Source organism: Diadema antillarum, unplaced genomic scaffold (genome assembly GCF_040938485.1).
Source record: "Diadema antillarum isolate AM-2024a unplaced genomic scaffold, OU_Dant_1.0 seq00001293_RagTag, whole genome shotgun sequence".
NCBI classification, from domain to species: Eukaryota; Metazoa; Echinodermata; class Echinoidea; order Diadematoida; family Diadematidae; genus Diadema; species Diadema antillarum.
This window is the reverse complement of record NW_027272072.1, coordinates 233,707-286,514: the sequence shown is the minus strand read 5'-3', so window position 1 is coordinate 286,514 and position 52,808 is coordinate 233,707. Positions and strand designations below refer to the sequence as shown.

The window sequence follows — 52,808 nt, the reverse complement described above, 5'->3', positions numbered from 1 at the left end:
TTGACCATCTCCACTGGAATTTTGTCATACGATATCTTGATTTGATTAATTGTTAAAGGAAAAGAAAGAGCCATCTTACGTAATGCAACTATGTTTAACAGGATTATAATTTCATTATGCCAGTCTAGGGTTAATCAATTTCAGATTATTTCCATTATCAATAGCTATTTCATATAGATTTCCTGCTGCATTTAAAATGAAGAACAGTGTGTTGCCTTTCGGGGTGAAGAAGTTGATACATGCAGCTGCAGATGGCTTGTTTACCAAATAACAAGATGAAATTTATGACAAATATATATCGGGGATCGGAGTCATCTGTTCTTAGTGTAATAATCACGATTTCTCTATTTATCATTACCTTTACCGGCTATGCTCTATCACAGACCTGGGTTATTCGGAAACCATGGCCACCAACACTTCAGCCAAATCAACCCTGATGTCGTTCTTTTTGCTTGTCTGCGTGTTAGTGATGATCATCTGCTCTTACTTGGAGACAGGCCTAGAGCCAATGCCTATCACCATCCAGTACCCAAAAGTTCGTCCTTTCTTGCCCAAAAGGTGAGCATAACGCATTGTTCTAAAACATAACGTCAAATAGATAGACGAAATGTTGATAGCAAGCTTTTTACCGGGGTTAAACGAATAAGCTCAACTAAAAAACAAAAAACAAAAAACAAAACAAAAAAATACAAAAAAAAAATAACTCACATTAGCACTATATAGGTGTTTCCTCGCAGCCACGCACAAGACTAGATCCTCAAGTGTACAGAACATACGCGCAAACACACACACACACATACACATACACACGTATATTGGATATAAAAATATGAAATCGACATGATATATTGATAAACAGACACAAAATATAACACAGTAGACGTGGTAGAAAACTTTGAAATTTTGAATCATGATAAAGCTATGTGTTTGTTGAATCACGATATACATATTTTGTATCCAAAAATTTCCATAAAAAAGATGTACTGAGCACTAACCAAAAACTGACGTTATTCTCAAATTTACATTGTCATATACCTTTCTTTTTTCTACAGAGCAATGATTGCGACGACGAGTAAAGCGAATCAGTCATTAGTGCCCACACGGCCATTTCCCACAACTTCGATCACGCTCAACAATGGATCCGACGTTCCACATCAGTATGCCTGTCAACCGCTTCAAAGAGTCGTGTATATAAAAACACACAAAACGGGATCAACGACATTAGCTTCCATATTTGAACGGTACGCATATCTTCGCAATCTCGACGTTGCAGTACCTCCAATAAAACGCAATCACGTTCTTTCAGATTTCGGCTTGTTTCAAACATCGATGACCATTAAAATCGAGAAGCGAAATAGGACAGATTTTGACATGATAGTTAATCATGTAAGATATAACAGGGGACAAATGGATATCGCTGTGCCTCGTGCAAAATATATTTCAATAATTCGACACCCAGTGGCGCAATTTGAATCATTCTTTGGATATTTTGAATTCCCAAGACGTTTGCATATCAACACCTCTAATCCATTTGAAACATTCATGTCCGATGTAAAAGGGTTTTATGCCAAAAAGGTTTTTCAGTGGCCACGAATAAGAAATGGACAGCTGTACGATTTTGGATTTGATCATAAATATGATGAAAATCTGACCAAAATTAAGGAGAAAATCGAAGAACTAGCAAGGGAAATAGACTTAGTTATGATCAACGAGTACTATGATGAATCATTGGTTCTTCTAAGAAAAATGATGTGTTGGGACTATGAAGACATTCTCTACATATCTAACGGTGTTCGGAGCCAAAGCCACCGGTATCCCATCACCGAGGAAACTGAACAAAGAATCCTTTCTTGGAATGCGGGAGACATAATGCTGTACGACCATTTCAACGAAACTTTTTGGAAGAAAGTACACGATTATGGCGATAGTTTTGGGCTCGATCTTGCTCATTTTCGGGCCTTACAGCGAGATGTCAAGGACGAGTGCATCAAGGAAGATGCGACGAACAAACACGACAAACGGGAGGATAAATTCGTTGTGAAACAGAACGCAACAACCTTTTGCAATGATCTACTCCGTGCGGATGTTCCATACACGCGCCTTCTTAAAAAAGCAATAGTTGGTCGGTATCGATAATGTTGATGAGCACAGCGCCATAACAATATCAAGTCCTGCTTTCAACAAAAAGAACAACAATGACAACCACAACAACAACGACGACAATGACAATAATGATAATGATAATAATGATAATAATAATAATAATAATAATAATAATAATAACAATAATAATTATAATAGAATAATGATAATACATTATTATTCGGCCAGGGTTTCCTCTTCAATGTTGTATTTCTTCTCTCTCTCTCTCTCTCTCTCTCTCTTTTTTTTTTGAGAGGGTCCGTCCATCATTATTAGCTCAAGTATTATCAGGAACCCACCCTTACTCTTGGGTCGAAAGGGCCATTGCGGGTGAAAACATCTTGTCAAAGGGACGTAAGCACTTGGTAGGACTTGAAATCAGGATTTTTTTTCTTTTACTTCAAGGTGAAGAGTCTTATCGACTATCACAAGTTGATATGATTCGATTCGATTTTGTTTATTCACGCAATGCATATACACATATGCATACATTTTTGATATACGGTTATTACAAGTGTATAGTCATAAGCTATCCAGAACTTGACAGGGAGGTCCAGTACAGATGTAAAACATCCGTTTGCACAAACATCATACAAACTATCGTATCATAAACGTCTAATTAGTTACAGAAAATATTTTCCTTCAATTTCAATTTGAATTTCAATTTCTTTCTGCAATTTATTTCTCTAATAAAGTGTGTAAACGAAAATACACTAACACAGAGATTTTGTTAAAATGAGATTTGCTTCGAAAAGTTAAGTTTTACAAACAAATTCAATATGTCGTTTGGATATAAATTACAGTAGATTGTTGCTTTTTTTCTTCCATGACATGTTACACGTTGCAGAAGCCGTCACAATAAACACGCGTAATAATGCTTCATGAGATGAGAGTCCGTTTCTCGTGACAAATCGACTAAAAAACTTTTTTCAAGGATTTACAAACGTGACAAAGAAGGGGAAAAGGGGCATGTAGTGGGGAAGGGAAGGGAGAAATCACGAATGATCTGATTTGATGTTGTTTTAAAAAAAATATGATTATGCTTAGAGTGACAATAAATAGACATGACTATGATATGACTATGTGTTTCTGTTATTGTTGTCGATAGTATTTTTTCAATATGAAGAGCTTGCTTCCAAAGGCGCTAAATCCATCATTTTCAATGGATTTAGCGCCTTATGGAAGCAAGTTAATCATATTATCATATGATTATGTTCATATACGCTGCATTATAGATATGATTTTAATCATTTTTTTTCTGTATCTATCGTCATTAAGATTTATTCTCTTTTAAAAGGTTACAAGAGGGATGTACATTGCTTCAGACAGTTTGTGACAACATTCCACACAGTAGGTCCATATAATGTCTTAAGGACTTGCGAGCTAACGTGATTCTTAGGTTATTTAATGATTGTTACTGTTGGTACGTGTAAGATATGAATTATATTTGTTATTATTGTATGAGAAATGATTTTCAAAAGCTAGATGTAGCGATCTCTAGTCTATTGAAAATGAATATTGCTGTTTGAAAAGCAATGTAAATCACGCCATTTGAGTACTTCTGATCGGTGAATTCAAAAAAGGATCAGTATGTGTCATAAACGCGGAATCGTACAGATTCTTTACAGTCTTCTTTAGTGAAATAGATAGTAGTAGAAAGTCCTCAATTTGAATTCACCTTTCCCCCGTATGAAATGGCAGTGTGCGAGAAATGGTAACAGTTGTAAAGTGTTGATTATAAAGCATTGAGGGACATTTTCAGAGAAGAGATGTTTTTTATACTCTAAATACTGAATATTCTTCTACCATCCTTTTTGCTAATTGTGAATATATATTAGCTAGTTTCTATTTGATAATTCCAGCTATGGTTATCAACTGGTATTCATAAAAACTTAATGCGATCCCTTTTAAGCCAGCACTGTTTACATCATCAATTCGCGGATTAACATAGGAGTGTGTAGATTGAAGATGCATAATGCATATCAAGAGATAATTTGTTGCACTGAAACCAAGACGACATTTTCTGTGATTTGATATCTGAATTTGACATCTATATTTTCAGTTATTCTAAATTTGATATATGAATAAGATAATGATGGTTATTTTGATCATGTGAGATTATTGTGTTACAAGAATTTACCATCCTTTTGACGTTTGTATTACCCAAGTATATTGCTTGGAAATGAAAATAAAAAAGGAATGAATGAATGAATGAATGAATGAATGAATGAAGTTAAAACAAATGTATTATCCGCAAACATATACAAAAAAGAAAATTGATGATGAGTTTCTTATGTCATATATAGTTCAAGTTCAAGTTCAAGTTCAACTTTATTTTCATTTCCATTAAATAAACAGGAGAAATTATATTCAATGCATAAACAAAACAAAATTGTAGTAATTTCGATAAACGTACATCAACAAGATACATGTGATGATGAGTAACGACATATAATTGCATTTATAAGGTATATACATATGCATATTACACGAATGGTAATGGAAATGGAGGGTCCCACTAAAAAGCCAAGCTTGTACGATATGGGACCCTCAGAAATATATACATAAAAAGCAAATAATGGCTTCATGAAACTACAAACAAATATATGAAACAAAATCGAAGAAACCAATGTCAACTGACAAGAAATGAAATAACAGGAAAGAACGAAAAAAAAAAAGAAAAAAAAAACACGCCATCGTGGACACAAGCAAACAGATTTCCAGGACGTATAGGAGTAGTAATACGCACCCTTGAATGATATTGTGAATATAAGGATTGGGTACATATACCAGAAAAACTACAAAAGCGCGGACATATTAAAAGCAAAGAATAGACACAATGATGCATTGTTCGATGACTGTCATATTTGAGGAGAACTTATGTTCGACAGATTATTTTACTCTCATGATAGAAAATAATTGATGTGTAATGATTAATGCATAAAAATAAGTGATAACTTAATTGAGTTAATGAAACAAACCTAGTTCGGTAATATGTTATAAGATTTCAATAAAAATAATTTCAATTTATTCTTGAAAGAATTCAAAGTTCGCACTGTTACAATATCATTAGGAAGTGAGTTCCAAAACTTTGGCCCATCATAAATAAAGGTGTTCTGGGCCAGAAGAGTTCTGAAAAAGGGCAAATGAAACTCATTCGAACGCCTCGTTGGGTAATTGTGGACGGACTGATTTCTTGGAAACATTGTTTCAAATATATTTGGAAGATTTTTTTTATCATAATTAAACATAAATTGTCCTAGGTTATACAGATACAAATCCTTGATTTTCAATATTTTGTTTTCAAAAAATAACGGGTCAGTATGAGACAGAAATGCAGTATGACATATAATACGGAGTGACTTCTTTTGTAATAAAAGTAATTTATCTAAGAATGTTTGATATGTGTTTCCCCAAGCAAGAATACCATAATTTAAGTATGGCAATATGAGAGATGAATATAATGTAATAAGGGACGACAAAGGAAGACAAAATTTAACCTTGTTGATTATACCAATATTTCGTGAAATAATTTTACATATACTATTAATATGGAATTTCCATGAAAGCTTATTATCAACTGTTATTCCCAGGAATTTAATATGGGAAACAATTTCCAGTGGAGTCCCATCAAAAACAATGTCGACAGGTGGTTTCTCTATAGAGTTGCTAAAAAACATATATTTTGTTTTTTGAAGATTGAGAGATAATTTATTTGCCTTTATCCATTCGGCGACATTTTCTAATTCAGAGTTTATTGTATTTACAAGAGTAAGAGGATTATTGTGCGAAAAAAATAAATTTGAGTCATCCGCAAAGAGAATAAAGGAAAGAACATCTGATGACCTACAAAAATCATTTATATAAACAAGAAACAAAAGCGGACCTAATAAACTTCCCTGTGGGACCCCACATTTGATATTCAACATTTGTGAATTATACCCATTCAAAGAGACATATTGCTTCCTGTTCATGAGGTAGCTCCTGAACCACTCCAAGGCCTTCCCACGCACTCCATAATGATGTAATTTATCAAGTAAAATATCATGATTAATGGTGTCGAAGGCCTTGGAGAAGTCCAGGAACAAACCTATTAGATGCGAAGATCTGTCAATAGCGTGTGCCACTTTTTCTACAAAAGTTAATAATGCATGTGTTGTGCTGTGTTTTTCTCTAAATCCGAACTGAGAATTTGAAAGTATATGATTGAATTTAAAAAAAGTAATAGTTCTTTTATGAACGATTTTTTCAAGAATTTTGGACAATGTACATAACAAAGAAATCGGTCGGTAATTATTAACATCTAATTTGTCGCCTTTTTTAAACAAAGGAATAACTTTTGCTATTTTCATGCTCTCAGGGACGATGCCATTGGAAAGAGATAAATTGAATATGTGAGCTAAAGGATCCGCAATTGAAGATATTACCCCCTTCAAAAGAAAATTACTGATGTCATCATGTCCAGCACTTTTTTTAGAACTAAAATCTGAAACAATATTAATTATCTCCTGCTTAAATGTTGGACTAAGAAACATTGAACTAGAATTTGGTGGACCTAAAAATTCTGTAAAATGTTTCGTTGAATGGGGTATATTGCTTGCAAGGTTTTCCCCGATTAAAGAAAAATGATTATTCAAAATATTACAAATCTGATGAGAATCTTCAATGATTTCATCTTCAAACCTAATTTTAGTAATATTACATTTATCATTTGATATATTCATTGCTTGCTTTAAAACCTTCCATGTGTTTTGCATATCATGCCTATACAAATATAACTGCTTGGTATAATATTTTCTCTTTTCTATACGTATAATTTTCGTCAACGTATTTTTATAACTAGTATATTTAAGTTTCAATTGCTCAGTAGGTTTCATTTTAAATTTATAATATAAATTATTCTTTCTGTTTATTGAACGTAAAAGTGATTTAGAGATCCATGGGAGCCTAGGTATTTTTTTATAATCAGATTGTTTTTGTCTACGTTTTGGAATATGGATATCCAAGAGTCGAAGAAACTTCTGCATAAAATATTCAAAAGACAAATTTACATCATTTGTATCAAAGACACAAGACCAGTCTGTCATGTCTAAACTAGCACCTAGACTGGCTATGTTTTCATGAGTGATTCTTCGTCTCAATAAACAACCATATTTATTATCAATACTATCATTTAAAGAGAAACTAGTAGAGATGGGGAAATGGTCTGTTATATCTGAAAGTAGTATAAGGGAATCGGGAGGAGGAAGAATATTACAAAAAATATTATCAATAAGGGTGGCAGATTCATTAACTATTCGTGTGGGCTTAGATATCAAAGGCAAAAAAGAAGCAGATAAAAATATTTCCAAAAAATCTTGTGACATATTATTTTGTTTTAATAAGTCTATATTAAAATCTCCCATTATGAAGCATTTTTTGTGAATAAAAATTGGGTTCTTCACCAAATCCGAAAAATAATCTAAAAATGATTTAGTGTTTGTATTAGGAGGTCTATATACTACACCTATGATAATATTCTTACTGCCAGGAACAGATATTTCAATAAAAAGAGATTCAATCGAATCAGTCATGCTGTTAAGCTCATCACGAACTACATAATCATACATTTGTGAAACGTATAACGCAACGCCCCCACCCACCCTATGTTGCCTGTTATTAACGACAAAATCATATCCGTCGAGAGCGTATGGAAGACTTGAATCCTGGGAAAGCCAGGTTTCGGTCAAGCCTATCACTGAGAATTTTTGCCTGATGGGTTTATTCAAAAACAACTGCAATTCTTCAAAATGTTTATTAATACTTCTAATGTTGAAATGTATAAGAGAAAAGGTGGTATCATCATACTCCTTAACAACATTATTAAACTGGTTGAGAGTGAGATATTCAGAAGATGGACTTTGTAATTGGTTTTCTACGTCAAAATCATATTCAAATTCTTGCGACAATGAATTAAAACTATCTGAAACATGATTATCAAAAAAAGTATCATTTTGAGTGACATTTGCTTCACATTCTGCCAAAGAAGGCCCGGCCGTATCAAAAAAGTCATCATCATTAATTGAATTGAATGCTGTGTCTATTGTATTGTGGATCAAAGGGTGAACGTGATGTTCGTTGCTTGTGTCCACGAAGGCACCTGTAGAGGGCAGTACTGATGAGTTTGACATCTTAAATGTCTGTGATGTGCGAAACTAAAGAGAGAGAGAGAAAAAAAAAAGAAAAATAAAAATATAGGCCTATGGTATTATGTTCAATTCAATTCGTATTTCATTCAAACAGAAAAAATACATTCAGACAAAGATATTATACAGTCAAAATAGATTCAAATTGACAACACAAATGTAATAGAATGTGGATACAGCAAGCAAAACGAAGCTTGATTAGCTGCCACCATAACAAATGATAATAAAGTAAAATTTAAGACGAACAAATACATAAGAAGAAATACCAAACTAGCCAAAAGCACACATTTAGAGAAATGCAACAGATATATTACAAGAAAAAAACACAAAGTAATACCCGAATACATGAATTAAATTTGTTTCTTTTTCAATAAAAAATGATTTCAATCTTCGCTTAAAAACACATAAAGATGGATTCATTTCAATTTAATAAACACATACAAACACACATACACATACACATTTATATATATATATATATATATATATATATATATACATATATATATATATACATATATATATATATATATATATATATATATATATATATAGCAATCACTTTTTTTTTCTAAAGGGGCTAATTATGGAGCCTCGAGGGACTCCACATTCGAAATGTGACATTAATGAATCATGACCTTATTGTAAACATGGAAATTTGTAGCTGTTAAAGAATAAACTGAGCCAGGTACACCATGATTATCTTTCAAGGACTTTCAATGACTTTCAAGGCCTTGCTCCAATCCATAATCAAGGCCATAACATGCTTTTTATTTAAAGTTGCTTTGCAACTTTATCTTTTTCCTGTATAACGGCCAAATTGGTTGCATAATTGTTTTTCTAATGTTGTTAACTGTCAAAGAAGAAACTAATCTTCCTAAATCTTTTGAAATAGAGGGAAATAATGACCCAGTGCGATCATTACATGTGTTTTTTTCCATTATATATATATATATATATATATATATATATATATATATACATACATATGTATATATATATATATATATATATATGTATATATGTGTATATGTATATATATGTGTTTATATATATGTATATATATATGTTTATATATATAGTGCGATGATGCTGATACTCGTACCGTACGCCTCTGTCATCTCAGGAAGAATTATAGTCGAGACAATGTAGGCCTAATGATGACAAAAGATGTCGCATGAAGCCTGCTGTTACGAAGCTTTCGACCTTGGTCTTCCTCAGCTTTATTATCTGTTTATGAAATGAAATATATTATGTTTTGAGCATAACAGATCTGGAGTCATGAACATAATACACTAAATACAAGTTCAGCATGAGTTTCAATAACAGCTTCAGAGCATACTTGGCAACATTTTTGGCAATTGTAAAACATTGAACAATGTATAACTGTAAATAAATACATAATGAGTATATGTAGCATGCAGACATATCATACAACAAAAAATATCAAACACATATCATAAATAAACTTAGTAATATAGTTACCTGCTAAGCAGACGTGTGAGTTATTTTGGTGTCTTGTGGCTGTCTTGTGGCGGGATGAGAGTGATCATGTGATATATTGGGAGGGAAGGTGTGTGTGCGGTGGTGCATGTCAGGCAGGAGTAGGGTAGGGTCTGATGGTATATAGAATTAGGTTCAGTGTTCATACAAGTGTGTCAGTGGAAAAAATACGATACAATGAGCATATATATATATATATATATATATATATAATATTATGATATTGATATTACTTTCGAAATGAAGAGAAGTGTCGCTGACCTGGAAACAAGTAGGCCCTATTTCTGACACGGCGCAGAAACTTTAGAATGTTAAGAAGGAGCATGATTGAGAGAAGAAATGTCAAAGTTGAGAAATGAATTAGAAAAGAAGTTGTTGCTCAATGAAATTCACGAGGAAAGGTGAATTTGCTTATCTTATGTATAGTAATGCAAGTTGAAAAACATGTGTACGGCACTGTGTTCGAAGTCATGGCTGATCTTCTGGGCATCTCGAAACAGGAAACAGCACAAATTCCCCTTGTAAATGCACATGCAGGAATTCCCAAGAAAATCACCATGTCACGGTGCAGATGAGTCTCCTGATCCATTATCAGTATCATCAATCCGACGTCTACGTTCATCATCAGATGCATTGTATACTCCAAACACCCAGAGTAAAACATGGATGGGGTGATCGAGCTTTCTCCGTTATGGGACCAAAATTGTGGGATCAGTTCCAGGTTACCTATTCAGTGAAGGCAACTGCCATCTAGATACAGAGACATTTAAATCCAAACTTTTGTTCCTCTCACACTGAGGACTGTAATTGCTGTCGTTAATGTTTGGAACAATCGTATTCTTTATTTGACATTTAATCGTTTGTTTGTTGATTGCCATTTCTTCTTTATTGTCATGTTTGAACATGTATATTACTTTATCTATCTTTTCATTTCTGAAGCGCCATGAGCACTGAAAGATGGACCTGTGCGCTACACAAGGAGCCACTATTATTATTAATATGGCGGATAGTGATCGAATTCTTCGCGTTCTCGAAAGCCAAACAGCGAAGACAAGGGGACCGTTTCATGAAAGTTGTCAGCCCCGACAAGATGTCAGTCTCCGACAGTTACCATAGTAACAGTCAGTGACCAAAGCTTCACAGCCAATCAAAACCAAGGATTTTACTGAAACTGTCGGAGACTGACAACTTGTCAGGGCCGACAACTTTCATGAAATGGACCCCAGAAGCTGCTGCAGCTTCAAGCACCGAGCGTGGGACTTGCGCTCAATGTTGCAGCGAGATAAGGGGTCTCCATGATATTTTGATAAGAACAGTTAACGATGAATTAAAAGATATTATTCAGTGGATTCACGCAAATAAATTGTCATTGAACATTGACAGAACAAAATACATATATGTCTTTAAAACTCCTTACATAGCCTTCCAGGCAACATTGCATTAATTTTGATACTACTTCTTGAGAAGAAGCATCTTCCATTGGTGTTTTTATTGTATTTTGTGTTGTTAAAAAGCTTTTAGAGAAGTACAATATGGATATTTGGAAGATTATTTCGTGTAAAAAGGTATAATGAATAGGTTAAAATTTCATTTTCCCTTATTTGCATTAATGACACTTTATTTAAATCTATATTACCGTATTCAAGGACGTTCCTCAGTTGTGTTTGTGCGCATCCTAGCTGCGCAGGTTGGCAGTGACGTAACAAAGAGCGTAGCAGCACACGCACGAGTGATGAGCTGAGCTAGCTGAGCAGCTGCTAGTAAATCGAGCTAGAGTGTGGTACGTACGGATACCCGACAGTTCCCCACCGAGGCCGCGCTGGGCGGCCTCGCTCGGCTCGCGTGCCGACTGTATACACGCCTTACAATCTGTACGTACTACGCGCAAAGTTCAGCGGTCCGAGCCGCATACACATGGTCATGGTAGCACAACACTGATCGACAGGATAGGGAAGCTGGAAATGGAACTGAGCTGTTTCCATTTTCAATCCATAGATCTATTTTGTGACATGCAGTTCATTATCTGTTCATTAACACGGTCAAATCGAGTGCTAAGGTACCTAGGGACTACAGGCCCTAGTCGGGGATTACTAGTCTACTAGACTATGTGTTAAAAACAACAACAACAACAACAACAAAACAACAACAACAACAACAAAACAAACATAATAATGACACACATTTCATCTTTAGGTCTAACAACTAAAACAATCTGAGTATCTCTGTTAAAGTCTAAATTAGATCTAAACTTGTCAGTAATAATACAAAATATTGTTTTTTTATTTTTACACTTTGGTTACAAAATACAAGGTCACGAAAGTATTACCAAACATGTATTTATCACTTTCACCATTCAGATATTAATTTTTGATTACCACATCTGGTGTAACAAAAGGAGAATCAAAGAATTCCCCCCCCCCCCGGGGGGGGGGGGGGAACTCAAGGTACATATAGGCCTATCCATAGTTCACAACACGCCGCACTTTACCAACCACTGCAAAAACCAACACATGCAATCTACAATCAACGTCATTATATTAAGATTTGTTTTTCCTTTGGAGGACCTTCAGAATAATGCCAAAACTCCCATTTCCGTATATTTATTCTTCTTCCTCCGTTATCACTTTCTGCACATATAGTTACAGCAAGTGGGTAAAACAAACAAACAAACAAGCATGTAATTGTCACGGAGTTTTCCACGCTTGCGTCCCCATGATATCATTATGGCTGTGTAAGGGAAATAATTACAAAAACGCACATGGACCTTCTTTTGTTGATATTTTTCCACCATATCACTGCAATTGTGACACGGTTTTAAAAAAAAAAGAAAAGAAAAGAAAATGGGGTTTTGAGTGAACCGCATGAGATTCATGCATCCTAACAGGGTATATCCCTGCACTGGTTCCTGACCAGATTTGGGGGTCTGACGATGATTTCTGTCGGAAGGAGGCTCTGCTAGCACAAAAGCGAGCACATGAACCCCAAATTTTTACAATTGTTCTGCATTTAGTAACCCTTCTTCTACAATTTGATACAGTTTCATAAAAATGACATGAGTTTTGAATGTACAGCATGACATTCATGAACCCCACCTGATCAGGGCACCCACGATAGGATTATAACCAGATATGGGGGTCCTGGGATGATTTCTTTCATATGGGGGTGCTGCCAGCACAAAAACTAGCACATGAAACCCCACTTTTTATTGTTCTTCTGGAATTAGTGAGCCTTCTTCTACAATTTGACCAAGTTTCGTGAAAATGACATGGGTTTTGAATGTACAGCGTGAGATTTATGAACGCACCCTGTCAGGGCATCCCTGCTTGGGTTCCTGACCAGATTTTGGGGACTTACGATGATTTATGTCGCATGGGGGCGCTGCTAGCATAAAAACGAGCGCATGAAGCCCCACTTTTTATTGTTTTTCTGGAATTAGTTAGCCTTCTTCTACAATTTGACCAAGTTTCGTGAAAATGACATGGGTTTTGAATGTACAGCATAAGTTTTATGAACCCACCCTGTCAGGGCATCCCTGCATAGGTTCCTGACCAGATTTTGGGGACTTACGATGATATATGTCGCATGGGGGCGCTGCTAGTACAAAAACGAGCACATGAACCACCACTTTTTATTGTTTTTCTGGTATTAGTAAGCCTTTTTCTACAATTTGGTCAAGTTTCGTGAAAATGACATGGGTTTGAATGTACAGCATAAGTTTTATGAACCTTGTCCTTCTGCTCAACCCTAACAAAAAACGTCGATGGGAAGGATTTGAGAGATTTCGGTGTTTTCTGCCGCGTGAGGGCGCTGCTTGCTCAAGAATGAGAGTGTAAACCCTAACTTTAAAACCTTTTCCTCGGTTTGGGTACCTTTTCCTGCAATTCTTGCAAATTTGGAGAAAATAACGTAGATTTTGAAAGAATTATGGGGATTTAAGTTTGTCATTGCAGATTTTGTTGGCAATCATGGTCTTGATCCTGTAACGCTATCATGTTGGTATACAGGACGGCAGATTAGTTATATTCTTCAAAGTCCCGTAGAAGAAAAGTAAGCACATGAACCTATGGTTTTGTTCATATATTTGGGCTTTGGATGGGTCAAAGTTACGGTATGGAAAGTTTGAACAAAATGACATTGACATCACTTTAAGTGAGGAATTAAATTCTTGGGGCTATATGTTTCAATACGTAGATTACTAGATAAATTCCGTACATTGAAAAAGATGGCATTTAGAGCTGTTTTGATCTCCATACCTGATCACATTCCAATGCATTTTATCGTTGTTTTCTGACCACAACATTTTGAAAATAAAAGATTTGTGTCTGCTTCAACTTGTACAGTTCATGTAGAGTTATTACTGCATAATTATACTCAACATTTTTTTTTTACCATTTGTTTGATAGAAATATAGTTTACAACTGTTCCACACCACGATCCAATGAATCGTATAATCTCCCCTTTATGAAAAGTGTACACAATACCAAAATGCATTCGTTAATACAGGACCCAGATTATGAAATAGCTAAAAAATCGAAATATTCAAGCACATGTATATACAATGTCCTACGCGACGATCCAGTATTAACAACTCCCCTGTATGAAGACTGTAACATATCCAAATTGTATCTGTTTATACAGGACCCAAACTCTGAAACAACTTATAGAGCTTTGAAGAATCTTAAAAGTTCATTGCATTTAAAATAAAATTGAGAAAATATTTTCTTTTAACTACATTTAGATATTATATGAAATTATTTGCCTTCGACATACTGCACTTAATATTCACATTGCTTGTGCAATGATTTTCTTTCTTTCTCCTGTCCTGACAATGAAATGGCGTATTCATGAACCCCTTTTATATATTTTGAGCTCCTCGTCCCTTCTCCTTGATCTTCGATGTCTCGTAATGAGGTTTTGTTCTTTGTTTTGCTACAATGCTGCATTATTTACTTGTCTGCTAAAAGTATGTTTTGTTACGAACGCTCTTATTTCATGAGACAGAGAATTCAAGATATGTATAAGAACATATTTTTAATAATTGCAAAAAAAGTAAATAGCAAAAAAAAAATGTGATAATGAGTAACAAAACGAAGAAAACATAATTGTATTTTCTTTCCATACAGTATAAACATTTGCACGTATGCATAATGCAAATTGAATAAGGATGGAAGTGGAAATGGAGGGTATAAACTGAAAAGCAAAGCTTGTACGATATGGGACCCTCAGAAAAATACATAAGAGAACGAGAAATGAATTAATGAAACTTCAAATAGATATATATACAACAAAATCAAAGGAACCAATGTCAACTGACTGGAGATCGAATTAGGAAGAAGAAAAAAGAAAATTAGATAAAACTACAACACGTGCCAGCTTGAACACAAGCAAACTGGATTCGATGATGTAAGAGTATTAATGATAAAACGCAACCTGGATTGAATATATAGCAAAACATTGTGTGCATATACCGGTAAGAATGCAGAAGAGCAGACGTAAAAGACGGAGAGAGTAGACACAATGGTATATATTGTACAATAACAGGAACACCTCAGGAAGACTCGTTTTGATATATTATTTTTCTCTAATAAAAAGAAGATTTTTGTAATTGTTTAATGTTTAAAGAATTTGATGACTTGATTGAGATATTAAACGAACCTTATTCGATTGTATATTATAAAATTTCAATACAAATAAATTCGATTCATAATTTTTAACATATTTTTTATCATATTCCATATTTTTATCTATGATTTAATATTAAGTCACATGGACCAGTATGTAGTATGGATTTGTGGGTAATAACTGTTGTTGGATTTTTCTCAGTAGGCCCTTAAAGCATTTGTAGACGATCTGGTTGGATGAATATGAACAGCTGAGTTAACATGGTATGTGCTTGATAGGCTGGGGGAAATTGCGTTAATTACATCTGTAAATAAGCAGAGAGCTTTGCAGGTAATGAATGTCCTATATAGAAAGTGTATTACACAATACTTTCCTTTATTATCGGAATTGAGCTACATTGATTCCGTATAAGTATGTACATGTAAAAATGATATACTGTAAATGACTGTAAACCCTTTTTGTGGTGGAAATTGAATAATTGAAGTGTTGGACAAATATGAACAGCTGAGTTGACATTCAAGTTCAAGTTCAATAGTTTATTTATTTCCATCATCACAAAGAAAAGAAAAGAAAAAGTTGACATAATCCAAAGTGATACAAATTTTTTTTCATTTCTCTTACACTCGTCCAATAAAGGATTTTTTTTTCAATACAATATAAATTATACACGAATGATGTCGTAAAAAAGAAACAATGCACTTTGTCATGGCAACAAAAATAGTAAATAATCACAATGATGGAAAACAGTGTTCCACTAAAAAAGCCACGCTTGTAAAACGTGGAACGATTTCGTCGCCACGGAATTCAGTTGGCAAAGGGTCTGAAAACCAGACAATACCAAATTGCCTTTGTTTACAAGCAGAGCGCCACTACGACAAAATATTGAAAGGTTTGAATCAAAAGCGCGGCCGAGCCCGGCAGCGTAAACGGACAAAATTGCGGGGCCCGGCCTCGCAATTGAGGCTGGGCTCGGCCGCGGCTCGGCCCAGCCCCTCACCGTAAACGGGGTCCTAGTGACGGGACAATTTATAACAACTTTTTAGTGGTACAGCAAAGTAACAGCGTATGATTGTATTTACTTTCAAACTACTTTGCTTTATTATAGGAAATGAGCTGCAGTGATTTGGTGTAACTATGTATATAAAGATATCATACTGTAATCCCTTTTTGTGCTGGAAATTACATAAATGAAATATTGGGCAAATATGAACAGCTGAGTTGACATGGAATGTGCTTGATAGTCTTGGGGAAATTGCGTAAATTACATCTGTAAATAAATAGAGTGCTTTGCTGGTAATGACTGTCCTATGAATAGTATGTAGACAGTGTACGCAATTAAAAAAGCAGTGGGTTCTCATGTGGCATGCAGTCCGAGTTCGTGCAAATACGGACATTTCTTTTTTGCGTCTGAAGGAGAAAAAATGTGTTGAGTTTAGTCTTCTGATAATTTCGAACGATAATACCGAAAGAAGTATAGGGCTTTATGATTTCAGAATTATAGATAGTTAATAACTTACTGCCGGGGATGTATGATATCAATTTGTACAATCTTTCAAATCCGTATGCTGCATTAGACACAACGTTGGCGATTTGCAGATTCGAGTTCAACTACTCATTTACAGTAACGCCTAAAAACTTCGTGATTTCTTTCTGTTCAATATTCGTTCCATCAATAACGATATTAAAATGGATGCTGTTACTGACTATCGACTTTCAAACTATCATTTAGAATTTGTCTTTTTTCCCCTCACTGCAGTTCGAAATCATGACAGTAAGAACGAAAGGAAATGTGTACTTTTCATTAAAAAAAATGAAATTTGGTGAAATTCTCTTCATATTTTACCTACATTTTATCATCTTCGAAGTTCACGGGATCAAATATTATTGAAATATCCATCGGGGAAATCAAAAGTTACTCTTGGTGACAGGGCATTTTTGCACGCTGCACCAAAATTATGGAATAATCTCCCTTTGTTTGTATGACAAGCAGTTACAATTAATGAGTTTAAGGCCAGATCAAAAGGTCATCTCTTGAAGTAATGTATTTTCTGTTTGAATTTCTTCTATGCATGTCATTTTGTAATGCGCAGTTAAGGATATTATTATAGTAGCTGCGCAAAATAAATGTCCTTTATTATTATCATCATTATCACATTGTTGAACAGAGGCCTACGTGACCTCAGGAATTAAAGTAATTATAGTCTTTTCATCCAGTGATCGCTGCACCGAACACAAGTTTTGAACGGATTGTCAAATATTCCCAAGCTTTGCTGCTGTGTTGACTTTTGCAGACCTTTCGGAACTCTTTCGGAACTCTTTCAGAACCATTTTACAGAACACTCTGAGAACTCCCTTAGAACTCTGTAAGAATCCTTTCAGAACTCTCTCAGACCTCTTGCATAACTCTCTCACAACTCCTTCAAACCTCTCTTAGACCTCTTGCAGAACTCTCTCAGAACTCCCTCAGAACGCCTTCAAACCTCTCTCGCAGAACTCTTCTAGAACTCTTTCAGAACTCCTTCAAACCTCTCTCAGACCTCTTGCAGAACTCTCTCAGAACTCCTTCAAATCTCTCTCAGAACTCTTGCAGAACTTTCTCAGAACTCCTTCAAACCTCTCTCATTCCCAGAACTCCCTCAAACTTCTCTCAGAACTCTTGCAGAACCCCTTCAAACCTCTCTCAGAACTCCTTCAAACTTCTCTCAGAACTCTTGCAGAACTCTCTCAGAACTCCTTCAAACCTCTCTCAAAACTCTTGCAGAACTTTCTCAGAACTCTCTCAGACCTCTTTCAGAACTCTCTCAAAACTCCTTCAAACCTCCCTCTCAGAACTCTTTCAGAACTCCTTCAAACTTCTCTCAGACCTCTTGCGGAAATCTTACTCTTTCAGAACTTTTTCCAAACTCTCTCAGAACACTCTCAGAAAGTTCTAAGAACTTTCTCAGGACTCATGTTAGAACTCTGTCAGAACTCTTTCATCATTCTATGAACTTTCTATGAACTCTGTTACTCTCCCATAACAATTTCAGAACTATTTCAAACCTCTATCAGTAGTCCACATGAACTGAAACATAAAACTAAGACAGGACCACCATCTCAATTATTATTGACATAGTATACAGCCAAGTTGTCATAGATTTTTCCTTGTTGTATGCAATAATGATCCTTACGTGCAATGTATTTACTGCTACTAACACCTCACGGCGTCTTCCTTGACCGCATGAGCAAGAAAAGGGATGATTTTCATTCAATGATTGATAGTTTTGCCACTTGGGTGTAGATCAGAAACAAACTCTTTGTGTCTGCATACGTACTTTTGTCGCTAATCATATGTTATTATATACATGGGCAAGCATTATCATGTCACAGTCTAAGTATACATTATTCAATTCAATTCAATTCATTTTTATTCGTCCAATAAAAAGCATTACAGGAAACTCATCGCGGGATTTTCACATATAAATGTCAAAGCATAACAAATACAATATATACATTAAAAAAACTGCACCTAAAAGAACAACACGGAATAGCACTTGACAAATAAATAAATAACCGGACATGTATGCAAAATTAAACTTAAAAGAACAATCGTATAAAAACGTTGCATAAAAACGGACTCCATTGGCATGATGTTAAAAACTTCACAAACCTTCCCTGTTGTTACGTCCCAATATCAGCCCCCCCCCGTCAGCCCGTAATAAACTAAAACCCAAACCAACTCGCACTGAAATACAACACAGCAAACAAATCAACACATACAGAAACGATATCAGTGATTATATCATCATCATATAAATTTCTTTCTAAGTCCACCAATATTGCACAAAGTCATTTCCCAGATTCTGAAATATAATAATGTTAACAAATATAATCATTATAGTTGTACGTCAACTTGCCAGGAAAAAAAAATATGTATATATATAAAGGGAGGATCAGCGGTAGAGAGAAAAAAGAAAGAAAAAGAATAAGAAAGGAAAGGAAGCATATATAACAGTTCATAAATAACATATATCAAATATCATTAGCTATGGCATCATAAATCCAAAACTGTAAAATCCCAAGATGAAGTGATGATGATAATGACCAGTCTGTGCTGTGTCTGTGCTGTGCTTATGCTGTGTAGTAAAGAACAAAACAACGAAATCCCTCAAATGGTAACCAGTCCGTAGGTAAACAGTGAAGCATTGCGTTATGCAGCAATGTATAAGGGGGAAGTCAAGCCAAGTGATTAGAGTGATCCAAGAGTTCTTCTCTGAGAGCATTCCTCGCCAGAATAAATATCAAAACAAAGAATAAAAATATTCTTTCTTTCAGAATTTTGCATGAATCATTATAACCTTGTTTGTCTCTCTCCTTCCTGGAGCTGTTGACGAGTAGTGACGTAAAATTTGGTTAACATGTGCAATGTAAACATTTACATTATATTCTGGTGGATTTTAGAAAAAAAAGAGAGGAATGTATGAAAAGATACCTATGTAACTCATGATCACTCACAGCCAAAGCATACATGTGGACTGAGTGAATACAGCAATATTAGTAGAACACATTAGTGAAAGTTGTTGAAAAATCAGCCAATCCGTCAATATATGAATTTTTAAAGTATCTGTGCAGTCACTTCTGGATGAGAAGACTACAACAGCTTGTGATGTGACGTGCGTAGAACGATAGGCCTATAAGTAAAATATATGACGAAAATATCACAAAATGCTATATTTCTATTTTTGGAAAAAAGTACACATTTCCTCTACTTGTCACTGGCATATCTTAAGGGTAATACGTGTAAAGTGAAAATATGTCGAATCTTCTATATATTTTCTTTATATTATTCTACACATGAGACATCACAAGCTTTAGTAGTCTTCTCATCCAGACGTGACTAAGCAGAAACTTCAAATATTCATAACTTTTGAACGAATAGTCCGATTTTCCTCAAACTCTCACTGATGTATTCTACAAATATTGCAGTATTCACTCAGTCCACATGTATGCTTTGGCTTTGAGTGATCATGAGTTACACAGGTATCTTTTCATACGTGCCTCTTTTTTTTTCTAAAATCCACCACAATATAATGTAAATGTTTTACATTGCATACATTTGACCAAGTTTTACGTCACTACTTGTCAACAGCTCATGTCGAAGGCAAAAAAAATCTGTCCCTCGTACGACAGGAAATAAAGGTCACATGATTGAGAGACACAATTATCAAGTAGGCATAATATCCCACTTTACGGCCTCATAATGAATAGCTTTAGTTTCTACTTCAAATACGAAGTTCAAAGGAAATGAAAACGAGACGTCGATGGAAGTGACGTCACGAATCACTCAAAACGGCAGAAAAGCACTCGAGCAGGACCATTTGAGTTTACAAATTAGTTCGCTCGAGCGAGCTCCTTTCACCGTTTTCACAGACTCCCACGGCAATTTCAAATATTTGCAGTCCAATTTTCAGGGTTTTTGTGGGGGGGGGGGGGAATAAATATCTATTTATTAGATATCAAATTTGAAAAAATAAACTGAAATGAAGTGCATTTAAAAAGACTATACATTGAAAATGCCTTCTTAGTCTGACTATCTGATTGAAAAGATCACATTTTTTGAAAATATTTCTTTCTGGAAATCATCTGGAATCACCCTTTAATTACATGTATAATATGGCCAGAGCAAATAAGTTTATCAGATCAAGAAACAAAGTAATATTTCTTTAAAATCTATGTAAAGAAACGGAAAGGTCTACATCATAACCATGCGATATAAGCGGTAATAAGGAAAGAAAGTCATATGATAATATTGCTAGATGTCATTTACCTTTGATTAAGTTCAAACTGTAAAAACATGGGATGTTTTTTGTTTTGTTTTATCTTTAATTTTTGTGTGTATGTGTTTTTACTCAATATCTAAAGGTGAAAAAAAAAGATATATTCAATAGTTGAATATTGTCTGATAACTGTGGTCATGCACAGGCAGCGAGAAAAAAAAAGAAGAAGATCTTTTACATCTTTGTCAAATATCTCTGATGGAGAAAAATAAAAGATGCATTGTAGTTTTCAGTCAGTCGTCACGCCGTATGCAAATTAGGCATAATGAGGTTCCGTGTGCCAGTGTTTACTCGATGCGCATGACCGTCTCGCGAATTTGAGGTTTCACGGGATTTTGCGAGACTCTGTACAAGCTCCAATACAGTTGCCATGCAGTTAGCGCTAGTGTATACGATTTCGACATGGTGGGGTGAGTCCAATTACCCGTTTCGTACTCTTCATTTTGATATAAAATTTGTCCATACTTCAAAATATTTTCAATGTTTAATCTCTCGTTAAATTTACCTTATATTTTGCTCGTAGTTTTGATGTATTCGAAACATAAACCTCTATTTTGCTGGATCCTGGCTGGTATAAAACTTTTCATACTCTAATTTTTTTTTTAATTCGGCAGAGGAAGCATGTACCGATACTTGTTTTAAAAATCGAAAAGATGCAATATCTGTAAGTTACTTAAAAATTCGTTCAAAAACTGACTAAAAAGAGACTTGCACCGGAAGTTGCGATCGCCGAAGTCAAGATAGGCCTATTCACATTATTTACACGTTGATGGATGAATTGCACATGGTTTGTGCACATTGTGTACCTCTTTTAAGTTCCATGTATTCCTGTGTACTTCTGTGGTGGTATTGTCCACAAATCAAAAAACTTGTTTTTTTTTTCTAAACTCTGCCTCACAAGTTTACTATCATATTTAGGTTTCTTCCCCTTTAGCCTGATTGTGTAGTCAAATATATTCACTAATGTTTGTTGCTGTGTGAGGGGAGTGTTTGTTCATGTTCCTTCTCCCTTTCTCTCTCTCTCTGAGATGTGTGTGTGTGTGTGTGTGTGTTTTTTGGGGGGGGGTTGTTTGCATTCATAATATAGAGCTGCCAACATTGAAATGCAATTATCAGGGAGATTGTTCAATGACATGCTTCTGATTCTATGCTGGTTCATAATTGTTCATTTCCAGAGAGTCTTCTGTGGATTCGGGAGCCCCCCCCCCCCCCCCAAAAAAAAAAGAAGAAAAAAAAAAGAAGGGGAAATTAACATTTTAGATAATCACCCTGAAAAGAAAACGAAACTGCTTGCTTCATGAATCCAGGCCTTCGGGCTCTAGAATAATGATAATAATAATAATAATAATAATAATAATAATGATAATAATAATAATAATAATAATAATAATAATAATATAATAATAATAATAATAATAAAAACATGTGGCATGATTGATAGTTCATGAGATTACTTAAGATTAACATTCATGCAAATCATCAGTAGTCCCCAGCTGCAGCTTCCAAGTTCCAGTTAAAAAAATAACAATTAAAATAATAAAATAAATGGATAGATCATAATCTAGCGGACATATCATCAAAACCAGAAATATAATTTGAAGAAGTGAGAATGTCCAAGGAAAAAAAACAGACACAAGGTTATTTTGTTTATTAAACCGTAACTTGCAAGACAACTTGATGTAAAACTAAACATGAAAAGAAAATCACAATGGAACATTTCAGAAAAGAAAAGGCATGAGAAACATCGTAACACAAATATTAGTATACAGGACTAAACCCAAGTTTTTTTTTACAACGTGTGAAATTGCTGACTTGCTCGTATCTGCAAGTAGTCAAACAAATGACAAATCCATACGAACACAAAGTGGCGATAACGAATCCTTAAATAATTATCTACGAAATTTTGACAGAATATGACGGAATAAACCTATTATATACACGCTTAAGCCGAGTTTCAGTCTTCGAGACCCGACACAGGAAGTAAAAAAACCACAGTAGCAGACGATGTGATGATGTGATGCGACCGTCGTTTCTGACCAATCACGATCCAGCATTGTACAAATGCGCTAATGGACGATTTCAAACAAAGAGCGATGTGACATACTGTTGTAATTTGCTGGATCCCATGAGGTATAAAAGATAGAGTGACTTGATTTTTCCATATTTTGAAAAAAAGATAATCAAGTATCCTACTTATTTAGTTTGAAAGAGATGCAAGGTGGTTAAGAACGTATTTGACCCACTTCTTTCGGGTTCAAATTTTATGTTTTCAACGCGTGAAATTACTCGTATTTTTACCCTAATTCCCTTTCCAGTATTATCAAATCTTTCTTCTTTCATTTTATGTAAAAATGAGCTGTAAATGTTATGCTGGGGCTGCACAACGATAGTTTAAAAAGAACACTGCACAGCTAATTATGTATTCATGACCGCTCCGAGCGTGCATACGTCCTCCGCGCTCTGTGCGAGATTCGCACGCCGCCGTGACGACTGACTGTTTTGCAGTAATCCTTCAATGGTCAGACGCGGTAGATTCACAATATCCATTCACCCTTCACACGGGGTCGTCTCGCGTCCCTCTTTCCGTATCTACCAACCGGTGCCCTACGTATACTATTATGCAACCTGGACCACAACGTGCCGTTTCGATACGGGATTGACTCGCCTCCGGCTGGCTGTATTGAACTGCGTTCGTCGAGAATGGCTCAGGCAGGATCTGACCGGTCTTGTCCGGAGCAATTAGCGAAGATAGCCTGCGAGGTAAAGCGAAGTTTCGCGGGACTAGAGGCTGACTCCCCGTGGCTTGCACAAGCGTAAGAAATTGAGAAAACTGACCCTTTTGGTATCACATGCTTAATCATGTATAAATAGGACTATTTATCTGTCATGATTAGGGTACCTGCACTGATTGACTTCATAATCCATGCACTCAATGATACCGACTGTCAAAAGTGTTCGTTTGTTTTCTTTTCTTCCTGTCTAGGAAAACATTTGTTTCTACATGCAGTAAAAAATGCTCCTGTAAGATATGTGTGATATAATAATCTTTGGCAACGAAATTTTTGACAACTTATACGCAGTGGTTGAAGAATTCCCTACTCCTATACATTTTGATGCGAACTTTTCTTCTCAAGACCTAATTCCATCCATATCACGACGAAACTTGGTTGCTCAAACTACGAATTTTGATAGGCCTACGCAATGAGGATCTTATCAAGCAAAAGTTACTCATCTTCTGTGAATTCGTGTATAATAGTCCAGGCTAGAAGGCACCCAACCTTGTTTTTTGATATATACAATGATTTTTGATGGTTTCTTGTCAATTCGAGGGTGCTGATTCCAAATCCGATTGATGCCACTCGCGTAACCTTGAGCATTTTCGGCAAAATGCAAAAATCCAAAATGGCCGCCAGATATGCTAATTCGGCCATGGTAAACACAATAATGTGCATTATATGACCAATTATTCCACCAAACTTTGTACATTTCTGTTCCTAGAGTTACTCCATCTGCATTTGCAAGCAAATTTTCATTTTATATAGGTTCATTTAGCATTTAAAGCTCATTTTTTAAATTCAAAATGGCCGCCATTCCTATGCTTATGTACTATATGAATGGCATAAACATATGCATGGAAATAAAGAACAAATTTACTGTATTTCCAGTCCCGTACCTACGTTATCATAAAGTGTTGCATGTGTAATATGTTGGGTGTCACTTACAATATATATGGGGGCCTACATATATGAGCATTTAATATTCATAAACCTTACGATATTGAACACAATTTCTTATATATTTCATTTTATCTCAACAAAAGTCTCAACAATATAAGTTCACTAAACGTCTCGCAAGGAATCAATATACCATCATATTTTACATGCAGGTTGAATATAAAAATGTGATACTAACACAATATATTAAGGAGCCTAGATACATGATATTTATCAAATAATGTTGAAAATGGAGGGGAAGCTAGAAAACAAAGCTTGTAATATGCATTCCCCTAAAACCATATTAACAAAGTACAGAAAAATCCTATACAGTCAAGTGCAGAGATACATGGTTGCAGACAAAAACACATCGGACATTAATGACACAACTAAAAACCCTTTACATTGTACATTTTTTCCAGCAAGGAGTTGGGGGGGGGGGGGGGGGGGAGGGGGGGAGGGTGCAGTCCTGAGGCGAGTTCGAAATGGATCATAGCCTCCATCACTTTGATATAATTTAATTTAGAAGTGCCGCCTTGATATTATCGAGCAAACCTGATTTTCTTCTTGAATTAAAACAGCAACAAAAACTGTTGAAGGCAAAAACGAAACTGTCCTAATGCAATACCGTACAAACTATTCATTAAACATCAACCAAGGAGCAATGTGAGATACCTCTTTCAGTTCTCTCACAGTTCCCAGGTGTTGATAATATACACTTTGACATCATGATCTCATTCAGTCTTGTCTTAAAACTAAAACTGTCATTTTTATTGTCTTTAAAGAAGCCTTTAATTGTATGTTTAGCAGCAGGCGACATCAGCCCCAAATTTGCAGAATTCTCAGGCTAAAGATGCATATTAGTCCTGCAATTGTTTTAATTGCAACCACATCTGGTGATGTTCAGCACTTCCTCAGGGGTCAGAGGGCGATTATTTGCCATAGAAACAGGATGAAGACATGAAGACTTGCTTGATCACCACCCGTTGAAGCCCTATGGCTTTGTTGCCAGGCCAGAGACAGTGTTGTCGGTAACTTGGGTGGTAGAAGAGATGACATCAGACCAGCATCTGCACCAACCTGTTTTGGGGTCAAAGCTTTCAAGTTACAGTAGGGAAATCTAGGCTTGTGGGATTTCAGGCGCATTGATGGCAGGTTGTTCAAGGGGGCATTTCATGAAGTGTTTTGTCATATCTTTTCTTTTTGACAAACTGTTATAAGCCATCGAATTCCTTGCATCTGATTGGCTGAGAGCAAATTTGTCAAACAAGTTTGTCAAACAAATTTGTCAGACAAAAAGCTTCATGAAATGCCCCCCCCCCCCTCCATGCTATCGTGTTTGGAAGGTCAGGGTATGGGTTGACGGCACTGGTGACACTTGCCATCCTTTCCTTCCAGTGTGAGGGAGTGTGATCGAGTGTCAGTGAAGGAGGGTGGACTTCCTTAGCCTATGCTTGGAAGGCTTGCCACAGAGGGCTACCTTGAACATAGCGTTGGCAAGATGGTTACTAAGTTCACAGTGCGACGGCAATGTTTTGCATCGTGCTGGGCATTGTATTGTTTACAAGTAATTAGCACGACGTGTACTGTATACAAAGCTGATATAGGTTTACAGTGTACATGTGTACTTGATCGATTTGATGCTTCCTCCTTCTTCGTCTTCCTCTAGTGTCTAGCTCTTAACTCTTCCAGTAAAGTCTGATTAAAACGTGCGCCTCTTGCTTGATTTTTTTCGTATTTTGTGCTTTTCTCGACAAGTGCTGGGTTTACAGTGTGCAGGAGAAATCCGTTGACGTTTTGTGCTGTTGAAATTTGAGGGAATTTTGCAAATGGCTGGAGCGTGGACCAAAGACGAAGAGAGACTGTTACTTCAATTACGTAGCGAGGCAGCAGTGAACGAAGAACTGAGCGGGACGTCGGCTGACGCTGCCGCGTACGAGTCCCTCCTCCGAAAACTTGCTGAACATGGGATTGAAAAAACCAAATCGCAGATGCACAACAAACTCAAGTACGATTTCAATTTCAATTTATTTTCATATTTCTCGATGAAAAATTACATCAAATATAACAAAATTAAATGAAATACATGTCATACATAGAATATTGCAAATATGTAAAACATAATAGTGGTCGATCTGTTCAGTTTGGAATCTGTGAAGTGAATGCTAAAGAAATATGAAGGAACCTACTTAAAAAGCGAGCTTGTTGAGCGTAGGTCCCGGTTAAAAACGAGTTTAAGATTGAGAAGGGGAGCACGGGTACAACAATGACCGGAACATAAGAGAAAAACAAAATAAAAAAGTACAAATATATATATATATATATATATAATATGTATAAGATATATATATAAGATGGAAGACATGGGTCTCATGATAATCTAATAAAGGTTGGGGCAAAGTCTCCAGAAGATGAAGTACTCCACTATTGTCTTGAGATGGGTCAGTACTCGGCTCATGTCATCCAAGGACTTTCTATGAGACGTAAAGGCAAGATCATCGGCAAACTTCCTACGTGAAGTGAATGTAATGTCACCACATATATGTTAAAAAGACCTCTAGTGGAGTTAGTTTACAGCCACCATTAAGGAGGCCATCATTCAGAGTCCTAACACAGCTGGTCTGGTTACCGAGAGCAATCCTGAATCTGCAAATACTGAAGATTAAAGACAAGCAGTGTGAAGTTGTTATAACACTGCTTTCAGAATGAGGCAGCACTGTACAGATCTCAGTCTCCCTCGACATCATAGGCCTATACTCAAACACATTCACTCCGAAAAAAAAACGGTGGTAAAATTCATCTACCATATATAATTCATCTGGGTTAACATTAAAAACTTTGGGGCATTGTTTTCATTTCAGAGATTTGACAACAGGAAGTGAGGTGGTCCCTTTTTTTCCACTTTCCCCTGCCTCATGTTCTTTCTTGGATGAGGGGACTGAAAAGTTTGTATAATATCGCTTTTAGATAATGTAGAACAGGACAGTTGATTCCTGATAAACGATCTTTTCAAGTTTTGGTGGATTTTTTCCAAATACCTAGGGAAAAATTCAGATTGAGGTAGCAAATTTGGATGTTTGCATCAAAAAATAAAACAGCCTTTGATCAAAAAATAAAACAGCCTTTGATCAAAAAATAAAACAACCTTCTGATTTATAGTCAGCACACAAATTGGTAAACAGTGTACCTGAGTGACAGAAAAAAAAAAATGTTTATTTCACACGCTCTGCCGTTCATGTTGTGCAGGGGTATATGAGTGGCATCCATTTTGAAGTTTTGTATTAAGAAGAATATAATAAGCCCAAAAACAATAAACTTTCTGTTTGTTTGCTTGTTTGCTAGCTTGTTTTGCTAGTGGCACTCCTCAGATTTGCATTACACATGCACAACTTGATAAAAGCGTAGGTATGTGACTGAAAATTCGTCTTCTATTTCTATGCATATTTTTTTGCCATTCATATAGTACATGAGTATAGGAGTGGCGGCCATTTTGAATTGAAAATAAGCTTCAGATACTAAATGTACCTCTTCAAATGAAAAATTTCTTGCAAGTGCAAGTAGAATTACTCAAGGAACAAAAATTTTTAAAACTTTGATGGAATAATTTTCATAAAATTGACATAACTGAGATTATCATGCCCAAATTAGCATATCTGGCGGCCATTTTGGATTTTTGCGTTTTGCCGAAAATGCTCAAGGTTACGCGAGTGGCATCAATCGGATTTGGAATCAGCACCCTCGAATTGACAAGAAACCATCAAAAAACATTGTATATATCAAAAAACAAGGTTAGGTGCACTTTCTATGGAGCCTAGCCTGGACTAATAACAACAAAATAATCCCGTCATCATTTAAAATGTGAGTGAACTGCTTGATATGGCTAGTTTCAATACGTTACCAGCGAATTTCGCAATTGACATTGCTTGTCAACTATACCTGTACTATATTCAGTTCTTTCACAATAAGATTATGATGGGACGCATGGTAGGTATAATGCATGGCATGATTGCCGATGACTTGAACGCAGGAATCTAAATTTCCCTTCATCAATTGCATCTATGCCTATTTATTTTTTTGTGTAGATTCCTCATGCGTGTCATCCTCTTTTGAGGACTGCTATGTGAAGATTCAGAATTGCCAATTTTCAGAGGGCACGCAGGGTCGCTTTCGGGATGTGGATTGTTGTGTGTTGTTGCGCTGCTTGAACGACCTTGAAATAACAAATCAGTGCGTGCGACAAAAATATGCTTGCTGAATTTCGGCGGAAAATAACTGCTGTATTGGTAAAGACACTCTGGCAGTCATATAGTGCAACGATTGTCATTGGTCGGAGGATTTCATTGCACCTGGGCAAGTTTGCCCCATTCAGAGACTGTATAGGACGTATAGTGAATATGTCTATAACTGCAAACGCATTCTTTTTCTGTTTTTCACGGTAGTATCTCTAATTGTGGATTAAAAAAAGAGAGTTCGGGCATCGAATCCCACCCTTGCTTACACCCTTGGACTTTTTTTCACAACACATGTCACAGTCAAGTATACGAATAAAATCAAACGTGCAGTCAAAACACACGAAAGAATTAATGAAGGGGTCATTCCACGAGACCAACACCCACAAGTCATAGGGTCCAAGAGTTCGACATTGAAATAAAAGTTCCAAGAGTCATACGGCCAACGAGTAACACAGCCCATGAGCTCGACAAGTGGTCAAAAGGCCCATGAGTGCAACAGTAGGCAAACAATGCTCACTAGTCCGACACTAGGCCAAAACTTGTCCATGAGTCCGACACTGTCAAAAAAGGACCCACGAGTACGACACAAGGCTAAAGAACACTTAAAGACCGACATTTCATCATGGGGCTTAATGTGTCGGTATCGTGGGCTGTTTAATTTAGCTTAGTGTCGAACTCAGTGGGCCTTGTTTGCCTAGTGACGGATTCACGGGCCTTAATTGCCTAGTGTCGATCTCATGGGCTGTGTGACTCGTGGGTGTCGAACTCGTGACGTACACCCTTAACAGCTACGTTCCATGCAGTAGGGTTCCAGTCTTCGAAAATCAGGGTTTTAGCCTGAAAACCAGGGTACATGTCACGAGCTTGACAGCAACGAGTCATACAGCCCACTAGTCATACAACCCACGAGTCATGCCGCCCACGAGTCATACAGCCCACGAGCCATACAGCCCATGAGCTCGACACTACGCAGATACGGCCTATGAGTCCGACACTATAGAGGCGAACAAGGCAAACGATTTCGACACTATAAAAAAGGCCCATCGAGACCGACACATTAAAGGCCCGTGATGTAATGTCAAACTCGTTCTGCCCTTTTTCATGTGTGTGTCCACTGCCGAACTCGTGGCCCTTGTTTGCATAGTGTCGGACTCATTGGCTGTTTTTGCCTAGTGTCGGACTCATGGGTCGATCTTGTTTGACTATTGTCGCACTCATGGGCCTTATTCTGCCTATAGTGTCGAGCTCACGAGCTGTGTGATTCGTTGGCTATGACTCATGGACCTTTTTTCAATGCCGAACTCGTGGGCGGTATAAGTCGTGGGTGTCCGTCTCTTGGGATGACCCCAGAAACTCACTATTGTTATCCAAATGAATAAGGCTTTGGCATACCATTAAAGGTTAATAGAATCGGAGCTACTTTTTGATCGACTATCTTTTGACATTTCATGGGCAGATATACAGGAAAAGTGATCAAAAGAATGTAATACATGTATCTGTGACCATACGAAGAACACAGTCCATTAGTTTGGAAACATTAGTCAGCAAGCAACAACAGAGCACAAAATACGAATACCTGTCTATTCCCAGTTGCTATAGTAATCCAGATGTCGCTATAATGTATCTTTTTTTTATGTAAGTTTCGAAAAGTCTATGTTACTTAGACAGATCTTTGATCTCAATGGGGCATACCATTGATGATAATGATGGTGAAAATGATGATAAAGATATTAGTAATGATAACAACAGTACATAATTTTTCCTAAATGGTAGCAAGGCCATTAAGTTGTGTTGCTTAGAGCATAAAATTGCAAATCATTTGGCTCTGTTACAGCAATCAAACCTCGCTTTGTATAAGTCCTCCTCTCAGACTGATATTTTACTGCGCAAACACAATACTGCATGTATACTCATGTAAATCCAATCATATTTATCAGCGTTCAGCTTTATCAGCCGGATAATGGCAAAGGTAGGCTAGTTGTATATCATGTACAATACTTCCAAAATCAAGACCGGATCCCGGGATCGGATTTAGTGTGTTCATTAATGGCACTGAAGAACACTCATTGAAACTATAAAACAGCAAATCTACAAACACTATTGCAGGTAACACCCCCTGATCACAACATATATTTAGATACATTTGGTGAATGGTTAACACTGAAGATAAAGAAGTATATCTAATGGGAGATTGTGATTTTGCTCATGAAAAACATAATAATAACGCACTGAAATTTCTGAGCTCATGATCATCTTACGCTTTTCATCCTCACATTAATCATGTTGATAAACCAACTAGAACATCAATTGCATCAAAAACTTTCATTTACAATATATTTTCTAATGCGCTTTGATAAAGTTTCATAAACGACATTTCTTATTCTGACACTTTAGACCACTTACCAATTTTCGTTATTTCAAATCAAATCGAAACTGTTTAAAAAACAAAGAGAAGTAAACATGAAATGTGCAGGAAAGAAATTCAACAAAATATTGCATTTCTGAACTTTGACCTTGCTAATGAAGAATGGAAAGAAGTACTGAATGAGATTAATGCTAACAAGGCATACGAATTCTTATGCCCAAACTCTATTTTTGTATGATAAAAATGTGCTTCTATAGTAAACGATAAACATTTTTTAAAAAGAACAAGCAACCTGGGATCACTAAAGGCATTATGCCATCTATATCCACCAGAGATAAATAATGATTGTAAGAAGCAAGCAGTGAAAAGTCAATGTTGTCGCAAATTTGCCAATTACAGGAAATAGAGAAAGCAACTTATATCAATTATCAGATTATCTTGCAAATCATATTATTCCAACAATGTAGAAACAATAGCAATAATACAGAATTCTCAAGGGAATGTGTAAAAGATCTGTTAGGAAAGAACAGAACTGAACAGATAGTATACTGACATTTTCTTCGTAAATTAGACAAAATTAATTACAAAAAAGTAAATGCTTTCAATGATTATTCTACAAATTTAGATTCTAAATAAGCAGCTATTATTGGTCCCAGTATCACACCTTTTATGGAATTTTCACCAACACCCTGTGAAAATCAATTACATCTCAACCTCACCAATGATTATGCGAAAAAAATGTATATATATATATATTAGTCAAACAACGTAAGTCCAGTAGGTTAACGGCACATGACAACATCACTATAGATTTATTGCAAACATTTTATTTATCATATTACTACTCTATTAAACTCATATCTTTAGTCTATCATTAGCAATGGGCAAATTTTCTGATTCACCCAAACTTGTTAAATGTATTCCAAATTCTAAAAAAAGATGATCCTAGTTTACTTGGTTAAAACGGACCAGTATCGATTTTATCCAGGATATCCAAAATCCTCAGCTGCACCTTGTGCATGTTACACCATCGCTGAGACAGAGAGGGAGAAAAAGAAAGAGGGAAAAATGAGCGAGAGGGAGAGACAAAAAATAGTTCTTATATTCAGAGTTTATTGTCTTTTTTTCTCCTCTACGACGTGCCAGATGGTGTCTAAACAGAAGAGAGTGACGACTCATTAAAGAGGAAATCCAGTCCATTAATATAAGTTAGTCTGATAACAAAGAGTAAAAGCTTACGAGTTTAATGGTAATAATTTGACTGAAATATGATGAAAAATAAGGAAGTTTTGACATTGCTCACGATTTTGTGTTTTTGTTTGTAGTATCTGATTATTATTTTTTATTCCATTTTTTTGGGGTACTGTATTGTATATTTCTAGATGTTTTTATCCGTGCACGGACATGTTGAAAAACAGCCATTGGCCGAATCTTGTTGTCGTGCTTTTAAAAATCTGCAAATGAACGAAACTTCTTGCGATGTAACAGACCTCTTCCAGGTTACACAGAACTCGAGTCTGTCTCGGGATACCAGACCTTCCATTACCAGCATCCCTTTGAGCTCAAGTACAATGGCGGTGTACTGCCGGAGCTCAGCGTGGCGTATGAAACCTGGGGAGAGGTGAATAGTGACAGGAGTAATGTGGTCCTGGTCTTTACAGGACTAACGAACAGCTCTCATGCCAGGAGCAATGAGGTGAGGCCATTGCCCTTTGTCTTTGTTGTGTTGTCATCATTTTTATTTGTTCTGTCTTAGATTTGCAGGCACATACCGCTGCTTACTCGGCTTACTGGTTTATATTTAGTATATATGCAGGGTAAATTCGATTTTATTCATCTATACTTCTGCATCTATATTTCTCTATATTATTTCTGTGTCCTTTTCACGCATCCCATTATTTTTGCGATATACTTCTGCCGAGGATCGTTGGATCTGTTGTGGCTTTCTGTCCGTTGTATTGTCTTCCTGTCATGTTAGCCTTGTCTCATTCTGTCTTATCTCTTAGTCTCCCTTTATTAGTTTCATTTTGTCCCAATCTCGTTTATTGTTTATTCGCGTGTGTATGTGTATCTGTTAGTTTCTCTGTCTTCTTATGGGCTTCTAGACTTTTTTCCAGATTTTTTTTCCTTTGTGCATCAACTTATTTTTCGTTTTGACATTCTCTACCTGAGGGGCCCACATTCTACAAGCTTTGTCTTTTTAATAGGTCTCTCCATTTTTCGAAGTTTGCGTATTGTTATTTCGTCTTCATCACTTTAGTTCTCGTGACAACGTGTTAATACTACAAGGTTCCACAATTATCTTATAAACTCTTCTCAGTTTACTTTGTTTTGCTTATGTAACCTTATTCTCTGTTACCAAGGAAAGTGAAATGTCTATGTTCTTTTCGAAAAATGAAACAAAATTAGAATTGAATAGAATATTTACGGTATTGGTCGCATAGAGATGGTGAACTCATTAGTGGGTAGGCATTCCATGTCCTTAACTTCGGTAAGTATAAAAGGAACTGTGTTTAAATTATTTTTGGCGTATGTACGAAAATGGAGGTGAAAGGTCGAGTTGTCGTATAATTGATTTATCGGATCCAATTCCGCCCACCGAGGATTCTATAATGTTTTACTTTTCTAGTCAATAATGTATATAAAAAGATTATCATGAAGTAGGTAGTCATTTCAATGAATTCATGCATGTTTGTCAGTATCATGTACCATCAACTCTTGCATGGAGTCTTTAAAATCCCCCTTTTCTATCCTCACCTCTGACAGAATAACCCCACTCCGGGTTGGTGGGAGAAGTTCATTGGACCGAGGCGATCCATTGACACCAGCAAATTCTTTGTCGTGTGCTGCAATCATATCGGCGGTTGCTTCGGAACCACGTAAGAGCAATAGCAAACATTTTCCACGTTAATATCCTAAACACATTACTCGCTCAAGCCTTTATGAGGAGTCACAATAGCTGCAGTGGACAGCCACGAAAAGACATTTAAATTAGAATAGAATCTTCCTCAATCCGTTTGTCCCCTTGGAACGAAACCAAAAAAAAAAATGAAAATAAAACATGAAAGTATTTTGTTCGAACATGGTATGACCCCTTCAATTACAGGTGCACTCAAAATTCAGTGGAACATGAAGGAGTCAAAGCAGTGGACACCAAAATGTCTGTAGGCTGTCATGGATGTTCTTGCCAATATCACATAAAATTATTATCTTTTAGTGATCGTGAATTCTGTAATCTCATTGGTCAATCACGTAATTGATAAAATCCCGTATTACCTGTGTTACTTAGACCAACCACTGAATATTTCCCGTATTCCGTGTCTAAGAAGGTCAAATTGTGCGCATGCGCTAAATCCGCCCCTGAATATTTTCCGTATGACGTCATAATATTACACAGCTAGCTGCGCGTGTACGTATGCGCGCATAATCAGCACGCGAGACGTACTGTAAGTCAACACGGCTGACAGCGAGAGGAAATCAGCGAGAAGGTTAGCACAACGCCCAAATATACAGCAAAGGCCTGGGGGCATTTCACGAAGCATTTTGTCCGACAAAGTTGTCGGACAAATTTGCTCTAAGCCAATCAGATGCAAGGATTTCTGTAGCTTGTAACAATTTGTCAGAAAAATATCCGACCAAAACGCTTCATGAAATGCCCCCCCAGATCTACACTTAAAAAGATAAAATCGTTACCCCTGCTTGTTCTTACGAAATACGGGAAATATCTACGGTCTGGTGCCATATTCCATTCGGCCTCCGGCCTCATGGAATATGGCAGCAGACCGTAGATATTTGCCCGTATTTCGTGAACAAGCAGGGGGTAACTAATAATGTTGGTATCGAATTGCATGAACAAAAAAATATTCTGCATTCCACACAACTATATGAAAAAAAAAGAATAATCCTATTACTGATTGCCGTTTTCATCATGTTTTATAATAGGGGACCATCATCGAAAAACCCATTGACTGGAAAGCCATACGGGACTACCTTTCCAATGGTGTCGGTGGAAGACATGGTCCACGCCCAGTTCCTAGTACTGGACCATCTTGGAGTAGACAAGGTACCTTTTATGTTCTGAACCTTGAACATTAATGAGACAAAGTTTGACGGACCATAGCCTGTCATCCACCATTTTTTTTTTTTTTGTGTGTGTGTATAATCCCATTATGCTGCATACCCTGTTACGAGATGGAAATAACTTGTCAAAATGGCGTCTTCTCTTCAAAATGCACTGCAACTACGAGGTAGCACTGGAAACAACCCAAATTTCCAGCCTAGAAGTGAGACGCGAGGAGTTGTCTATGAAATTTGCGCAGAAATCGGCAAACTCTGTGTACTTTCAGAAATGGTTTGTGCTGAATGCGTCCTCTCGAAAACTCAGACACACAAAGCGCTACATGGAAAAAAGATGTCGCACTAAGCGTTTCGAGAATAGTGCAATTCCTTACCTCACAAGGCTGTTGAATTCTACATCAATGTAAATCATTTTGAATTGTTATCCCGGGTTAAGATGACTGACAAGTCTCTGTCTGGTCAGAGCGATGGCACGCCCCTCATACTCATTCCTTACATTTTTTTTCTCTCTCTCCTTCAGCCTTTTACTTCTTTCTCTCATTTTAACCTCCTCCTTTCCTGTCCAGAAAAGGTTATCAAGGTCATAACCTCTATATTATTACCCTATTGCATAATACAAATGAGTTTCATGATGTTATTTTCTTAATGGATTACTTTTCTGATTACGTCAATATTGGATTCCTGAGTACAGTTGTACATGCATATGGCTGTGTTTGTTTGTATACGTATGTGTGCACACACACACATTCACGTAGTCCTTCTTTTGTCTCTCCTTCTCCCTCTCTATCTTTACTAGACCCCTAGCTCTTTTACCCATTCTACCCTGTTCTTCCAATCTACTCTACCAGGTGAAAGCTTTCATTGACTCTGTTTTTATTTTGATGGGGCCATCTTCCCTATCACGTTGCTGTATCTCCTTATCTTTACAATTCTTATATGTGCGGTCCACGATATGTATGTATTTATTCTTGTGAAAGTTAAATAGGATATAAAATTGTTATTTTTTCATTCTGCACCCCATACAAACGTCCGTATTTATGTGTGCACATGCATAAGTCTGTGTATGTATGTATGTATGTATGTGTACACATCCAAAATTTGCTAGACCCTCTTTTTTTTATCCAATTTATCTCGTATCTCTATATTCTACATCTCTTCCGTAGTGATACTTGCTTTGAAAATCACCCCATAAAGCTATTTTTTCTTCATAAATCTGCAATTCTGAATGGAGAAATATGACATTTTTGTGTATATTTTTATGTATATTTTGGGACAGTTAGAGGAACTATCCTGTGAGTTTGATGTTGTTATTTGGATTATGTTTAAAGAAGAATGTGGGTCACGGGTATTTCTAGGGGTCGGGTGAGAGTGCTAGGGTATATGTTTCATCTGATAATCTAGTCATTAGAATGAAATTTGGTTATGAAATATAAAAAAAAACAGTTGATATAATTATATTGGGGTTGTGCAATCACATCTTTAAATTGTTAAATATTTTATTTTTGGTTATCATAAATCATGCAAACCTGATGTTTTGTGTATGATGTTATGTAGTTTTATTGGAGTAGAGGCAAACCAGCCGTCATAGTAATTTCTATATAGTTCTGATTGTTTTGACAAATGTTGAATATGTTCTTATCTTGCATGATATATTATATCGGATAATGCTCAACTTATTGATTTGCGTACTTATGATATTTTCCCACTCAATTCTATCACACGTGCAAATGCTTTACTCTGTAACCGTCTGAATGTTTGAATTTGTATGTATGTATTTTATGTAATATTATACGCAATTTAGCCCTCGGGCTACGAGATGTGATATGAATAAATAAACCTTTCAATAAACCTTTCAATAAAATATCTTGCAATAAAAAAAAAAGACACGAGAGAGAGAGAGAGAGAGAGAGAGAGAGGAAAAAATTCAATAAAAGGGACAGTCCCCGATTTAATCTTCTGACGTTTTTCATAATGTATACGTTTTGTTCAAAAATTTTTCACGGATTTCAATTCCGTATTGTTTTCCGAATTGACCCGGTTCGAACCGCATTGACTCGCATCGAGCCGCTGCAACCCGCAGCGTAACCCCTATCGACCCGTAATGGCCCTTTTCATATCCCCATGGCCATGGCAGTTTTTAAATCTGCGTACAAGAACCGCATCTCGCCAGTATGTAAGTTACCCTCCATTCCGGGACTAATCCGACTCATTTCCACCCGGATCAAATCCGTTTTGTGACCCGACCGTGTGTGACTGTAGCATTCAAAAGGAAACAAGCTATGGAATTTTACTAAACTTACTAAACCGTATACGGATTTTGTAAACAGAGGAAATGACCAAAAAATAAAAAAAAAAACCCAAAAGAATACAACGTAATGGCAAAAGTATAGTAGAGTCTAAAGGATTTTAAGGCGAGTAATATCTGGAAGTGGCTTTCTTGCAGGAAGAAAAGTGGGACAAGAACAACTGCCAAGTTTTGGCAATTTGCTGCATATCCCTGCAAAGAAACCATCGACAAATGAAGCTCGTTGTTATCAAGTGGTTGATTTTGTGTTCATATACCAGCCATAGATCGAATTTTCCGGAAGGCTGGTTTCTCGATGAAACACTAGTTTAGTCAGGCAAGGAAGATTACTGTACAATAATTATGTTTTCATGATTCACATTGCGTTGATATCACTAGTAGCCTTTAAGATAGTTATGCAACAACGTGTGCCTTACCTTTCCAGCTCCATGCCTGTGTAGGATCATCCCTCGGTGGAATGTGCTCTATCTTGTCTGCTGCCCTCTACCCCGACAGAGTGGGAAGGTAAGTATAATTATGTATACTTTAAAAAAAAAAGACAAATTGTACGCGCTGTTAAACCGTTTTTCCGACGATTGTGCCGTCGATGCACTGTGATAGGGTCATGCCTATACCGTAGTTTACTCTATAGTCTGCGATCCTGTTCAGCGAGATACAGCGGGTGCACGCCACGAGACCGACACCCACGAGTCATACAGCCCACGAGTCATACAGCTCACAAGTCATACAGCCCATGACTTATACAGCTCACGAGTCATACAGCCCATTAGTTCGACACTAAGCTAACAAGGCCCACGAGACCAACACATTAAACCACGTGTTTTATCTGTCGAACTCGTGGGCTGTTTTACGTAGTGTCGAACTCTAGGGCTGTATGACCCGTGAGCTGTATAACTCATGGACCTGTTTTCAATGTCGAACTCATGGGCTGTATGACTCGTGGGTGTCGGTCTACAGCGACTGTTCTACATGGGGTTATTGGACAAATAGAGCATTGCTACATGACGTTAATAATATTTGAAAACAAAATACCCACGTCATTTATAGTTCATTGTATCATATTGCGATCGAATATTAATGTTTCACTGATAGAGTGTGTAAACGGCAGCACGTCAGAACTTCGACACCCAAGAGTCATACAGCCCACGAGTCACACAGCCCGTGAGCTCGACATTAGGAAAATAACGCCCATGAGTGGACTTTTTTTTTTCTTGTCTAGCGTCGGACTCACTCATGAGTCCGACACTACACGCAAACAAGGCCAACGAGTCCGGTACTGGGCAAAAAAAGGCCCATGAGTCCCATACTGGACAAACGAGGCCCATTAGTTTGACGCTCTTTACATCACGGAGCTTTATATACTCAGTGTCGGTCTCGTGGACCATTTTTTTAGTAGTGTCCAACTCACTGGCCTTGTTTGCCTATCGTGGCGGACTAATTTGCTGTATTTGGATACTTCGGACTCGTGGGCCTTGTTTGCTTACTGTCGAGCTCATAGGCTGTATGACTCATGGGCTGTATGACTCATGGACCGTTCAGTTTACCTGTCAGTGAAAGTATAGTGATTTTCACTAATCTATTATATGACAGCGGATTATCACAATGTACATGCATGTCAGAACTAGAATGAATATAGAACAGTTCGAATTATAGTGTGGTTCGTGTGTCTGCCAGGGTTCACACATTATTTAATCAACCTCTGCTGTTATTGTGATAACAATAAAACACACTGGATGGTTTGAATACACAATAAAATTGTATATGATTTTTATCCAAGGGTATATAAGATGGAAGACCGGAATCCAAAGAAGCTAGAAACATCAATGATTAACTTCTTTCACTCTCATGTTTGCATATTTTTTTGTCTTTTTGTCTTGTCCTCTTGACCTCTCTCTCCCTTGAATCTACATTTCGCTCTCCAATGGTAACTACTCTGTATTATCATGTAGGGTGATATCTATTTCGGCGTGTGCCCAATCTCAGCCAAGCTGTATTGCTCCCAATTACCTCCTGAGGCAAGCCGTTATGATCGATCCAAACTGGAAAGGCGGTCACTACTATGGCCTTTCCTTTCCCACAATGGGCATTAAATTGGCACGGTAATTTTACCTTTCTTTCTGTTACAATCAAACGTAATTACACCCCATGATATCATTCATTCTTTCTTTCTTTCTTGATCTTCGATGTCAGTTAGATTAATATCATCATTGTCGTTTAGATCTTATCATTAATTGGTATGATATTAGTACATGCATCATCCGTACGTAATAATATCATGATTCTTACGGAGAGATGCAAGACGCAGAATTCAAACATCTTCATTATCAATTTACCTTGTTACGTCTAAGTATTACATCATCTGAGGAAAGTGGAAAGAATCTCTTTCCATCTCCCTGATCTCCAAGGTAGACTTTTGCAGCCATTGGTTTGTATTCTATACTTTGAAACCTTTAACAGGGAGATAGCTACCATGACCTACAGGAGTGGCCCAGAGTGGAAAGAACGCTTCGGGAGAAAGCTTATTGATGAGGATGAACCACCCTCACTCTGTCCATCCTTTGAGATAGAGGCCTACATCATGCACCAAGGGGAGACCTTCTGCAACAAATATGACCCAAATTCATTGCTCTACATTACAAAAGTGAGACTGGGTAATGCTCTTTAGTTATACACGACGAGAACATTGGGTGAGGTTCCAAGAACAAATTCAGAGCCTAGAAGAATGCCATCCGTACCAGTAATGGCGCATTTCTTTGCAATAACAAAAGTGCCTGACGGTCCTCACACAAATTAATGTAGGACTTGATTGCGTTCTTTCCTTTTTTCAATGAGATGTAATGCTCAGATAAATTGAAGTATCAGTCATGCACTGATGCGCCAAAGAGATAACAGGTTATTTATATCTTTTACTTAAATTTTCCTCGGAGCAGAGACACACGGAGAAGAACTGGTCCTGTTTTGAGAGGCGTGCCTTCAAAGACGCATTATGCATCGATGGAGACACACTTGCAGTAATTACAGTTGTTGGTTTGCAGCATTTGCAAATTGCTCCCACTGGTCTACTTCGGAAAAGGATTCTAACCAACATATACGTTTATCAGGACGTTCTCTGCTCTGATGTACCATACATTGTGAGACACAGATTCATCAGTCCTTGCACAAAGCACATAATCATAAAATGCATTTACCGACTTACCCAAAGACTTGCACACAAACCCTCACTGCAAATGATAGACACTCTTACAGATATACATTCATCTTCTGTTCTTTTCAACCGTAAGATTTGTTTATATATTTTAATATGTTTCGAGAACTCAATCACAGTCAAGCTGTAATTATGAATGGCGGTCTGCTGTATTCCCCCCTCCCCCTTCCAATTTTTGTTCTTCGATGGTACAATGTGGTAAGAAGCGACGAATCGTGATATTATACGAAGTATCTATAATTCGTTCTATGCCTTTATAAATCACTATAAGTTGAAATAATTATTGCTTTATAATTTTTTTTTCGCACGAACTTTTTTCATTTCGTCGTTTTATTCGTGTTTGTTTGTTTCTTCTGGAAAATGCAGAAACAAAACAAGTTAACAGACAGACAGACAAACAAACAAACACGATCACAATAGGAAATGGCGCGCTAGATCTTCGCGTATCACATCCTGTGTGGCAAGGTAATGAGATATCCTGTACATAGATATTTTGTGTTTAACTTGTTCCTTTTTTCCCTACTATTTTTATATGTATACAAACTAGGCTATTGACATGTTTGACATGGGGGAAGGGTTCAGCTCCTTGCGAGATGGCATGTCTAGGGTTCGATGCCCTGTCCTGGTGTTGGGTATCAACTCCGATATCCTCTTCCCAATCGGGCAGCAAAGGGAGTTGGTGGACCTCCTCAAAGCCTCCGGTGAGTATGTAGTGAACTCTTATCACGCCAAAGAGCCATAGTGGCCCGTATAATAATATACCACCTTTGTAAAACAATTTAAAGGACAAGTTCACCTTCATAAACATAAGGATTGAGAGAATGTAGCAATATTAGTCGAACACATCATTGAAAGTTTGAGGAAAATCGGACAATACGTTCAAAAGTTATGAATTTTTGAAGTTTTTTTGCAGTAACCGCTGGATGAGAAGACTACTGCAGTGTGTGAATAACTTAGATTTCACATGCGTACAACAATATAAGGAAAATATAAAGAGAATTCCACAAAATTTCATCTTTTGAAAAAAGTACACATTCGTCCAACTTGTTACCGACAAATGTTATGGGTAATATTATTCCCCCTGCCCTTAGAAAGAGGCAAGTCAAGTGCTCTTTTATTATGCGAAAAAAGTGAAAATATGTTGAATTTTCTTTACATTTTCTTTATACTGTTGTACGCATATGACTCACAAGCTGTAGTAGTCTCCTCATCCAGCGGTTCCAACACAAAAATTTTAAAAATTCATAACTTTTGCATCGATTGTCCAATTTTCCTCAAACTTGCACTGATGTGTTCTACTAATATTGTTGCATTCTCTCAATCTTTATGTTTATGAAGGTGAACTTGTCCTTTAAGGATTACATTTTAGACCGTGGACTATAGGACAAGCACCAAACATGCCAAAGAAGCGTATAAAGCGCAAATTAGACAGCACCATGGTCGTTACTTGAATACCTCTGTGTCCACGAAGGTTAACAAAAACTCAAAGTAAACATAGCTTACACGTTTCTTTCAGGGTTCTACCACGCTTTCAAGCTCTGCTTTTTGTGTCAACCCATGGAAACTCGTCAACCCAATGATGGATACACATCAAACATCAGAAGACATTTTGATTTTGAAAAGCCTGCGATGATAAGATATCACGATCTAAAATGTACCTTTACTTTCATATCTTGAATGAGAATGAGTGGTTTTGGGTGCTTTTTTTTGGGGGGGTGGTGAAATTTACGTTCACTTTGAAGTTCTTCAGAAAACAAATAAAATGGAGTGAAATGAAAAATCCAATTTGACATTTGAAACCCCATTTTGCCTCAGTGTTTTGAGGTGGTACCAGTGTAGGTCCTGAAAGTTCTCAGGTTTTCCAGTCGTCTTTGTGTTCAAATTCATACATTGCTCTTGCGATTATCAACTTCAGAAAATAACGTGACCTAATAACTGCGGTGATAACTGACTTAATTGTACAAAACGACAAGTCGAGAACAGTCCTATGTTAAGTTTATTTGGGGTTTCAAGTCAGCTGACAATATTTAAGGTGATGTGCAATGATCCTGAATACTTTCGTGCTTTTAATCTCATCATGCTTTAAAACTGAAGAAATGAAATTCCTTTTGTTGATTTCAAGTTTTGATTTTCCTATACTACAAAATGACCTCACAACACAGACACACCCTCATACGTAAAAGAAACAAAAATGCGGTGCTGATAAATCTTCGCGTGATCTGCTCTTCTGCAACTAAATGTTTCATGCATTGTGTTTTCAGGTAACGACGCCATAACCTTCTATGAGATCAACTCCATCTATGGACATGACACCTTTCTGCTCGATCTGTCGAATGTTGGAGGAGCTATCAAGGTATTCGATCAATCCATTGTCATTATGAGGCATACACTCTCCGTGATAGATATGTATTTATGTGTGTATCTGTGTCCATCATAGTTGCGTATCAAACAAATCTCACACGTATAACATTTCTGTGTTTCCATACAACATACGTACATATTTCATGTTCTTCATACCTATATCACATTATTTGGGATACGATATACTGTGTATGTGTGCATATACTGTGCATCTGTCTTTTTTTTCATTAAAAATGTAGAAAGTGAAAGTTGAAGCGCTTTAATCTACAGTTGTATTTCCAAACTTGTATAAAACACTAGTCGCATGTCCTTACAAACACACACACACACACACACACACACACACACACACAAAAGAAACCCTCACACTATACACATGATAATAATTATGATGTGCGTATAGGCCCACCTGTTTATACGATTAAAGTCATATTCATTCATGTGTGATCTTATACCGCATTCATCAGAAACTGACAGATATCATACAATTTAATTAAAAGGTTTTATATTGTAATAAGGGCCCATATCTGTCTATTTTAGATGTTAAAAGAAAGAAATCTCGGATATACATTGCACCCTCCGATGAACTTCTAAGTGTTTTTTGTTTTGTTTGTGTTTTTTTTTTTTTTACAGTCGAGTCAACATGGTCTTAACTCAACCTGCTTTATCTATATAGTCATAATGTTATTTTTGTCGGGTTAATATTCCATAGTCGGTCACTCGAATATTACGTGAGCCCCTTGTTGGAAAAGCAGCTATAGTGGTATTGCTATAGGCTCGAGATAAACGTGATGGTAGACGGATTAAGAAATAATTGTTCAACTCGTGACACCAATACAACAATACAACAAATTCTCAAGGTAATATAAGGAATATATGCGTTAAGAACCTTCTTTTTTCAATCATAGTGATATTTGTATATAACAAGTGTAAACGTTGATACCTGTAATAGTAATTTCCCTGGTTTGTGACGTCGCAGTTTTAACTCTCACTCAACTCCCCACAGGGGAAAAATATTTAGACAGGCTCATGAACTATATCGGTAAATCTGGTCAACTAAACTTACTTGTAATTTGGAGTAGCGACGTTTCTGAATGTGTAATATTTTTGTGTGTTTTCGCTTGTATGTTTGTGTTTAATTCTCTGTCTTGTCTCTTTTGTCTTGTGTCTCGTATAAGGGCCATCTGGAGACCGAGTTACCGGAGTATGGTCTTGCACGAAAAGCAAAGCCCAGCCGACTGAATGACATAAATGAAAAGAAGACGCCATAGATCATTAAAATTGTAGTGACGTCAGAACATGTATAAATGAATCAGCTTATGTTTTTATTTCAGATACCCTTTAAACTTATCCGTTGAACCATTCTATAAATGAAGCTATATGTACAACATAGGATATTCATCGTCCACCAAATTTTTGCTGCGTGTTTATGAACTCCGATGTAAGCTCAGCACTTGGTCGGAGCTTTGAGATCCTGCTTTCTCTCCCCCCCCCCCCCCCCCCCCCCGCTGGAATTATTCCCAATAGTCACGACACCAACTGAAAATGTGTACAATGGTTGCATCGTTACACCTACTCAACAATCAAGAAATAGAAAACAATTTCATATAAGTTATATACTTTTATTTCAGTTTATATATCTATAAGTGACAAGCGAATACAATCAGCATTTCAGTCAAGTCTCAGTTCCATACACACGCCTTGTCTTACTTTGCAAAATGAATATTTTGAAGACATCAATGATGTATAGATTAGAATCATGTCATTTCCAAGTTGCTGGTATACTTAAAGGGGAAATCCAGTCCAAATATAAGTTAGTCTGATAAGAAAAAGTAAAATATTACGAGTTCAACGGTATAATTTTGATCGAAATCGGATGAAAAATAAGGAAGTTATGACATTTCGAAGTTTAGGTAGTTTGGGGGAAGCAGTTCTTGAACAATCATTATGAATATGCAAATGACAAAGTGAGCATGTCATTCCCTCACAACTTACTATATAGTTTGTAGATAAAATTTTGAAATTTACAGTTTTTCATTCAAACGCAATTATGCCCGAGGCTCAAATCCTTGTATATCTAACTGATCACTATCCTGAAGTTATTCCAGCAGCAATAACATCATGTTTCAGACTTCAATGACAGAAACATTTAATTTTCGTCATTTTATTTTTCGTACACGATCAATGGGAATTTGTGAGGGTATGACATGGTTAGCTCACTCATTTGCATATTCATGTCCACTGTACAAGAACCGTTTTGCAAATTATTTGTTTATGACACTCCAAATACATGTATCTAAACTCCATTGACTTCAGAATTTACCAAGTCTTCTTTTAACACTCATTTGAAAATCTGACCGTAATATCACGAGTTCTGCAGTGTCTTCACGAACACCGAGTAGACAAAATTTCCTTCGAAATCCTTTTCCTCACACATGTAATCTAAACATGTATTTGACTTCCCCTGATCATGTGAATAAATCTATCACGTTGTGCAAACCAATTGATATAACTCGAAATGTACGTTCTTCATGCAACCGATGCAAGGATATTTCATGTACAGTATTTCGAATACTCATAACGTAATCGATAATTTTTTGTTATAGGTCCAAATCTTTGCCGCAAAACATTTCCGCAAAAGACTTTAACACTAACTTGTTCAACCTGAACTTATCCATGCCTTGGATATATGTATAACTTCAGTGTGTCTAAATGGTGTTTATTTGCTTCTCTGTTCTTGTGTGTCATGCCATGTATAATTGCTCCTCAAAGCACCATTAGCATTAAAAGGTGGAGCAATGTGCTCTGCAAGTAGCCGCCATTATCACCATCATCATTGCTATTAAAATGCAGTGACTAAAGGGATCTCGTCCATAAGCGAAATCCAGCTTTCTAGATTGTTTTTTTTTATAGATGGCAAATATAAATCATTTTGAATGTCAAATTTTGTTGTATGTCCGCATTCACTTGGATCAATATCACGGCTCTACACAGCAAACCTCGTCATAAAAACGGGCCTATGATGGAGCTTCTCATTTCTTCTTCTTCTTTTTTTACCTTGTTTAACAAGCCGTGCTTTTTCAAGGTCCCACGCAATATTCCATGTAAACATCAACCTTGTTCAATTTTTGTAATTATACAAAACAATTTACGTGTCCCCACAAGCGGTTTGTACATATTACAGGTGAATGGTTTGCGAAAATAAATTGAAAATGAATTGACATTGAAATTCTCCAAGGCGAACTAAGATACTGTGGAAGCGTCTTGACATGCAGTCGCCGCGACCGAAGAAGCTGCTTTCCTGCGCCGTATCCGGTCAAGAGCCAACTCACCATCGACGAAACCGACTTGAGTCGGAGATATATCTTGTAGTGAGACAGAAATTCTGGATAGAGGAAAGAATGAAGGAAATGAAAGGTCAAGGAGTAAATCGTTAATCCTGCCATCCAATTTATGCTGGTATAATTACCCAAGATAGATAAGACAGATACATGAAAATATCTGAATACTTTTTGCCACAATTAGTGATCATGTTTTTTGTGTGCACTGTTTAACAAACAAGTGAAATAGATTATTTTATAGGCTGAACATGGTTTCAGGTATAGTAGGCTGATCATGTGGTTGATTCGATATAACGAAAGAGCGGAATTACTCTTGTTCCTTATTTGTGATAGGAAATAATACTGTGCGTCGTGGGAGTCCGAATCAGACACACACAGAGCTCAGCAACTAATGAAAGTATGTAAATTATACAAATTTTCATAATTTTCACTTTCGTGTAAGAAGTATGAACGATTACATTGTGTAACCAGCTCATTGTCAAAAACAAAAGAAAGATTAGCCATTAATGTGAACACACAGGTGTTTGGTTTGTATATCCATTTATGCTGGTAGCTACCTAAGATGGATAAGAAAGATCCATAAAAATATCTGAATGCTTTTTGTCACAATAGGTTATGGTTTCTTTGTATTCTTTCGCAATTGCGCCCTGCGTAATGTGGGCTTGTAAGCGTATAGACCTCGTGCAATCTGATAGCTTAGACGTGTCTGAGTAATAACATGCACAATATTGTCCCAACTTACAAATCGCAGGGTATGCCCGTATCTTCCGACACGTGCTGTGTGATCTTCGAGACATACTCGTCGTTCCTTTTGTCGTCCGCAAAGTCGCCGACGCCGATCATCCGAATCCAAACCACGTGATCACCCGCGTGGTAGACGTCCATTGCCACATCGTTTCGCAAAATAACCGCTATACCCTGTTTGTAAACACAAAAGATATGACAAAGACAACACCTCTTCAATGTAAGACTTCATCCTTCAATTTTGCATTTCCCCAAAATGTCAACAGCTATCCGCAAATCGCATGGATGATAAATATCACCACATACACGCATTAGATAGGACCTCCCCCACAGGATCTGTATCATTCACGTCGATATAAAAACCAAACTGATATATTTTGTATGGTACTTTATTATCAAAAATTCATGCCAAAATAAAATAAACAAAAACCGGACCAAACATAATTTCAGAAGATTTGCTGATTGATGATTATTTGTAAATATTGTGATTTTATGTGATTTTGAAATAAAACATATAATAAAAAAAATAATTATTGCACTCTGTTTTGTTTTAAGATTTCCGCGGGCACACCGCTGTGACAAACAGATACTAAGTATGCTGAAACGGTCTTTAATGTCACCTGCACATGACATCTCCTTGGATACCGTATGATGCTCTGCGCTACGAAATTGAAAACAACTCTGCATCAAGTAAAGTGTTCATCTGTATATGGAATAGTCACATGGGAGGGTATATATCATGGCAAACATTCAGAAACCATTGTTTTAATTAGCTTTTAAACAATCTTCAAATTAAGATCTGGCTCTGCGTTCTGTTAGTGTCGTTGATATATCGTCTGTATGAGAGAAGCTCTGAAAAGTTTGCAGTTGAAAATGATCAAAATGTATCACCAAATTTCAATAGTGTCTGTTTTTATATTTTTTGTGCTTACATTTTATGGTTGCTATCCCGACTTATGATTCAATCGTGTTTTTTATGATATTTAGGTCAAGTCCTTTAAAACATGCCACTTTATCCTTGCACGTCGACGTTCATGCACGACAGGCATGGTATTCTACGCAATCAAAATTGATAATCAATTAAAAATAAGAAGATTCTTCCTTTACCAGCAGAGTGATTTGATAGTTCTTCCGCCTCCTTCTTGCATTGTGTCTTGAAATAAACATAATTTTATATTGCTTAATAAAACTTGACACGGACATAACAAAATAAAACGCAGGTTGTTGGAAATGTAATGTTTCTTTTTATTCAAAGATCGGTATACTCGGATCAAATTCACCAAAAATGTTAGGTACTTGTTGAAATTGAATTGCGACTAAATGAATTGCACGGAGTCTGGTATAATGTATACATGTATACAATTATTATATCTATTGGGGTGCAATTATGTAATATAGGCTGCTCAAAGAAGCGTGAGGAAAATTAGACAGTCCGTTATGGCAATCCAGGCATGTATATTTTGTATACACACAATCACACACACACATGCCAGTGGCGGATCCAGGGAGGACCGCAACCGGCGCACGCCCCCCCTTTATTTTTTGTTGAAACAAAAGAAATAAAAAGAAAAAAAATGGGGGAGGGGTGCGTGCGCCCCCCTTTAATTTTGTACACGCGCCCCCTCTTTACGGAATTCCTGGATCCGCCCCTGCATGCACACATAAATACCACGAAAGTGGGACCATCTCCCTGCATTTACAGCTGTTTTTACGACTTCGTGCAAAGTGAAGAGAATATGACTTAGGTCCTTTATAGAGTGCAGGGGAATGATACTGCCGAATACGTTAGTAATGTCGATTGTATGGCATGTATATCTTAATGTTAAAAAGGGGAATTTGTGGAATTCTCTCTGCTTTTCCTTCCAACTCCTGTGACATCCAAAATCGTTATTGAAGCCTAAAAGCGGCATGTGAACCCCTGCTAAACAAAATCTTTAAAATATAACTTTTGAAATTAAGAATTTGCCAGTTTTCCGCGGATTTCCCTGATAGGCCTACATCCTAGCACTTGCATTCATTGAATCGACACATTGCGTTCAGAGTAAATTCTCCTTAGGTTGTGACAGTTAAGATATCTTACCGCCAATGTAGCAAACCATCATATTAAGTAGGGATTAAAACTAACTATTATTGTTACATATAAATGTTGCTGTTGACTCATGTAGCTATACAACAAACTCCCAGATAAACATGTATCAGTGGGAAAAACATCATTAGGACGAAATTATACAGAAATGCGTTTGCAGACCACTGTACATGATAATCATTAAAGTTACAGTAGTATTCACAGTTATAACAGTAGCAAACTCAAAACAATGTATGCCTGCACAACGTAGGCACAATTAATGCACAGTAATTCACAATGTAACCTAACAAAAAAGTGCTGTGATATTCCCTATGGTACGTGTTGCCACCACGCAATGATACATTTTACCACAAGTATACGTCGTACTGTTTGGTAATGCACCACAAGATCATGTAGCAATGTGAATAGTTGGTTGTGGTATCTATGTGGTATATAATACAATGCATCCTGTGGTATACGATGTTACCACACAAAATACCATGCACAAGAATATCCAACACCACGGACTCGATGGGTAATGCTACCACAGGCTCACGGTGATGGTGTGAATAGCCGGCTGTGGTATCCATGTGGTAATACCCTCCATAACCTGATGCGATGTTGTCCTGCGGTATTCCCCGTGGTACATGTTGGTACCACACAAAATACCACAAGAATCAAATACCACACGCGCTGTGTAGATGTGGTAAATTACTGTATGAATACAGGCTCCACAAGCTCACTGGTGGTAATGTAAATAGCTGGCTGATGTCGTATATATATATATATATATATATATATATATATATATAATAGGTTTAGCCTATACAGTATCACAAGGTTTCCTGTTCGTGGATAATTGCCAAAGCGTATGAAAGTAATCAGATTAAATAACTTCAAATGCAAAGAATAGACTGAGCAGTCTACTTGCATGTTGTGGCTCAATGTTTCAAGATTTCAAGTGAAAGCGACGCGTGTACCGGCCTTTCATGAATGTCATAATATACTCATTGGTCCCGAGTCCCTATAAACATGATAAAAGGAAGGCGCGGTTGTACCCATCATGCATGCTTTCCTGCAGATAGTAATTTTCTCCTTAAACTACAAGAAAATAGATTCAAGTTTTACTTATCAATTTATGCAGTTAAATGCAACCAAAAACTACCACGAACTCTATACCTTGAATGGTTTGTCGAGAAGGTCGCTGATCAACCGGACCGTACTGGGTAGGAAGCTCGGAGAGAACTGGTCTCTCGGTGCGTTGGTTGTCACGATAGCTGTGGGCATTATTGCTGTATCCGCTGCATGCAGTAGCGAGTCTTGTACATGTGGAGTGTTCTCAGTTCAGTGTCGTTGGTAATAAGTGGGCTGAAGTCGCCTATGTATACCAGTATCTGTACATTATAAATACTTCGAAGCGTCTTTTTATTATGCACTAGACGTTGAGTATTATACGTATAGTACTGTAAAGCAGCTGCGCCTTGCATTCCTTGTGTGAGAAACTTTCTTTTACCGTAATATCAAAATCTCAAAGGACAAAAAACAAAAACAAAACAAAAACAAAAACAAAAACACACGAATGCCACAAACAAACAAATGACAAAACGAGTGAGCTTCAGGAGCACCAGCACATATCATTTTTGGGAATTAAAGGTATATTCTTCTTCTTTTTTTCTCTCTCTCTCTCTCTCTCTCTCACTTGCCTGAACTAAAGGGGGCTTATGAACTGTTTTAGTCTAACACAATGTGGATTTCGTGAGATGACTTTGTTTGTTTGTTTTTATTTTACCTTTTTTTTGGGGGGGGGGGGTTCTCAATTCAGTTCAGATCAAATCTCAATTGATTTTATATTACTTAATATGGAGTAATAATTACTATTATGTATTACTCCTGTCTTACGATAAACCGACATAACATGCAGAATATCGGCAGTTTTATTCGCTGTGATGACTGATTCGTCAAGTCTGGGTGTACGACATACGCACAGAAAATTTAGTGTCAACTATAATAGTACTTATCAATACTGCAACACACGGAAATAACCATCTCCCCGCTGTCTCTATCTCTTTCACACTTTTTCTTTCAATCTCTTTCTTTATTCAGCCAATATAACTTCGTCAGACAATTCGTCTCCTTGTGACATCTCTTTATCAACTGGTATCAAAGCAGCACGACTTGGTCATAACGCAATATCTGAGCTGTTGAAAATTATGACTTGTCAGTTTAATCTTAAGTATAGAATAGAAACGTCAAACTTGTAATGTTCATCATCAACATTGTCTTCTCATGAATACTCGTAAATAGCTTACAGGCTTATGTTACATGCAGTGTACACTTAATCCCATCATTGATTAATTATATTTATTTTATGGCGGAGTGTTATGTCTCGTTCTCATCATGGAATACCACCGTGTAACAGCATAGCTGGTTTTTTTAAATAACAAAAATTAATGAATGAACTCATCACATAAATAGCAGCCATATCGAGAGGGTCAAAATACACTTATGACAGAATGATCCAGAGGCTCTAGCCACACAGACGAAGCTTCAAAACGAGTGTCTCACATCATTGTGTGAACGTCTTGTTACAATAAGATTTTCACGGCTTCTAACGACACAAGGACGGGTCATGATAAATATCGCAGATTGTGATATCAGAGGATAAAACCTAGCATATAAAGAAGCATGTCGAAAGGGTTCTTTGGATAGATTTCGCGGATCGATTCGGCAGGGGAGTAGTTTGCTCTCTCGTATCATTCATGCTGTCTGTCGACACATTCTAATAGGTTTTACGCTTTCCCCTCATGCACTGAAAATCCACAAAAGCATGAAATGAGAACTCTTCACATCGTCTCCAAATTAGTACTTTCCACTGTGCCATATACAATGTAGTGCATTATACTCCATTGCATAACCAACATTTTCCCCTTGGCCTTTTGGTCTCTCTTCTCTTATTCATCAACTTGCGAAGCTCTCCCATGCAAGACATCTCAGTCGTATAGTATAGCACCTATCTTCCTCAGCTTGTGGTCTCTTGGCTATACAGCTATGGGTATAGGCCTATACGCTTACTCCGATACAGGACGGTATATACGTTTGACAAGTTACACGGATATTTCTTGATGACATCCG

General features: G+C 36.8%; 3 protein-coding genes across 3 annotated transcripts; 2 read left to right on the top strand and 1 right to left on the bottom strand.

The window, feature by feature from the left end:
* Positions 1-403: 403 nt before the first annotated feature.
* Positions 404-2,136, top strand: LOC139708010 (galactosylceramide sulfotransferase-like). Its single transcript, XM_071620000.1, has 2 exons — positions 404-558; positions 1,053-2,136. The coding sequence occupies exons 1-2, from the start codon at positions 404-406 to the stop codon at positions 2,134-2,136; spliced, it is 1,239 nt and encodes a 412-aa protein (XP_071476101.1).
* Positions 2,137-23,968: 21,832 nt separating this feature from the next.
* Positions 23,969-44,797, top strand: LOC139708009 (uncharacterized). The gene is made up of 10 exons (XM_071619999.1): positions 23,969-24,081; positions 33,067-33,274; positions 34,345-34,457; positions 35,521-35,641; positions 38,385-38,464; positions 39,910-40,059; positions 40,418-40,601; positions 41,713-41,866; positions 43,427-43,518; positions 44,705-44,797. Exons 1-10 carry the CDS (start codon positions 23,969-23,971, stop codon positions 44,795-44,797), a joined length of 1,308 nt encoding a protein of 435 aa, XP_071476100.1.
* A 1,732-nt stretch (positions 44,798-46,529) lies between these two features.
* LOC139708008 (macrophage migration inhibitory factor homolog) lies at positions 46,530-50,963 on the bottom strand. The gene is made up of 4 exons (XM_071619998.1): positions 50,856-50,963; positions 47,610-47,785; positions 46,824-46,911; positions 46,530-46,583 (listed from the first exon to the last, which is right to left on the bottom strand). Exons 1-4 carry the CDS (start codon positions 50,961-50,963, stop codon positions 46,530-46,532), a joined length of 426 nt encoding a protein of 141 aa, XP_071476099.1.
* Positions 50,964-52,808: the final 1,845 nt, after the last annotated feature.

What these genes read in the sequence shown, in the direction of transcription:
- LOC139708010 (XM_071620000.1), top strand. Translation starts at nt 404, where the DNA reads ATGGCCACCAACACTTCAGCCAAATCAACCCTGATGTCGTTCTTTTTG. An exon ending in CGTCCTTTCTTGCCCAAAAG is followed by an intron (nt 559 to 1,052) that starts GTGAGCATAACG and finishes TTTTTTCTACAG; the next exon opens with AGCAATGATTGCGACGACGA.
- LOC139708009 (XM_071619999.1), top strand. Translation starts at nt 23,969, where the DNA reads ATGGCTCAGGCAGGATCTGACCGGTCTTGTCCGGAGCAATTAGCGAAG. An exon ending in TACCCCGACAGAGTGGGAAG is followed by an intron (nt 38,465 to 39,909) that starts GTAAGTATAATT and finishes ATTATCATGTAG; the next exon opens with GGTGATATCTATTTCGGCGT. An exon ending in ATGTTGGAGGAGCTATCAAG is followed by an intron (nt 43,519 to 44,704) that starts GTATTCGATCAA and finishes GTCTCGTATAAG; the next exon opens with GGCCATCTGGAGACCGAGTT.
- LOC139708008 (XM_071619998.1), bottom strand. Translation starts at nt 50,963, where the DNA reads ATGCCCACAGCTATCGTGACAACCAACGCACCGAGAGACCAGTTCTCT. An exon ending in TTCTCGACAAACCATTCAAG is followed by an intron (nt 47,786 to 50,855) that starts GTATAGAGTTCG and finishes GTTTACAAACAG; the next exon opens with GGTATAGCGGTTATTTTGCG. An exon ending in ACGGGCATACCCTGCGATTT is followed by an intron (nt 46,912 to 47,609) that starts GTAAGTTGGGAC and finishes TCCTCTATCCAG; the next exon opens with AATTTCTGTCTCACTACAAG.